The sequence below is a fragment of the Rousettus aegyptiacus genome, unplaced genomic scaffold (assembly GCF_014176215.1).
Source record: "Rousettus aegyptiacus isolate mRouAeg1 unplaced genomic scaffold, mRouAeg1.p scaffold_m13_p_6, whole genome shotgun sequence".
Lineage (NCBI taxonomy): Eukaryota > Metazoa > Chordata > Mammalia > Chiroptera > Pteropodidae > Rousettus > Rousettus aegyptiacus.
Genome location: NW_023416309.1, coordinates 33,680,374 through 33,743,590, shown reverse-complemented (window position 1 = coordinate 33,743,590; position 63,217 = coordinate 33,680,374). Strand labels below are relative to the sequence as shown.

At 34.9% G+C, this 63,217-nt stretch overlaps 1 protein-coding gene across 2 annotated transcripts; it reads right to left on the bottom strand.

Moving 5' to 3' along the window:
- Positions 1 to 3,964: 3,964 nt before the first annotated feature.
- Positions 3,965 to 59,584, bottom strand: TNKS2 (tankyrase 2). 2 transcript variants are annotated; one of them, XM_016151284.2, is made up of 27 exons: positions 59,034 to 59,584; positions 48,234 to 48,458; positions 45,996 to 46,091; positions 44,700 to 44,736; positions 44,461 to 44,536; positions 44,002 to 44,096; positions 42,015 to 42,081; positions 38,393 to 38,579; positions 37,246 to 37,367; positions 34,876 to 34,967; positions 34,716 to 34,794; positions 31,881 to 32,052; positions 29,790 to 29,869; positions 26,547 to 26,692; positions 25,828 to 25,993; positions 24,955 to 25,174; positions 22,073 to 22,182; positions 21,224 to 21,412; positions 19,142 to 19,394; positions 18,201 to 18,283; positions 16,978 to 17,098; positions 14,416 to 14,513; positions 13,480 to 13,554; positions 11,395 to 11,500; positions 9,534 to 9,720; positions 7,127 to 7,283; positions 3,965 to 6,314 (listed from the first exon to the last, which is right to left on the bottom strand). In XM_016151284.2, the coding sequence occupies exons 1-27, from the start codon at positions 59,221 to 59,223 to the stop codon at positions 6,252 to 6,254; spliced, it is 3,492 nt and encodes a 1,163-aa protein (XP_016006770.2). In that variant the 5' UTR covers positions 59,224 to 59,584; the 3' UTR covers positions 3,965 to 6,251. The 2 variants fall into 2 exon arrangements, with proteins under 2 accessions (XP_016006770.2, XP_016006771.2); XM_016151285.2 differs by lacking the exon at positions 21,224 to 21,412 and having other exon boundaries at positions 4,044 to 6,314; positions 59,034 to 59,450.
- Positions 59,585 to 63,217: the final 3,633 nt, after the last annotated feature.

The window sequence follows — 63,217 nt, the reverse complement described above, 5'->3', positions numbered from 1 at the left end:
ATGAGCTAGGCAGTATGACAAAGGCTTCCACATGATAGTTTTGATAGGTCATGGACCAGCTTCTGCAATCTTCAAAAACTGTTTTGCTTGAGAATTGATTATTTAATGTTAACAGGACGATATTATTAAATTCACTTAGACATGTGGTCACAGATTTCCAGTGAGTCAAAAGTTTAGAGCTTGGTTTACGAATTTCAGTCTAACTTCTTTTATCAGCCAAGGGGCACATCTATTCCTGCTCCCCTCCCACCAAAGTTTTTTTTTTTTTTTTTTTGCCACATTCTTTCTTAGCTCTCTATCTGGTGCCTAACAAAGAGCCTGGCATACAAGTAATCAAGAAGTGGTTCTGGAGTGGCACCTTTAGTAACAATCCTGTATTATTACTGAAGCAGAAAATAGATGCCGCACAGTACGTAATTGAAGAAAGATTTAATAAAGAAAGTATTTACAAAGTATAGACAGGGTGGAGGGAAATCATAAAGGATAGTGCAGTAGAGTGGAGGTGTGACCACCCCTAGGCCTGAAGGAGTAAGTAGAGGGGGTGGTATTGAAACCCAGAAGAGTTGCCTAAGAAGGAAGGCCATTCTCTGAGGAGCAATGATCTTTTTTAGGGGACCACTAACCCAGTCGGTCTCATTCAGAGCGTTTTGCCTCCAGATGGACATCTGGCTGTCACGCTTGGGGGAGAGGTGCTATTTGCATCTAGCGGTTAGAGGCTTGAGATGCTACTGAACAACCTCATTTCACAAGACAGTGCCAACAACAAAAAATGTCGACAGTGCCAAGGTCGTCCTGTGATGACTGGGCAAGAAGGGAGCTGGAGACTTAAATGTTCAGATCTCACTCCCTTCCCTCCTCTCCTCTTACCATATCCTGCTAGGATCCCTCTTTGGCCAACCCCAATAGGAAGCAGATGGCAAGTGAATCTGTCTATGTGGTCCATAAGTATTCTGGGGCAGAAAGGAGGGTAAACAGTGAACAGTATATTGAGAGGGCAAAGAAAAGATAGTTACCATATACACATTACCAACCATGCTCTGCATTTTTATGTGCATCCTGGAGGTCCTGAGCAATGGTTTCGTCTTTACACATGCAGAAGTAGGATTTTTCACCTTAACCACTGATGCCAAATTGTTTTCCAAAGCACTTGGACCCACAGCAATGTGTAAGAGATTCACATCCTCTAATATGTGCATTGTGAGTTCTACTTTTGCCAATTCTAGCAGGTGTAAAGCAGTATCTTATGAATCTCCGATTACTAACGAGGCTGAGGGGTTTTTTTGGAATGCTTACTGGTCATATGAGTTTCCCATTTTGAGAAATCCTTTTTTAAATTGTACATTTCCCATTGTAGTTTTTTAATATATCCTGGATATGAATCCTTTGTCCTTTATGTGTTGCAAATATTTTCTCTTACTTTGTGACTTGCCTCTTTATGGAGGTTACTGGATGAACAGATGTTCTTAATTTTAATATAGACAAATTTAACAATCTTTTCTTTTAGGGTTAGCATTCTTTGAGGCTCAGTTTTCTTATTCCCAAATCAGAAAGTCTTCTAAATTCTCTTCTCGACCTTTAAAACATGTTGCTTTTCATATATGTCTTATATATGAAATCCATCTGGAACTTATTTTTGTGCATGCATCCAGGTATCTTTTTTTTCCATATGGACAACCAGTTGTTCCGTAACAACTTACTGAATAGTTCCTCCTTTCCACATGACCTGTAATGCTACTTCAGGTGTATATAAAAATACTGCATACGCTCTGGCTCAGTTGGTCATATGAACCTTTCCTTGCACCAATGTCATAGTTACTTCAGCATTAATACCATTCTTCATCACTGGTCCTCCTGCCTTATTAGTTTTCTTCAGGAGTGTTTAGCTTATTCTTAGCCTTCTACAGATATTTCCTATTTACTCTACATTCTTTTATACCTTTGGGGGAAAAAACCGCGAGTCTCATTTCTATTGGAGTGTTTTTTTTTTCTTTTCATTTTTATCTTTATAGTTCTATTTCTACTCTTTTCTTGATTATCCTTAAAAATTTAATATGCATCAACATGTGAGTTTATCTTCCATATTATTGTAAAGTAGTACTTTAAGTTCCAGCTTGTTTTTAAAATCTCAAATCTATGTCTACAATGTTTTTATAGAAAGTGCTTATTGTGTTTTCTTTAGATGAAAATCCTATTTTTTTTACTCATAAGAAATAAAAGAATATACAGTGAAAAGTCTCTGACACCTCTGTCCCCCGGCACCCAGGTGTTCTCCCAGTGGTTTATATGTATCCTGGAGGTTTGTATGTTATTGGTATATCTTCCTTCGCTCACCAGGCTGCCATGTCTGGTCTGGTGCTTTTATTGGTAATTTTTAAACTGAGATCCTCAGGGCCTACGTAGGGATTTATGTATTTTACATTTTGAGCTTTTTAAGATTTATTTGAATGAAGGGATCAGTAACTAATCTTGCTGCTTTAAAATTCTATGTTCTATGTCTCCATGACAAGTGAGAAAACTCAACCTCTAGTCCTGGAGAATTTAGGAAAATAGTATTACAATAACCAGTTATTGACAAGTACAGAACTTAGTGGCACACAGAGAAAATCATTTAGTTCTCTCAATAAGCCAGTAAGTACTATCTATAGAGCGTTTCAAGGTTATGTAATTTATTCAAGGCTGCACAGTTAGTGAGGAATAGGGTAAAATTCAAATACAGATCCATTTGACCCTAGAGACCAATCACCTAATCACCATTTATTCACAAAACCAAAGTTTACTGACCAATTATTATGTGCCAGGATGTGCTAAGTGATGGGTCTAGTGGTAAACAAAAGAGATATATTTCTTATTCCTTTCAAATTATCTGTGAGGGGAAATTTTTAAAAACATTTCCAATTTGTTGCAGACCAATATTTTTGTTAACTAAAAACACTGCAGCGATGTGAAACTCCTATAAAAGTTTCTCTTTTTTTTTTTTTTTTTTCATCTCTCCATGGGCTAGTAACAAATAGTTTGCAGACCAACCCCACCTGCAGGCCACTTTTATGTAGCACTGCTCTGTAGTATTCTGGCAGACCATTTTGGGGACTCTGTTGGGATGATAACTGTGGTTGGATGGTGAATTGGAGAACAAACTTCTGATAATGGTGGCTTGTATGTGGAGAGCAAGAACCTTCTAACAAGGTGTAATTACGTTTTTTAGGTCACAACCTGCCTAAACTAGTAAGCATGAAAAGGGGGATACGGTGGTAGAGATTCAGGAGATAGCGAAAAGGCCAGATGATAGTCTAACTTTACAAAAATTTGACAGTTCCGGTGAAGAACTTACTTTTTTTCTCTGTCACTTTAGTCCTCTGATAGGACAATAGGTAAAGAGCCAGTCAGAAATACTAATCATAAAAGCTTAGGGAAATTTATTTGTATGTCTTCTTTCTTCATCACCCTGCAATCAACTGGATCACATCATACACTGGAATGCATGCTTAGGAACTAGCAAGCAAGCAGTTTACTATTAATTATCCTAACTGAAGCAGAAATATAAACCTGCTGAAAAATATTTCAAAGCCATGACTTATGGGTTATTTGCATCATTATTCTCTTATTATGGAAGGCAGAGAATTGATCAAACGCAGAGACACTTTAGCATACTGAAATCTAAAATACATACATCACTATACTTTCTTTTAAAAGCAGTAAGTACCACGAACTTTAAGATTTGAAAAAAAAGATTAGAAAACTTATAAAAGATTTTTTAGATGACATGGAAAACGAAACCATATTCCTCTTTTTATGTTGAGAAGATAGATTTCCCAGGAGTGAGCTTTAAGGTCTGCCAAAAGTTGTGTTGGATAGAGTAAATGTCTAAAAGTACTTTCATCTTAAAGTATCTCAGCAGGTATGATTGCAACAGTCAATAATTCACCCTTTAAACTATACTCTATCACTATTAGACTCAAATACACTATTTTCCTGAAATTGTGGTTTATTGTAATCTTAAACCATTTTCTCAAAGACCATTCAACACATTTATACTATTCCAGTAATTACCATGCTACCCAGAAAAACAAGTAGACAGTTTATTAAGAATTAAATGAGGGTATGGAATGTGATATAGTACAAGTAAGACACTCAAGATGGGTATAATAGTACTACTCACACAAAAAGTTAAATTTCACTTCAAAAAAAAGTTCACAAAAGAAAAAGCAATTCCATCATTATAAAGTAAAATATTTCATGCAAAAACTCTAAAACAATCCCGTAACCTCCCAACACCTCCGCAACAAACAAGTTATCTGAAAATACTGCCATGCTAGCATATTAACCACAATATAATCATCCACAGAAAAACACACTAATTAAGCAATGGATTAGATGAAACAACACAGGCTGCAATATTGTAAATTCATAGACCATGATAATTTTACATGATAAGCAATTCCAAGGTAAGGATTATGGGATAAAGGTTGAGAGATAAGGTGTGTAAATATAAACTCCATTAACTCATTTCATTATCTTCTAATTATAAAACCTAGAAGCTTCCAGAACCTGAAAAATTATATAAAATTTGGCATACTCCATTTGAGTTCCAAGAAATGACTTCAGGATCATGTTTGCTGTACGAAACCACTTCAAGGTCGGCAATTGACCTCTTAAATAATAATCACAATTTACATCATAGAAACTACAGATATGCATTTACTCTGATTAACTCTTATGCAAGACATGAAACATGATTTCTAGCACTTTATATACAAATTACTGGAAAGGGCCAGTTATTTAGAGACTGAGTAAAATGTAAACCAAAGGCTGAATGAAAATGTCCTCATTTACAAAGACATGAGTGAAAATCTTGCTTTGACTTCCCAGGCAGCTTGAGTCAATAGACTGCCAAGCTATAACTCATGTTTCTGTACCAAAATGCTTTAGCATATTTCATGAAAAAGATAGTCTACATTAGAAAATAGGAGTGGCATTTTATGGGGTAGCATTCCCTCCACAGCTGCCAAACAAGTCTGGTCACCACGTGATGCACAAACTACATTTCCAATTGGGTGTAATGTTATGAAGCAATCCAGAGCAAAAGCACCTGTCTCACTGCACACCTGCCCGTTCAGGAGGCCAGGAGAGAACTGGGACATCTGCATTTCATGTTCTGAGTTAAACTTACCTATAGTGTATAGATTGGCTATAATAGTAAGGCCAAGGAAAAAGAATAAGAAAAAATACTTAGGACAAAAATAATCACGTACTCCCATTTGTTATTTTTTTCCATTTAGATCTGCAGTAATTAGAACATAGGAAAATTATTCAGGATTACCCTTCCCACCTCTGAATTTTAACTTCCTATTTATATTTCATGAAAAGAACACTGTAATTGTTCAGTGGTGAGATTTTACCTCTCTAAAGAATAAAAGCACTAATTTTCACAAAATAATGAGCAATTTTTCCAATGTGAAACCCAGAGTTTGAGGCCAGTAAAGAAGCGTCTTTAATAATCAAAACTATCATAGAGCTCTTTGGAATGTATCTTACACATACAAAAGTAGCACAAGTTAAATCTCGTTAAATCCCCAGAGTATTCATGAAACAGGTTCTTAAATGGGAAAGATTTCTAATGAGAGATAAATGCTTCCATCAGCTAATTAAATGTGATAAAGCAATCTTTCCTAACTGACAAACATAGCCTCTGAAATCAAATGTAAAGATCACTCAATCATGATGATGCAAGATAAAATACAGATGAGCGGTACATATCAAAAAAAACTTGTAAACCGCTGCAGTTTTGAAACAGTAGATTTATATTACAAAGCCATGTAAATAAATATTGGGCTAGTACAAAAGCTCTTATTTACAGTTTTACAAATGAATCTGTATTCAGTGTAAATGTTGCATTTTAAAGAACACAGTATTGTATTAGTAAAATGAGTTCTGTTGAGGGGATTACAGTTGCTGTTAGAATCGATGCATAACATATAAAAGATTCAAGTTAACTGTTTATAATTTAGTACAGACAAACCCAGTTTAACCTGGAATGGCATCTGTTAAAGTGCTGAAAAAGAGGAAATATTTAGAAAACACTGTACATCATTAAAGCTTTATCGAGTCAGAATGTTAAACTTCTTTCACATTTTTTATCCTTTTTGCCACAGGCTTGTGAACAAGATGATTTTTCGTGGCAAAGGAGTAAAAATTAAGAGGCCACCAGCTGCTTAGATGATTTTAGGTTCAGTGGAGTTAGTTTCCTAAACCAATTATCCATCAACCATACCTTCGGGCCTCACAATCTGGTAAGTAATTAAATATTCAGGATAAGCCTGGAAAAGAAAGATGAATTGAAATACTGGTCAACAAATTTCTTGACAGGAGACTTACCATAAGGATTTCTAATCTTTAGGGAAGAGGTTCTAAGTTAATGCTGTGGAACAGAATCCTATAAGACCATTTTCTCAAAATATCCTTACCTTAAGTCCAATCTCTTAGATTCTGAATTGGCAGGTCTATGACAAGTACTAATTATGTGTTTGCCTGTTTTTATTAACTTAGGTGATTCTGATACATATCCCCAGTTCAGAACACCGTTCTAGAGATGCTTTGACTGGATTTGTGTCACTAAGAGCAAGAAGGAATTATACACTTCTTTGCTATACATAGGGTAACTATTAAACACAGAATTCTGATTTTAGAGAAGCTAAAAAAAAAATCCAGGGTAAGTGGGCAAAATCTCAATAAGGTCTGTAGGTTAGATATATCAATGGTATCTTCCTGGTTTTGATAATTTAAAGAAATGTCCTTGTATATAGGAAATATACACCAAAATATGTATTTAAGAGTAAAGGAACTACACTTTAGCAGCTCAGAAAAAACTGTGTGCACATACACAAACTTGGGAGGGAGAGGATGATAAATGAGAGACTATTAAAATATTAACAATTGGAAAATCTGGGTAAGGGCATAAAGGAATTTCTCTTCACTATTTTTGCAACTTTTCTCTAAACCTAACATTATTTTCAAAGTTAAAAGAAATCCAGTTCTTAAGGCAATATACTTTGTCAACTTAAGAAATTAGTAAGAGATTAAGGGAAGGCACCAAAGCATTTTTTGAGATGAACAAATAAAATCTGATTACCTGTTCTCCTCTGTAAATAACATATTCAGCTAATGCTAGGCCATTTACGCTGGGTCGACCAGTGACTGAATGATGTCCTGGAGGAGAATGTGCCATTTTCATTGCACTGAACTGCAGGAAAGACTTTCCCAAGGTTACCCGGCAAAAGAGCAGCTGCCTATAATGTGGGAAAAAAAAAAAAAAGATCTCCCTGAAGATAAAGCAGTATGTGACAATTTTAGTTGTGTGCACTGCATGAGCTTTTTAATGCATTTATACATAAAAATTTAAAATCCATTCTCTTAATTTTACTGCCACTATTAAGTCTAAATCACCAAAATTTTCACCTGGACTGTAACAATGGCTTCTGAACAAGTCTTCCTGCTTCTATTCTAATTCCTTTCTAAACTATTTTCCATCCAAGCAACTAGTGATTTAAGGAAAAAAAAACCGAAAAATATAAATCAGATCACATCACTTTTCTGCTTAAAACCTTTTAGAGGCTGCTCACTGTACTTAGAAGAAAATCCAAATTTCTTACAATGGCTCTAAAATTTTCTAATCTTACCTTATATTCATTATGTCCCAGACACATTAATTTTCTTTCTTCACATAGGTCCAACTTTCTTATTTTTAACCCATGGCCATCATACCTACTATACTGTTTCCTCTACCATCTAGAATGGTATCTATTCTACCACTCTTCAACTGGCTAACACTCTTTTTCTTCTTTTTGGATAACATTCATTTTTCAGGTTTCAGCTGAAATATTTACTTGAATAGGTTGTCCTTTACCAGAAGTTTAAGTAGATTATTTTCCTATTCCCCTCAGGCATATGATTGGCCTTCTTTAGTACCAATACCACCCTCTCCCCCCTTTTTTTAAAAAGTTACTATACTATTTCTATCTTTTGTTTTCTTTTCTTTTTAGGGGAGAGAATAGGAGATTTTGGTGGACCAGTTGATGATTCTGTTCTCCAAAGAGAGGCTATCTATATTTTTATTTTAAATATGCCCTTTGGAAACCTTCTTGGCATTTCTAATAGATTTTCTATTATAGTCACAATCAGCCCCTAGATAATACAGAATACAGAAGTCTTAATTTCCAAATAACCAAGTATTCTGCTCCAAAGAGTTTAGAACACTGCTTATTACTAATAATCAGAAATATTTAGCCTCCAGATAACATGACAAGTAAAAATAGCAATGTTCAATTTACAAAATCTCAAGAAATTGTTAAGTCTCCTAACCAGTCCAATTTATGATCTAAAATAGAAGTGGGTGGGAGGTCAAACCCAGCAAGGCAGACTTTAGACACCTATACAAGTCAAAATTTTGGGGGAAAAGAACAAGAACAAAACAAAATCGACAGATGTTGTCTCTCTCCAGGACTACACTTCTTGCTTTGGCAGCCTTTCAAAATCAGCTGGGAAGTCTTTAAAAATCCTAATGCTCAGACCATACCGCAGACCAATTACATGAGAACCTCTGAGGGTGGGACACAGGCATTAGTAGTTTTTAAAGATTGCTGGGTGATTCCAATGTGCTGCCAAAGCTGAGAACTACTGCTCTAGGGATGTTTCTAGATCAGTGATCATAAGTGTCAGTATCACCTGGGTACTTGGTAGAAATTCCCAGGGGCTCCTATCCCAGACCTACTAAAAACAGCAACTCAAGAAGCAAGGCCTAGGAATCTGCATTTAACTAGCTCACTAGGTAATTCTGGAAACTAATATTTGATAATTACTGCTCTAGATCTTTATAAGCAGTGCCCTAACTGTAGGATAAATCTCAATAATTAATCTTACTTGATTTTTCAAATGGTGAAAGGTAATTTATCTATGAGAAATTTATCAACTAGAGCCAAGTTATTTAAATGATTTTAACAAATGAATTAGATTGGGGTAACCAAAAGTGGGAGGAAAACGTGCAAAGTAGTTATTTGATAATAATATGCTTCCTAAAAGATTGATGCATTTTATTACAACTTTTCAGGTAGTAATATTATAAATTGAGGATTAGGATATCATAATGGAAGAGATCGCTCATGAATTCTCATAAAATGATAAAGCTTGGCAAGTAATACCATCTCAGAATGTGAATACTATATTTTTAATGAGTCCACAGTCCTAAAATATTGAAGGGTCACAAAAATCTTTCATACTCAACATTTCTTTAAAGCACCAGATGGTCTAATAATTAAATGAGTTAAACAGACCAAATGCATGGAGCTGTGCTTGGGCCATAACATTCATTTAATAAATATATGCTATTATTATAACTGGTGAGAGACAAAAGCAACCTGAAACAGATCTAGCTTGGATTTGTAGAACTGTCCAAGATAATGTCTTGCTTCCCCAAAATTTCAAATATGAAATCAGTTCTAATTGGATTCTTATCAAAAAAATGAGAACGAGTGATCTCTTACCTGTGGCAAATGTAACAAGATCTGTCTTTGTGAACTGGACACCCAGTACCTCCTCCAATTCCATATACATACTGATTGCTTTTGGAAGAGTTTTCAGCAAAATAAATCCCAGCTCCAAACATGCCACCTATATAGGCATGCCTTTCATCAAAACCTTTATGGATAATTGCATTCACAAAGGGAGACCCTAAAATACATATAAATGGATAATAATTTAAAATAATCTTAGAGGAAAAAAAACCCTAAAGATTCTTAGAAGTTAAATTCTTAAACATACATAAACCACCACTACAACAAAGCAAAAACAGAAAACAAGAGTAACAAGTTAATGGCCAGATGGTTCACTAGCTTAAATAACTATTTTAGAGGAATTGTTAATGTCAATGTTTCTAATAGGGTGGTGGTTCAGATGCCAAAAATAAGGACACATACAGATTCAGCTAAAATAACAGATTATTTGAAACATCAATGCTAGAGTTATCAAATTCTAGACCTCGAATCCATACAAATCCAGAACCAAGGGTCTTATAACTCATCTGACACAAAGCTGGTTACAATTAGGTCTTACAATGACACACATGTCTATATACTCTGTCTAGATATCAAAAGTGGCTAAAGTGGTCTTTTCATGTTCATTCTCTTCTTTATAAATCTTCTCCCTTATTCTTCCACTTCTCAGCCTTTCACCACCTGCTATACTAGATCCTTCTGCAAATGTGGTGTGTTCCTTCATTCCCTGCATATTGACTTCTTTTTCCTTCTTCCTTGCATGTGTTCCAAGATGGGAAGCTTAGCCAAAAGGGAGGAGATACTGAGCATGGGAACTAGGCCAAGGAGTATTGTGAGGGTAGGAACTGAGAAGAGCCAATATAACACAGCTAACTGCTTCATCAACATGAGTGTCCCTATTCACATAGAGATGGGAAAATACACAATTCTAATTTATGGAAATACTGAAGAATACAATCATTTATTTTAATTAATTTGAAAAAGCCAAAACCATTCATATTATAAAACAGAAAAATCATTCAGTATAATATAAAGTCAATACATAAATAAATATTATGCTCTGTGCCAAGAGGTTATCATGATTTTTAGGAGTTTGGAATGAGAAGTACCAGTTAGACGTTATACACAAATTCAGACTGCTACAGTGTCTCCAGGGGATTGTGAAATTCACATGCTGTGTTTTATAGAACTATACAGGTCTCTAAATAAATTTTCTGCAATCAAAGCCCAGTAAAAAAAAAGCCTGTGGCTACTATGGGTAATGTGCTTGAAGACTTGATAAATACTATATTAATATCTAAATTTTTATCTATAAATTTGAAAGACCAACACCTGCCAACTTGCAACATAAAAAAATACAAGAAATGTCAAGAATGTAAGTAATGGTGTTCTCAATTCAACAAAAGTTCTCAGAAAACATCACAGGTTCAATGATAATGGCTCTTTTAACAATGAAGGTAAATGTAGTTTTGACAGAGTGCATAAATTCTTCTGAGGTGATTCACAGATCTTACTTTAATTTTAATTCAGTCAACTAGTTAAAAGTAAAATAATTTCTTAGGGATCACAATAAGCAAAATCTACTATTTAAAGAAAAAAGGAAAACAGGAATAGTCAGTATTTCCATTTCTATTTTTAATTCCATTAAGTAATCCTATTTATAAACTTGTCCATTGTAAAATATACAAATTCATAAAAGGTTGATGATGCTAATATAAATGTAAAATTTACAGAAATAATATTTATTTTTTAAAATGATAAGAGGAATATACAGATTATTATTTCATACCTGACCAAAAACTACCCTAATGTGGAGAAGGATGGTGGAAGGGTGAGGGAAGAGAAGTCTTACCATGAAATAGCATCCTTTCATTTGCATGGTTGTGGTTTTCTTCGGAAACTTCTTTTCTTCTGTGAGTATACCTTTCCCATAGTTTCTTATTACAAACTTTCTGAATCTATAAACAAGAAACCCAAAAAATCACATCTTTAGGTCATAATACTTGCTTGTTCCTCTTAACCAAAAAATGGGACACATAGCCAGAAGAGACCAAACTTTTCTCTGAAATGTAAACTGTGTTATTTTAGTAAACTAAAAATACTTTGTTCCAACCACAAAGATGGAAATATAGCTACATTTTGGAAATAGAAAATTTCAAAAGGAAAAAAGTTACATATGGCCATATGTGAAGGTTAATACCATTAATTAAAATATTTCCATTTAATTAATTTAGTTATTACTAAAACATCTCCAAATCAGACATGTTGAGTTCTGTATTAAAAAGAGTAAATAGTATTCCCTCAGGCTCAAAGTACTATCTTTACCTGCTTTTGATGAAAAATATTTGAAATAGTCACACCAAAACACATTCTTAAAACACATACACACATAACCCTGCTTTTTCCTTTAGCTTTCCCTATCCCTCCCATTCTTTAAGTTTTTGTCTGGAGAAGAGTTAAAGATGAATGCTGGTTTCATTTGGAATATTTCTAGGATCAAATTTCATAATCCTAGAGCCATTTCTTAATCTGTGTTTAACATTGTTACAGTCCCCTGTTGGTCCTAAGAACATTGGGGTCTGATGGTTTTAGTTTTGGCTCAAATAATTCAAAATATTGCCACAGACAATATCAAGGAAAACAACTAACACAAACAAATCTCATTTATGTTTAAAAAAAAAAAAAAAAAAAGGGAACAAAAATAAAAGTCATATTGAAAAAATTTTCATTAAATATTGCATTAAAATATCATTATAGAGGAAGAAAACGGAATACTTTCTCAAATCCAACTACAGGCATACCTCAGAGATATTGTGGGTTCGGTTCCAGACCACTGCAATAAAGCGAGTATCGCAATAAAGCGAATATCGCAATAAAGCGAGTTGTAATCTTTTTGTTCGTGGAGGGTCTTGCCTTCAATTTGTAAAAAATGCAGTATCTGTGAAGCTCAATAAAGTGAAGCGCAATAAAGAAAGGTAGGCTTGCATTCTGGAAATCAAACACCTGCCATTGCCCTTAACAAACTTCTACACGTTGTTACTGTTACAAAGTGGACTTGACTGAAAACTTGCCTGTAATAGGCATAATTATGTTGTTAAAAATGATTATATATGTCCATGAATGGAAATATTAAGATATTATTTGTATGTCATACTATGATATAAACTAATCAAAAGGAACTCCCAGAAGTATGAAACTTTACCTGAATGTGTTTGTTTTAAATCATCTAATTTCTAACAGTATAAACATAGCATTTCAACCAATAATTTTAGTATTCACTAACTCTAAAATATGACATCTAATATTATACTCATGATAATATACTATTGTGAAACAGTAATACAATAGCTGAAAGAGGACACGATTCACTTTTGAGTTTAAAATTTGGGTATTAGAAAGAATTTGCATTTTAATTTTGATGATCTTTGTATGATAATTAAGAATATATAAATATACTTACTATAAAATCATTATGTATCTCAAGTAGAGTGTACAGTTAAAATAATAAATGTGATATGTATGGTGACTCATCAAAACCAGGAGTAGTCATAGTTAGGACAAACAAAAAAAGCATGATATAACTATAAAGATGGGGGTCTTTTCTTGAGTCACAAAAAAATTCAGCTTTGTTACAACAGAGTACCTTAATAGTTTACATGAAATCCTAAACCTACAGGATTTTTCATCACCCCAAGATAAAGCATAACCCCTAAATTTGAATATGTTTGAAAAGTGCTGAATTAAATTACTGGTTATAAAAATAGTACCAGTTTTGAGAATCTTAACCTTCCAAGGATGTGCTCTTTCCCAAAATACCCCCTGATGCCTTGTCAAAGACTCACTGGGCTGAACAGATCCTCATATTCTTATGAAAGTTAATTATAAATTCTGGCTTTGAAAACTATAGTCTCAGCAAACTTATTTTTACTAACATTACCTTGAGAATATTGTATCTGTTGAAGATTCCACCTGCATGACCTCCATCTCTGTGCTCTCGGACTGTACTTTGCATCTGATGGAAAAATATTTCAAATATATGTCCATTAGCTTTTATGTCTTTTTTAATTGGGAAACATGGTTCTTGACTCAAATAATTCTACTTTGAGAGTATAATATATGGGTTTTTATATATTTGTTGTTTAAGGAATATGAGTTCTGTAAGTTTACAAGTACTATTTTTTAGCAAAAGATGTTAGTACAATCAACTTGAAAACAGTGTTTATAGGTGAAACTATATAATGCAAACTAAAGGAAGAAAAAGAAACAACTGGATGCATAGGTGCGCTAATCAAAACTAAGAGCTTGACATACTAAAAATCAAAACATATTTGTTCCTATTTGTTTGGCTCTAATAAAGTACAATTTGTATTTCATTAAGAGTTGGAGTTTCTTGAGTTTTAGAACTAAGTCTCACTCAATTTTATATCTTCTGAGCTCAACTCAAACATATAAGGGTATACATTCTTCAATGTGTAAGGCACTATTAGATTTCAGCGAATACAAGCGTTTTGTAGGGGAAAAGCTAGAAGAAATAATTTCTGGATACATAGCATCCACATGTTCTGGGTCTTGTCTGAGTTTCACTTTGCAACTGCCTTTGTGAAGGGAGGGAACATTAGTATTCTCCACCCCCACCCGCCCTCCACCCCAATGACAGCGACTTCTTCTCCAATGGAATTCTGTAGTGCTGAGTCAAGTTGCTGGACTTAAGGTTTACGGAGGGAGTGTATCTTAAATGCTGATTTTGAAAGTTTTCTAGATGGTATAAAGAGTTAGAAATAATTTAAAAACCCTACTACTTTTTTGAGTAGACTTGGAAACCTCAGGAAACTCAGCTGTTGAACCAACATTTATTTAAGGTAGATGAACATACCTCTTCCTCCACAGACTGAAACTCTTTATCATCAGGAGACAGATCTATGAGAATTGTTCCACTCCCAGAAGTGTTCAGAGTTAAATATGGGTTAAGACCTATCAAGTAAAATTTGAAAGTAAAAAAAAACTGCCAAAAAAAATTAACACCAACCAAAAATAACCACCTGATTTAGCTGATGCTTACTATCAATTTAAAAAAACTTTTTAAATTTCACCAGTTTTTTCCCCACTAATGACCTTTGTTCTGTTCCAGATTCCAAACTGGAACACTACGCTGCATTTAAACTACTAATTTTTGACCTGACAAGGCATAGGGTTTTGTGGGAATAGTTCACAAAATCTTTGTTCTTTTTTCCAATTCTTAATGAGTTTGCCACACATTTTCTTCCTAAAATTATTTCCTTTACTAAATGTGCAACCCTTTTAGCATTCAGTCCCTTTGTTTTTTATAACTACAAGAATTATGAAACTTGCATGGCCTAAGGTAATTTAAAATTATCCTAGAAGTCCACAAAATTTAATAACTACAGAATGATCAGTTTAGCCTATAATAAAAATTTTAATTTGGCAATGAATTTGTCATATTTTCTGAATGTTAAAGGTCAAGACAACCATATGCTTTTTTGTATCTTTACTTTCACAAAAGCCTTTTAAACAAAATCTTAAACAAAATTTTCTAATTCTTTTGGTATATTTGTAACACAATCCTCTTTTAATCTGTACAATAAGATTGCCAAAGTTCCACTGTTTCCCTAGGTAGGGATCAAATCCTTTACTGCTAGATCAATGCATGGAAATTTGCCTCTGGAGATTAAGAGTACTACTCTAGCTCTGAGTTCTGGTCTGAACAACCAGACTACCACCAACATGCCAAAATTGGATGAAGACTTAATAGTATGGCTGAATTACAATGTCTATAAGCATGGAAACTAGAAAGAGGTGAACATTTTACAGAATAAAGAACTGAACAGAATATACTGTCACAAATGCTTGACTAAGGTATCTTCAGACTGCCCTAAAGAAGTACAGAAAGATCAGGACAAGCAATCTATTGACTTGAAACACTGAATGACTGCTAAGGCTTTTGAATGACAGCAAGATAAGAGACTGTCACAAGACTGTCATGGATTTCACTTTGCAAATTAGGTATAAGGTAGGTATAGAATCCTGGCTTCAGATGAAGATGAGGAGGATGATAGCTTTATGTAGGCAACTGACCCTGATGTGCCAAATTAGGCAACAGTCTGTGTCATGACCATGTTTCTCCTTCATGTAGGAATGAACGTTATTATCCAATTGTAGCTGGATATGTCAGAATGACTCTAGGACCAGAGGTAGCATGTAGGTACATATCTCTGCCACTTGGAGGCAGTGTCTCTGTTTCCATAACTGTTTCCTGGGCCTTTCAATGCAGTCTTAATAACTGTGTGCCAGATATTGATGTGTTTAATGTACAAAGACTGCCTGCTTTCCTTTTTTAACCTGCCACTTCCCTAAATGACCTTTCTTATTCCAGTACTCTATCACACTTACTACCCTACCAGATCAGTATTATTATAGTGGTGTCACAATAACAGTTTACAACTAAGGGCTCTAGTTTCTCCTCATTTTTGATGCTATTCATATTGTGTAGTAACATCCCATGAAGCCATGGCTTTTCCCTCCTCTTTATCTTATAAAATTTTGTCGTGTATACTGGAAATATCCAAGACTATCTCACATTTTAAACATTTTGCTTTAGTCCCTACCAAACAAGTAAAGTTCATCTACCTTTAAAAATATTTTTTATATTAAAAAATTATTGGGGTAACACTGGTTAACAAAATCAAATCAGTTTCAAGTATACGATTCAACAATATATCATATGTATATTGTACTATGTGTACACCCAAAGTTAAATTTCCTTCTCCTGCCAAATATTTGACCCCTTTTACCCTATTTATCTCCCTGTTCCCAGCTCACCTACCTTTACTGATACTACTCCAAAATTCCAGTTTAAAGCATTCCTGAGCTTGAATCACCTAATTTTTTGAGGTGCTCTTTTTTTCTTCTTTGAGACATGAACCCCATCCTGGCTAGCATAGATTTTTCCCTGAAAATTCCTTCATTTTGCTAGTGGAGGTTTACCTTCAATCCTAATTATACAGCCAGGCCTTCAATTATAGGATGCTCTGATTCTAGGGTAAATCATTTCCTCAGTTTAACAATAAAGTGAAAATGTGATTCTGACACTTAAATATCCAAGTTTCAGATCTTTTAGAATCATAAAATTTTAGAGGCAGAATAACTTCAGAAATAACTGAAAAAAGTTCAGAGTTAAAGCAATCCCCAAATTTCTAAATGGCTCAGAAATTTTACTTAGGTTCACATAGTAAATAGCAGCAGCTCAGGAAGCTTAAAAGTTTCAGAATCAGGACCTGATTCTAGGTTTCCCAAATCCCAATTAGTGCTCTTCCTATTAAATAGACTCTCTCTTACATATTATTATCATTTAGTAAACTGAGGAATGCCTTTATGTAAACTGTTAAACTGATGACGGCAATGATTTAAAATGAAATACCTTGTTGTCCAGAGATAAGTCTCTCGACTCCTTTAATTAGTTTATGTCTATGTCCATAAGCATTGATTCCAATCTCCTTCAGCTCCTTGTGCCCCATCTCTACTAATACATCCAACGTGATCTTACAAAAGAGGATAAAACTGTTTAGAAGACTTACTCATTTAGTGAACATTCATATATTGGTGATCTCACAATATATTAAATTCATACATTTATTTCAAATTATTTCAAACAGCTTATGAATAAAAATAAATCAGCTGTGAAACTAAAATTGAAACCAAAAAAAATTACAGGTAATTAGCTATCTAATTACAAAAAACAGTCGAATTGCTAAAATTATTGTTATTTTCATTTAGCATAAGACTTAAGAAGAACTAAGCTGCCAAACGAAAATATACTTTCAAATGAACTACATTCAGGTACACCAGCTTATCTTTTCCACCATCCCTCTACATCCAACCTATTTATATAATGTCTTCTATGGTTTCTACAGGCTCCCGACTATGCTAACTGATCCTTCTGCATCATTGTTCAAACTAACCTTTTCATTTCAAATATATTATTCTCACTTTGTGGAACTAAATACATTCTTTAAAATCCTGTTTTATTTATACATCTTCCATGAAGTTTTCCCTGAATATTGCAGCTTGTGGTAACCTTTTCTTTCTTTGAATTTTTAAAATCTATGCCAAATACTTAACTCTTCATATTATCTTGTTACAGCTCCATAACTAGGATAAAAGTTCCTTAGGGTACAAAAGTAAGTATATGTTCTGAATCAAAAATTCAGTAATTGTATTCTAACAGAGTACTGTAAATTGGGACTGTTCTTAAAAAGCCCAGATATGCAGCTGTCATATCTATATACCTTTCTCTAGTGGCTATCAAAATGTCAGACTTACAGTGGGTAGTGATAGACACAACAAAACTAAACAAAGAGGGAACGAGGATAACTTATTTTAAGGGTTGAATAAGCTAAACTTTCCATTCAAGAAAGTTCTTTTACTACTACTACCCGATAACCAATATTTATGTGTTAATAAACTAAACAGGAATGCCAAGATCAAGCCAAATTAGAAGAGTAACTGATTTCCAGTCTCTTAAAAAACCATCCCCTAACCCCTCAAACAAGTTCAATGATTCAGTGAATTTCAAGCATGTTCTATTTTTCCCTCTAAGATTTCAAAGAACACCAAACCAAGCCAAACAATCCATCTACTCACCTGTTCTCTCTCAAATATATCCATTAGATGCTCAAGCCCAAGATTCCTTACAAACTGAGTTATGCTAAAATCCACCACTGGAACTAGAAAATAAAAAATCCAGAACAAAATTTCACATTAGAATTATATCAAAATTTTAACAATGAAGCTTTGTGCTATTACTATATACATGAAGAAAATAAAAATGAAGCAAAACATTAATAGCCACTTGGGATATAATACTGAACATAACATCAAAAACCGCAAAGAGAAAGCTATAAAGTATCATCAAAAACAGTTAACCAATGGTGAGGCACTCTCAGGTTAAAAAAACCTTTTCATTAAAAATTCATTTTCAACTGTATCTTTAAAATAAGTTTCATACAGCTGAAATTAATACGTCAATTTTATCTCCACTAAAAAAAAAAAAAAGAAGAAGAAAGTTTCTCTTTGAGGAGGTAAGCTACTTCACAAAAACGCTTATGAAAATAAGTTCCACAGTGTTGCTTAGGGTAAGATAAAACTTTGACAGGTAAAAGGTAAAGAGAGAGCAGCTTTATAGAGGCTGCATGTATGTGTGTGCCTTTTCCTCTTCTTTTTAAAAAATAATCTTCAAAATTCAGTATTTTGACAGGGTAAAAAGTATTTCATAACTTTGTAATAACACACTGGAATAGGCCAATAAAGGCATAACTACTCAAACAAAAGGACTTCTAAACCTTTCAGAAGACATATTTACATCTAAAGAATAGGTTAGAAGGACCAAGTTCAACTTGGAAGGAGAAGGTTACATTAGAAATTCTAATAATAATGTAAGGGAAATAATAAAATGATACATTTTTTAGACTGTTAATTAATCTGATGCTAACAGTTATATTTAAGGTTAAAAAACCACTTTTTAGCATTCCAAAAATGAACTATGTGGCTATGAGTTAGAAAGTTATTTTTGCAAAATGTCTCACCATCCTTTTTCTCCAAACTGGAAGAACCCTCTGTTCCATTTGAGCTAACCACTGAAGACAGTTCAGAAAAACTCCCAGATAAGTTATCAAGACTACTGGCTGCGGAAAGGCTTGATGGGCTAGATGGACCTGAAGACAGAGCATCTGCAGAGGCTCCTGGGCTTCTCACGCCATTGAGCACTTGAGGTTTATAACATGAAGGCAGAGCAGAAGGGGGCATGGCTGCTGTCAGGAGAGCACTAACATCATCTGCCTAAGGTACATGTCAGAGAGAGAGGAAATCTATGATAAGCAGGTTTTAAAATTCTACCATATCCAACAGAATGCATTTTAAAACATGACAAAAACCCAGGAGATTTGCACTAGACTTGTTTTTTTATATAAAAATTGTAAGATAATTTTTAAATAAAAAGTGAAGCAAATAAGTGATAGTAAGCTAAACTACTATTAAATATAAAACGTAATTCAGAACATCTCTTCCAAGACACTGAAAATAAAATTGTTAAATGTGGCAAAGCATGAAAAAAAATCATAACTTTCATACTATGAAAAAGCGCTGAAATGAATTATAGAAATATCAGCTTAAAAAAGGAAGAGCTTTTAACATTATCACAATTACTCTGAAAGAAGTTAATCTAACCTACATGGATCTTTAGCAAACATAATGATAGTTTATATTTCTTGGAAACTATTCAATAATATATTTTTTCCTCAAAATTGAACATATTTTGGGGGAGGGGAAACATAATCAAACCTGCTAAAATGAAAAAATCCCCAAATTTACTGGTACGTTAATTTGTTTAATTAGTGACATATACCATTCTTTCACAATGCTCAGTTATGATACTGAGTAATTAACATTTAGCAAGAAGTAAATCAGTACTTGTTTTCATGGTTAGTCATTTATATCATCTATGCCAATCCTCACATTTCCCCCCCCTCCCCCAAATCTGAGGACTCCTATGGCACTCATAGTTTGTATATAACATTCTAAAATAATATTAGCACCATTTATTGGGTGCTTTTTATGTACCTGACACCATGCCAAGGACTTTGAGTACATTATTAATTCTCATATTAGCCAAATGTATTTTATCCCCATTTATAGATGAGGTAACTGAGGCTTAGAGGTTAGGCAACTTGCAAGACTGGACTACTATAAGAGGTAGGGCTGGAATTCTATGGCAGGTCTGTTTTGACTCTAAAGCCTACGTATGTTCTCTAAAGAACTTGATTTCATTGTCAGTTATATCTAGTGAACTAACAAATGGGTTGACTGAATTAGAAAAGTTCACTTCTAAGGTAATTTGGAATGAGAAAGATATTTCCCTGAAAAAAATCCTGCGGATATGGTTGGGCTGTTAACCTGAGAAAAATCTATTTAACTCCCAGAGCAGCTGAACTAAAATCAGCTTCTCAATGTAACTTGGAACAACTAACTCTCAGTAGAAAGCAGTCTGCAGAAGAGACTTCTTTCTCCCTACCTCTGGTCAATTTTCCCAGTGGTGGAAGCAAGAGAGGTACCTGTGTCACAGTGGCCAACGCACAGGCAGAGGCTAGAAAGAAGACTTCTACACAAGTTCCCTCGGAGAAAAGAAAAAAAAGACTTCCATAGAAAACTGGAAGAACAAGCTTGTTCCATGAACAGTTCTGGTGGGGTAAGGAATAGGAACTCTGGGATGAAGTAGTGTGGGGGGGGGGAAGGAAATCTCTACTAGAAGCAGGGCTTGTGTCTGTGCCTTGAGGGCACTGTTCCCAGATGCGGAAGTTCATCAAGACCCATGTCCTGTACTACCTAGTACTACATGCACTGTACAGTGTTCATGAGGGCCTATGTCTGTTTTGTTTCCCAACTAACATAAGCAGCTATACCTTTTCTCGTTTCCCAAAGTACTCGGGACCAAATAGGTGATTGATAATTCTATTATTTAGTTATTATATTTTAATACCGAAGAAGTTCTACATTTAAATTGGGCTAAAAACCAGATTTTGCCACATTCACCATGAAGACATTTTATATATACCAAGTAAATTTTAAAAAGTGATAAAAGCATTGCGATTTTTCAAGAGCCCATCACTTACTGAAACTAAATCTAAAGGTGTTTGTCCTTCCTGATTTTTAAGAGTAGGATCAGCTCCATGGGCCAACAATAAAGCACAAAGCTGTGTTCGTCCCTTTTGGGCTGCTTCATGCAAAGGTGTGAAAGCCCATTTGTCCGTGGCATTGACACATGCATTATACTTTATTAGCAAAGCTGCCACATCTACATGCTGTAAAAGAAAATACTCCTGTTACAGTCTGAAATTTTATTTCATCACATTTTAGTTCCTAAAAAAAATCTAGTCATATACTTGTTATTTCATGTTTTCATTCTTAGTCTGAAAATGAAAAGAAACATTATAATTTATGGGTAGTTAATTTAAAATTATAGTAGACATTTCAATAACTTGAGAAATAATCTAGATAGTGTGAAGAATTCTACAAGGGAGGGAACTAATATGACTTTACCAATTTCTTATTTTTTCAAGTGTTAAAGCTGCTGAACATCAATTTATAAACCAGCAGTCTTCCTCAATTATTCAAACTATACTACTGAAGATGGTAGATACTAATTGTAACATTTAGGGGTGTAAAAGTCAGGAAAAATGCATCTGAATCTCTACAGAGTCCTATGAATCCCAATGGGTTTCCTAGGCACCAATAAATAAAATCAACATCTCTATGAAACTAAGAGATAGCGCCAAGGAAAGTAATAAAATGTATGGTAAAATGTGCTTGTAATAGATCCAGAACTGAAACTTGGAAGTTATTTAACCTCTTTAGCCCTCATATTTACTCCTCTATAAAATGAGAGAGTCCCTTTGAACCGCAATACTGATTTTAACTTTGAAAATCTCAGAGATTTTTAAAGGTAACATGAAAGAACTTACTCCATATGATGCTGCATTATGTAAAGGAATAAGTCCTCCTTTGTCTTGGGCATTCACATCAGCTCCATGTTGTAACAAATACTCTGCAACTTCTAAATTATTATAACCAGCTGATTTAGAAAAGAAGTAAAATTACTTTCAACTGTTAATATAAAAAAGTAACATATATCTCTATATACCTATATATAAAGCATAAACATTATTTTAAAAACAGACTTTAGAGAAATCTGAAATTCCTGATTGGAATCTATTAAAAATTTATCTTACGGAAAAAAACTGTGCACTGGCCTCAAGTTGGAAGCTTTCAGTAATGATACCCATTTGTTTTAGACTCTCAAAGTGATTTGCTTATATCTTTCCTTTTAAAACCTTCTTACCAAAGTCCCTGCCCTCCTGATTGTTATGTACAAGTTCCTGAACTCAGTTACATGGTCTCAAGGGCTGCAAGTAAAAGGCATTCAATCATATAAAAGCCAAGTTAGGAACATATGTGGCTGGCAAAGTAGGAAACAGCACCCAGCATGGGTGTCAGGACCCCATTTGCCCAGATGGCCAAAGGCACATGTTTTTTGCTAGAGAGAACTTAGAGGTACACATCTTTACAAGTCTGGCAGCAGAATCTATGTGTTTGGTGCTAATGCTATGAAGTAAAACTAAGTATTTTTATAAATAATGCCACAATCGCTCATCTGTCATCTTGGGAACTGTCAGTTTTCTTAGTGCACACTCTTGTGGTAAAGGTATCTTTTATTTGACATATAATCATAGATTGAAAGCAAATCTGGACCTTAACTTTGCTAACATAAAACTCAATTATCACTTGAAACTTTAAAATAGTTCAAAACATTTTATTCACACTTATTTTTATTGTAGTTTTTATCCTTTTGCTGAAAGATCTAAAGTAAACCATTTTAGTAAGATAGAGAAAAACAAAACCTCATAATTTTCATAAGCTAAGTATTACAGAAAATCCAAAAGTCTTTCCAGGTCTTAAGGTATAACACTGCCCAAGTGGGAAGAAATATTTTGTGTATATAACATATTTTCCACTTACAAAGGCAACATCGACTTAAAATAGCAATGTTAAATGTTCTAAATAAGCTACCATAAAGATATAAAAAGTTACCATAAATAAATATGCACGGCACACTTCAAATCAAATCAGGTCACATCTTTTCTTACATAAACTAGAAACTCCTAATTTTCTCATCATATGAGAAAAAGTGACAGCACCTGTGCCTTATCACTTCCAAAATTCTCTAAAAGAACATCGATGGAAACATTCTTTTCCTTGGACAGTGGAGTCCCAATTTATAAAAGGTGAGAATTTAAAGGTAAAAATCTCATAAAATCAGAATTATCCTTTAAACACTGGGAACACACTCAGTTACACTGTCAGACAGAAACACCTGCATTACTCTTTTCAAACAATGTGTGGTTAGATACACTGTATAAATACAATGTGCCTATGATGCAAATCACAGAAGTACTAGCTGTAGCTTAGTGATTTTAATGGCCCATTCTCTATCACCTTCAGTGCAGCTGCACTAAAAGCAAAGGTGCAATGTGCCAACTTCATGAATAAAAATTTAGAACAAATATATGTACTTAACTAGGTTCCCCCAAAGTTACAATGTTGAAGTTTTAACCACCAGTACCCTAGGACAGGAGTTAACAACCCCTGGGCCATACACTGGTACTGGTTTGTGTCCTGTTAGGAACTGGGCCACACAGCAGGAGGTGAGCGGCAGGTGAGCAAGCAAAGCTTTATCTGTATTTGCAGCCGCTCCCCGGCACTAGCAACACTACCCTCAGTGCCACCTCAGATCATCAGGGATTAGACTCTCATAGGAGCACCAGTCCCCGGTGCCAAAAGGTGCCTTAGAATGTGACTATTATTTGTAAATAGGTCCTCTAAAGAGATAATTAATTAAGTTAAAACGAGGCCATTTAGGGTAGGTCATGATCTGACTGGTATCCTTATAAGAGGAGATTAGGACAGAGAGAGAACTAGGGACGTGTTCACAACAGAGAAAAGGCCATGTGAGGATACAGCAGAAGGTGGCCACCTGCCAGCTAAGGAGAGAGGCCTCAGGAGAAACCAATCATGCCAACACCTTGATCATCAGAACTGAAAGAAAACAAATTTCTGTTGTTTAAGCCAAGAGTACCCTACCTCTTTGGCACCAGGGACTGGTGCTCATATGAGAATCTAATGACTGACGATCTGAAGTGGAGCTGAGGTGGTGATACTAGTGTTAGGGAGTAGCTACAAATAAAGATGAAGCTTCACTTGCTCGCCCACTGCTCACCTTCTGCTGTGCGGCCCAGTTCCTAACAGGCCATGGACTGGTATCAGTCTGTGGCCCACGGTTGGGGACCCCTGGTTTAAGCCACAAAATCTGTGGTATTTTGTTAAGGCAGGCCTAGTAAACACATACAACAAATAACTTTGGCAAGTGGTTTATGTAACTTCTGAAAATCTTTTAAGATTTCTTTTCTGCTTGTGCTTAACAACTATCATCAGAAGAATGGCAAGCTTTAGCTTCTCGGGAGGAAGGCTGGCTCAAGCAGCGTATTTTTCTCACTCACCAAAGGTGATTCAAACAATACGGTAACCTAGAACAAAGGTTCCAAAGTACACAGTGACTGGCAGAGCTGCTTTCAATTGTTCTTACTGAATGCCACATATTAGTACTAAAGTGAACATGAAGTACAGTTGCCTTGTATAAATACACTAGAGTATAATGGTGGTATTCGAAGACATTTGGACTGAATCCTTTAAGTTTACTTGTAGAATATATTTTACTCAGGTTAAATATTTTACTCAGGCAACATCTTAGGTGTTGCCAAACTAACTCTGTGAAACTTCATTCACTTACCTGCTAAATGTAAAGGCGTTGAATGTCGGCCCTGGGTATCACGACAATTTACATTATCAGCAGAAGACAATTTCTTTACTCTGGCTAAACAACCCTTCTTGGCAGCATCTAACAGAGCTGCATCTCCCCTAAGTAGATCCTGAATATCTGTATCTCCATCTTTCACAAGGTCCAAAGGAGTATTTCCATCCCTGTTTTTCTTTGTAGGATCTGCACCATGCTGGGCATATGAAAAAGAGAAAGGGAGGAATTGGCTTAAGTTTGCCCTAGGTTAATGAGAAAATAGACAATTTAACTACACCAAAGAAAACTATTTTATACTGAGACTCTATCTTAAAGAAATTATAATAAAAATATTACAGAGGCAGTTAAATATTACTGGGCTTTTGTAATGCAATAATCTAATCAAAATGTTAAGCTACATTCAAAATAAGATATTTCATTAAAAATTAACTTTCACGTATGCTATTTTTAGTTTTTACAAACACTGAAATAAATTATAAATTTTAGTCTTATTTTTACTGTAAAATATCTATACTGGTACCTGTATTAAACCATTCTTATCGATTTTATTAGTACTAAATAAATCTGGCTTATAAATTACATAATCCATCAAATATTTTGAAGTTCAAGTACTAAATAAGAAAAATTATCATAGAACTGTTACATGAGAGCTGACTTTATACATAGTAAATCTATGTGTGGTAAATATACTCATAGATTAAAAATACTGTTCATGACATTTACTCTGAAATCAAGGTAGAAAATTAGGTATCTTTGCTTCCTACCTCCTTACTAAAGTTTATATTAGAGTTATTAGAAATATCAAACACATTCTATGGAATACACTCTGTCTGTAGTACTTATATATACCTGGAGCAGAAGTTTGCAAATTTCGTATTTTCCTTTTGCTGCAGCTTCATGTAAAGGTGTAAATTTCCATAAATCAGCGACATTAACCACTGCTCCATGCTTAACAAGAAGTTCGGCAACTTCATAATGTCCATAAGAACATGCATTATGCAATGGTACGAGGCCTCTGAAAAGTAAGCAACGCAATATAAAGACAGGTTTTAACTGAGATAATTACATACAGCTGATAAATTTCCTGACCTGTACAAGGGATTATACTGATTATATTTTATAGAACCTAATATTTACTGAAAGCATAGATGGAATTTTTTTGAGGGGGCAAGGAAGAAATATTTAAAATTGCAGAGACTATCACGGATATCTATCTACTCAATTTCTAGAATTGAGAACTATATAATTTTAAAGAAAAGTAATTTAAAGATAAACTGGAAGAATTCAAATATCCTCAATGCAAACTGAAAAATTTACTATATTAAGGGTATCATACTAATATTGTAATCTCCATGGCTATGATAAAATTATAAGGCATTATGCAAATAAGTCTATAGATAAATGATAACCATGAAATCTTAACTGAAATTAAGCAGCTATATTTAAGTCAATGTTAGGAACAGACTTCCCTGAAAATAAAAAAGCTACCAACTACCATAAAAATATTTTCAGATTTTCTTAGAAAGGTCAGATAAAGAAGAGAGGCCCTGGCAATTGTTGGTACTTGCCCTTTATCTTTAGCATGCACATCAGCTCCGTGTTGCAGCAGATATTCCACCACAGACACCCTATTGTATCCAGCTGCAAAATGGAGTGGTGTTGATTGACGTCCTTCGATGTCTCTGCAGTTGACACTCTGAACAGTACACAATTTCTATAGGATGGAACATAGTATACACATGATGCTACATATTCTGGCTTGTTTTCATTCATTCAGTAGAAATTTCAAATGTCTGATTTTATTTTACTGTCTCATCAAATCAGCATTTACTATTCTTATTTCGTTTTGTCATTTATTGGAAAAACCTCTGGTCCTCTCATCTATGCCTGTATCATCTTTTATTTGCCAAAGCTAGTAGGTAAATTTTTTCATAACCACTGCTACTATTTACATAAAGGTAATCTAGGTATCAATTATCAGCAACTGTTAAGTCTCATTTTTGGTAAATATATGTAGAAGTACACAGCATCATAGGAGCATCACCCAAGGCTTATTAAAAATTCAGAATATCAGAACCCCATCTACTGAGTCAGAACCTCATTTTAACAAGATTCATAGGTGGTCTGTAAGCATATTAAAATTTGAGAAGTTCTGCTCTAGAATAGTGGTTCTCAAATTTTCGTGTGCATTGGGTCTCCTTCCAGATTTTCTAATTCAGTGTGTCTGGGGCCTGAGATTTTGTATTTCTAACAAGTTCCTAGGTGATGCTGATAGTCAAGGAACTGCATTTAGAGAATTATATTGCATTAATATGGAATAAATTTACTAATGAATGCTATTGCTTACGTACCACATCCTAATTAAGAAAATAGTTAATCAAATAATTTTTTGCGTTCTTTGGTTTAGATGAGGAAGCTTAGCTGAGAAAGGCTACGATGGTTGCACTCAAAATAATCAGAGTACATGAAAAGTATAAGCGTTTGGGGAAGAAAAGCAACACAAATAATAAATCGTGGTGCTCAAAGTTAAGAACACCGATATTAGTAAAAACCCTTACTCTATTATCCTACCCAAAAAGCAGTGATAACTTAAGCCTAATAAACAAAAGAATCCAACTATCAGTGGGTTTAACCTCAAGAGTTTTAATTACAGAACTGATAGAGCTCTTCTTTGCTATTCAAACAAAAGGTTGTCAGATAATATAGATTCAGGGTCCCAATTGAGAGCTGTCATTTTATGGGTCTAAAGGCTCTAGGAAGAGATGTGCCAGGTGCTGCTAGGTTTGGTAGTTATCACCAGCGACTCGTCACCCTACCTGTCAGTTCAATTTTGCCCACTTTGAGCCAGGTTTTCTAATAGGAAGTATCCAGCCCATGGATCACTACTAAACAAATACAAATGAGTACATAATTAAGTGTGCATTGGGTAATATGCAGATGTAGTGACCCAGTGATTCACATCAAGCCACCAGTCTAAAGATAAGGAATAGAAATGTTAATGAAGATAAATTTCCTTCAAGTGATTTTAAAAGCCAAGGTGAGGGAAGACAGTCTGACAACTATTCTCAGAATAAGGGAGAGAAGAAGGTCTTTCTCAGCCAATGCCATTATTTTGTTCTCTAAGTCCAATTCCTGCCCCTAATCTCATCTTTTTACCTATTTCTTCTTCCTCCTATCTTTATGAAAACAAAATCTAGTCTTTAATAGTATGTGCACTAAATATAATTTTATGCTCTTTAATATGTTGGACGAGTATTTAAAATTTTTAATCACCTCCAAACCAACAAAAATATCAGCTAGTTGCCCTTTAACTTATTGCCTTTAACTTAATTTTTGATCACATCTGCAGAAAAAAAATCAGCTCACCACTTTTAACTCAAGTGATTTGTTTTCCTATAAGTCAGTAGTTAGTAATAAAACCAAAATCCTCCTTTCCACTTCCTACTCGCCTCCTATTTAAGGGAATAAATATGAAACATGTCAAATAATAAAACTGCATTTTAATAGCATTTTTTTTCTTTGAAAAATGATATTATTTTAAAAATAAAACCTTAAATTATTTGGAAATAACTGTACTATCTATGTAGGTAAAACAGTAGGAAAGGATCACATGGACTTTTAAATTAACTTCCAGAAATATTTTTATTTTAAAAAAAAAACAAAACAGTGAATAAGGTTCCTTAGCACTCAAGTTTAGATGAGGCCAACATTTATATTTTGTTCTCAGAAAATCTAAAATTGACTTTGTGGGGCGAATATGTTCAGGATTGAGAACATCATATAGAAATATAGTGATATCGCTCAATGAAACAGCTACTTCTTCCACAAATCAAATCAATACATTCAGATTTTTATAAAACTTATTGCCTGTCAATGATGCTTCAAATAGGACCTATACTGTTGTGAAAAAGTCTGGGGGTGGGGGAGGGAACACAATAAAGTTTTTTTCTCCTACTAGTTTTAGAAATTAAAATAACACAAATGCCAGAAAAAAAAGTTTTCCAAACTGAGAAAAAAAACATTCTTGTATTACTAAAAAAATGATTTAACTCATAAAACATGTTGAGTTGAATTTAATTTACATTAGTTGAACTAAAAAGTATTCTTGCTCTTTCAAAATGTTAGGCTTTTGAACTACGTATTTACCTAGATATACAGTATCTGTAGGTAACAGAAATATCTGGTATAGGTATTACATTACATTCAATTCTACATGAAAAAGTAAAAGAAAATCCGAGGAAGGGTTATTCTAGGAAAGACTACTATAGGAGATGGGCCATGTAAGAGCTGAAGCTGGCTCTTCAAAAAAATGTCAGTTTAGATGAATTGAAGATTATCAGGACATAGTGACTCTTAGAAGTGGCAATGCATTGTATTATTACTATATTTAAACACTGGGCAAAGAAATGAAGAAACCAGAAGAAATGTATAGACAGAGTGACACACTGTTTAGCTTTTTGCCCCACTTCTTGTTTTATGTGGCATATGTAAATAATGGACAATAATTTGATATACCTTATTTTTTTAAAGGGACAAATGTACGGGTTCTTTAACATTTTCATTTCCATAAACATGCAGTTTATTTAAATCTGTGACTATGATGTATTTACAGAGTTGCATATGAAACTAACAGGTTTCTTTTATGACTCAATAACCCTTATTTGCAGAAAACTAAATTAGTATCACTTACCTTTTAAAATACGGGACATAAAAATATCTAGGCTCTTCATTTTAACATTACAGATTCATTAAGTAAGCAATGTCAAAATAAAAACCCAAAGTTAACAAAAAAACATAAGATCATATCTTACTTTTACAGTTTCTACATCTCCAGCCTTTGCAGCTTCCAGCAACTGTCTGTCTGCCTCAGAATTACCTAATGGGATACCCTCTAAAAAGAGAGACAATGAAGAGTGATTAACACCTACTTTAAAGGTGGAACCAATCTTTAAAGGAGGTGCTTTATCTAAAAGAGATCTTTTACAGTTTGGTAAATTACATAGAAAAATCCCTATGGCAGTAAAGAAAAACCAGTAGTAATTTCTTCAAACATACATATACATATACATATACATATACATATACATATACATATACATATACATATGTAAATGTGAATAATCACTATGTGATTTAAACAATGTAAGGGAACATAAAATAGATGAAAAAAGATGACCTGCTCTAAAACCAACGCTGTTGAATGATAGAAAAATTTAAATTAGGAGAGCAATGGTCAGAGATCTAACCATGGCATGGTTCTGCCATTAACTAGCCAGCTATCTGACTGGGCCAAGTTGCTTGAACTTACTGGGTCTCTCAAATTTTTCTAGTTCTAAAGAGAGACAAGTTGTACTAAAAGATATCTGAAGTCATTTTCAGGTCTGAAATTCTGTTTTGTAACTCATATAAATCTCAAAGGAAAGAAACAAAACATGTACCTTATATCTTAGAACAAAACAAACTCCAATGGATCAAAGACTTAAGTATCAAAATTAAACCTTAAATATAATAGAACATATGGGTGAATATTTTTTATCTCGCAGTAGAAAAGTGTCTTAGAGTAGAACATCAAAAGCAGAACCAAAACTGGTTTAGAAAAAATATCTGCCAGGCTTTAAATAAAGTTATAAGGCAAAGAAAAAAATGGAATATTACAATATACATCTTAGAAAGCAAAATAACATCCCCCACCCCCAACCATTAGTGGGCAAAGAGGAAATGGGGGAACTACATGATAGTTTTCCTATAATTTGCATTTTAAAAGCATCAATTACTTCTGTAATTTACACACACGTTCAAATTTTATCTAAAAAAAAAGACTGAGAATCATAATGCCTAGTGCTGACAAGGAAAACTGGTCCTGTCACACACTGTTAGTAGTAGAGTGTAAAATGGTACATAACCACTTTTCTAGAAGGGAACTGACAATTATAAGTTATCCTTTGACTTGGAAATTGTACTTGGATCATTTATTCTAAGAAAGTAGCTAGAAAGGTAAGTAATAGCACTTAGCATAAAACTATCAAGACTATAAATGTCTGTCATTAGACAACTAAATAGGACTAGTGTTATACCCTCAAGATTGATACTAGAACAAATGTGTGGTATATGGGAAAAATACAGGTAATCTTGAAAGCAGTCTTGTAGTTAGTTCACAGTTTTGGCAGTTTCCAGGAGGTTTTATCAACCTGCCTTCATCTATTCAAGTACGGTTTTTCTCAAAATGTGGTTTCTAGACCTCAGATATAAGGATCATTGAGGGGACTGTTAAAGATACAAAAGACTTGATGTGTTACATTTCTTCTCATTTGAGTTTTGAGGATGTCAAAGGCACACAAAATTTTAGTAAATATAGCAAAGTAACCAAAGGACTTCAATTTCAGGTGACCTGATTTCTAGACTGAAATGTTTAACCTATGTGTAGATATTTATAGATTGTATATAGATATTTGATCTAAATACTTTTAAATGTAATGAATATGAGTGAATTCAAGAGTTAAATATTTTAATACATCAAATGGTTGGATAACAAAATCTATATGCCTTACATACAAAAGATCTAAAAAAGGAGTGAAGAAATAGAGCCAATTTTTATGATTTATCACTATGGTTGCTCTACTAAAAGACACATACCTTTTAAAGTTTTCCCTTCTTTAAAAGAAATAGTAACTATTTTATCTTACTCCTAAAAGCTTTCTTTTAGAGAAATTGGACAGAAAATGCTACTGGAACAAAATGATAATTAAGATTTAATGACATTTGGGCACTGGGAATAATAAATTAGGAAGAAATAACAGCCAGCCAAAATTTTTAAAATGTTTTCTTTTTACCTCCAACTCCCACATATGTGAAAACATTTAAAGGTTAAATAAAAAAATTAATTTCATGAAAGCACCTAATACCTTGAAGAAGCTGCTGCACATTTTCATTTCCCATCTGTAAGGCAGTAAAGCCCTGAAGGGATATGATGTTGGGGTCACAGCCGTAGCTCAGAAGTAGGCGACAGGTTTGTAGATGACCACAGTGTGCAGCTCTGTGCAGAGAAGTCTGACCAAGGTTATCCAGAGCATTAACCTTAACAATGCAGAAAAAACTGAAATTAGCCTTCAATGCAAAATCTAAAACCAATCAAGCATGTATTTAACACTTGCTACTAATTTAAAATTCTCAATTATTTTCTTACGAAGCCCATTATCCAGTGCCAAAGCAAGTGTTCATGCTCAAATCTAGAGCATAAATTCACCAATTCATGAAGGCTGACATTAGAAGGAAGACTCAATTTTGGGCTAAAAGTGTGAAATGCTGATTAACAGTTGTGTTTGGCATTACAGTATTAATCAATTCACTGCATTTAGAGCTAGACACTAAGAAAGCCCAATCCATGTATTTTTATGGATCTCTGAGGTCCAGAAATGTGAAGGCTAACGCCAAGATAGACAATAGTTAATAACAAATCTAGAGTCTAAATTAGAAACATTTTTTTCTATTAGCTGAATCTTTGACCTTTTTTTTTTTATCATGTACAATATAACCTGTATGAATAAATATGGTATATTCACACAATGGAATACTTATAAGCAATAAAAAAGAACAAACAATAGATATGTGGATGGATCATCAAAATATTATACCGAAGACAAAATCTTACACAAGACTGATAATATTGTATGATTCCATAGACATGAAGGCCTAGAACAGGCAAATCCAATCTATGCAGGAAAAAATCAAAATAGTTATTGCCTCTAGGGGTGGAGATTACTTTGAATGGGGCCCTCCCTGTCAGTGCCATGAAATAATGTTCTGTATTTTGTTGAGATTTGGTTACACAGATGTGTGTATTAGTCAAACGTCAGTAAATGTACATTTAAGATTTGTATATTTCATTGCATGTAAATTTTACATCCAAAAATCTCTTTAAATGAATAATAACCTCTAGCCGATGTCTATGTGGAAGTATTTGGGAGAAGTACACAATAATTTGCAAATTAACTCTGAAATGTGTCAAGAAAATAAGATATATTGATAGAGGAAAAAAATGATATCTAATAAAATACAGTAAAATGTTAGTAATAGAATCTAGGTGGTGGGTACATAGTTATTATCTATGAAATTCTTTCAAATTTGTTGTATTTTTGAAAATGTGAATTAAAAAAATCGCCTGTTAATACTCCCCCATCTCATCCCTAACCCCCAACCCTCCGCACCAGAGATAATTCAGAACATAACTGAGAATTTCAGTTCCTCAGTAAACAATCCTGTGGTCACTAGTGTGTTTTGAGACACTGTACAATTCAAATTCATAGAGTTGGAGAATAAACAGAAATATAATTAAGACTTTCTCAATGAATCTAAAACTACAAATAGCTAAATCTCCAGGCTTACCGAATCTGAAAAGATTTAAAATGCTCAAGGCATTTTAAATTAATCTATTTATTCATATATCAAAATCAACGAAATATGAAACATATCTGGAAACATATCCACTTGTAAACTTTATTTGGGTACCACTCTGTTTTAAGATTAAGGTGACCAACTTGTCCTGGTTTGCCTGGGACCTCCCAGTTTTAGCAGTGAAAGTCCTATGTTTCTGGAAATCCCTCAGTCCTGGACAAACCTGAATGATTGGTCACCTTACTCAGAACTATTTCATTAAGTTTCCCAACTCAAATTTAATATGTCCCCCAATATTCTTCTAGTAATGTATCACATATATAAAAAAAGCAATCAGTGGAAAGTTGTAGAAGAGACAAATGAGATATGACAAGCAGTCATGCAGAAATAACTTTATTTTATTCAATAATTTACAATAGTAAAGATTTAGATTATACATTATCAAGAATCCTTCCAAATCGAAGAGAAATTAAGACATTGAGAGGCAACAGAAAAAGAAATTGTAGGATTCTAAGTGTTCCTTGAGTGGAAACTCAAGAAGGACAGCTCAGAAAACTATTCTGCAAAGCACATTTAGAGAAGAGCCTTGTGGTCACCCAGGAGGAAAGGATCTGTACTTTTCTTTTCTCTTCACTCAGAACAGTTCCATTCTTTGTTTCATAATGAATTTCTATTAAATATTTTGTTTAAGAAGGCAAGGATCTGTAGCTAAAAACTGTGAAATTGCTGAATTAAGGGACTTTCATCTCTTCTAATCTTTCACTGAGTATCATTTTTTTTGAATTCCTGGGTAAGAAATGATGATTTTCAGCCTTGCTGAAAACATAATTATTCCATGAATAAAATGCTTTGTGTACAAATGTCACCTCAAAAACAGTGACTTCCCAATATGGGGAGCTAGGTTTTTAGTTAAGTTATTGAAATAATTTCTTTCTGTTCCAAGTTTTTTGGCTCAGTCATAGAAATAACAAAGGGTAAAAAAATAAGAAAGACTGTGACTGAGGTAAACAATAGGAGTTACCACAGTAACCAAGGAACAAAAGGTTAAGATAGGCCAGAATCAGTATATCTATAGTTGGGGATATTTTCCTGAATAGTATACTGTTAGAAAAAAAGACTTTTAAGGGTAACTTCAGCAGTACGGTGTGATTAAAAGGAATAGAGAAGGAGGAATAATTATTTTTGAATAAATCCATAAGCTTTCTAGCAAAAATCAGATAAACTATCTGCAGGACTATTAAGTATAGATTAAAAGAAAAAATTTAATACCTATCAGAAAGTAAATAGTTTAGGAAGTGAGGCATTTCATCTGCTAAATAGAAAATAATGCAAAAAGGAAAGTATACCTTTGCTTCATGTTTCACCACTACTTCGACAACATCGTTATGTGCTTTCTCAGATGCCACATGTAGAGGGGTCAAGAATCTTAAAGAGAAAAAGCCATACAATGAATGTATTTCCAAATAACAAATGTCAATAATTTTTAATTATTAAAAGTATACTCACTCTTTAGTCTTTTCATTGATGTTTGCTCCTTTTCTTAGCAACAGTTCACATATTTGCTTTCTTTTGGGATATGGAGATGCGGCAGCACAATGCTAGATAAATTGCAGCATTAAACAAGGATGATACATGATTGATTTTTAAGAACATTTGTGTTTCTAATCAAGAAGCTATTTCACTTTCTTTATTTTGACTTTAACTTTGCTACTCAAAGACTTTCTATTGGATAGAATGTGCAACGATTACTAAATTCTGGCAAGGCCTGAAAATCTTATTTACCAGATGGTGTCTGTTACTAAATATTCTGATCAAGCTTTACAGTTGTCCTACATCTTCGAAAAAGCCACTACTGATGTGATGAAAAATTTAAGTTGATGTGACCAATACTCCTTTCAAAAGACAGTGTTTATGTTACTTTTTAAAGGTTAATTAATAAAATACCTCAAAGGTTGGGGTTTTCTTACGTGAAATAACACAGCACTCATCAGCTCTGAGTGCTGCTTGGTAATATAGCACTAATGCAATAGCTAACAAGATGAGTAGTATGTATTTCTCTTTCAACTAGTTAGTTGCTCCAGCAGAAAAAGGAGCTTAGATTACTTGTTTGGCAAAAATCAATGGTAGAATATGATATAGTTTGAGTTGGATGTATCAAGGAGGAAGGGAGACAGGAGGTAGGGATTTGCTAGGTATAAATCTAATTAAATGTTTAATGCTCAGGTCCCAAATCTTTGCACCCTCAACATCCAGGATGATATCATAAATAAGTGTTCAATAAATGTCTGAATGGCTGAATGACTAAATTGATGTCGGTGTAAACCTGAAAAATTCATGGAATAAAAATTCTGAATAACTGTTAAACTGTTCTGTACATCTAAATATATCGTACACGCGAAATTTGTTTTCTGATTTTGACCTGCTAAAAATTAAGCTTGTATGATCTTCGTGATTTTGCTTCATTCGTTTTTTAATGTTGTCACTAAAATAATCCCTTTGCCCTCAATAAAACCATTTCTAATTGGTAAACATAACTCCTTTGGTATGTTGTAAGTAATCATCCCAGGACATCTACCAGGATGGAAATAAACTATTTCTAAGAATTCTTGATCACATCCATTTCAAATTGCACCCTTACTCCTCTGCTCCATCCTGGGACAGGGCCTGCAATCTCTGGAAACCTGGAAGACATTTCCCCTGGACCACAACTATCCAATATACTTAGCTCTAGTATCTTTTAAGGTTAAAAACAAAAATAAGTTGTTTAATAGCAGGATATTTTGGGGAAAACAACACGTAGTATTAACTCTTCGGGCCAGAAATTTTTCCATGTCAGTCTTTCCAAGTTTCTCTGTATTACCTTAATATTATGATTTTAATTTTGCATTAGCATTTATTAGTCTGCAGCTTTGCTATTTTTTTTTTTAACTTGGATACTTTTTACAAGTTAAGTAGCAAAAAGGTTTAAAATGTTTTATAGATAGGTTTCTACATGCCTTTTGCATAGTTTACATCATGGCATAAAGAAAGAAATTAACTATAAGATATTAGGAAAGTTAAGGCTACTGTGAGTTACATTTGCCCCCAAACACATTAATTTACTTAGAGTCATCTTCCCTCACCCAAAGTACATTTAACAGTTCATATAGCTGGACTTTGTTCCTTTTACATTTCTACTTCTAAGGTAGCCTCTGATTATACCATTCTCTTTCCTATCTTCCATTAGTTTACCCTTACTAGCACCCATTCTTTTCTGTTTGTCCACAGACTGCCTGGCTCTCACTTAGTTTGTTACAGTTCCACAGAGCTGTTATTCCCTCTATTAGGGAAGCAGTTTCCACTTACATAGACACTTTATTCACACAACACAGAGGGGAGATATATAGATTTTAGACCTAATTTTGAAAAATATTATAATACTAAAAAAAAACCAAGTAATTTTTATCTTGATGGCAGAATTCTTCTTTTTCATTATTTTCACTGGGTTCCAAGATTTCAATCATAAAGATTTATAATTTTTATAATAAAAAAGCAAATAATATATACCATTTGTGATAATAAAAATTACATATAATATATGCCAGTATATAAATAAAACTTTTTTATGGATGGATACTCATATGAATAATAGTATTGCCTTTTGTGGGGTCAGACTGTCTATTTTTCTACGTTGACATTTTTTCTTTACATATGTACAGGCATTAATTTTTAAAAAGCACATTTTAAAATAACATATTACTGAAAGTAGGACATAAAGTAGTTATTTTGTATCATCGAAAGAAGTAGGACATTATGATTAGTTTAGCATGTTTTTGGTTATTTAATTTTTTTATTTTTTGGTTATTGTATTTTAAAAACTTAAATCTAAAACATTACCAATGCTGTTTCATGTGTTTGGGGATGTTTAAAATTCACCATTTCCAGAGAGAGATGTTTTTTGATTCGTGTAACATCAGCTTCCCGTGCAGCTTGCAGCAAAGAATGGCCTTTAAATTCATCTAGATAAAGAACAAGCATTTAAATCTGCATGAGAAGTACTGAATGGATGGGACTTAGTAAAGACACTTACTATTTTCCTTGAAATTATTTTCAGAATTATCTACCAAAATAGTCAAATTAAGGCTGTGAAGATATTCTTCAAATTTAACCCCTAAAAAGGGAGATAATGGTATTCTAATTCTCTTCAGTTATGACCCAATTCATCCTCAACTTTACATACGAATTTAGCCCATGGCCAACTCAAGATCTATTTAGTCTGGAGGTATCTGGAGTTCTGCAATGTATTCCCAGACGAGAGTCAAGAATTTTCAAAAGCACAGAACTTTTCTCAGTAAAGAAATAAAAGATGATCATAGTCCCTATACTGACACTATGGAAACAGGTATGATGTGCTCACACATCAGAGAACTGGGGACTAGACAAGTTGGAAATTTTCAAGAGGCACCTGCTGAACAAATGAAAGAGGGTATTTTCTCAAGATTCCTCTCTCTTATTCTCATCAGACTTGTGAAATGATCCATTAACCTTTATTATTACAGAATAATACAAGTTTCCTATTTATGTATAACAATACTATATCTGAACTAGGTGACTATTTCTCGTACATCTACTTCAGCTACAAACAGGAAACCATAGAACTGTCCAAATACCAAAGAATATTAAATGGTAAATCTGGGAAACAGGTTTACGATATGGTAATCCTCCAAATAACACTGAGGTCATGGCAGATTACCTAGAGAGTCTCATCAAAGATAGGAATAAAACCCCAATTCTTTTTTTTCCCAAAAGCATACCATCAATAAGACCAATACATACAAAAAGCATTTAACTTGGCTTGAAAAAACAAATACAAATATATTTTTTTTTCATAGCATCTGAAGAACAGAATGAGTGAATTTCCAAATGATTAAATATGCTATCTGAGCAACAACAGATACCCATGGCTAAGGAAAATACTTTTTATTTAAAAATTTCTACAAACTATCATAATATCCTAGCTAACCATTCATCATTTCATACTCACATGCTAATCTTTCCTTTAACTGTGGTGTGGGAGCCAAGTCTATAGCACTTTTATTGTGGCAATTCAGCAGTGTTGGATCTGCACCATAACTTAGGAGAAGAGAACACACTTCGATCCTGTTCTTAGAAGCTGCCTCATGAAGAGGTGTGAATTGCCACAAGTCCATTGCATTTACACAGGCTCCATGCTGGGGGAGGAAAGCATATATTTAGTTTAATTTTTAAGAGAATTTAGAATTATTAATACTCCGTAATTTAACATTAAGCAAGCTTAAACAGGTTATATTTCCAAAGTTCACTTTTTAAACCAATTATTTCAGAAAGACTTTTTCTCCCTAAAAGAAACAGTAGCTGGTTGGTAGGTCTACACACAAAGGCCTATTTAACTCTTTTATTGTTAAAAACAGTTAAGTGTGAAGCTTTAGATTTAAAATGCATCTTTTCCTTTTTTGAGGTATAATTTACATGTGGCAAAATGCAGTTTTTAAGTATATACAGCAGTCCACAGTCATCCATGGGGATATGTTCCAACCCCCTGTGGATGCCTGAAAGCATGGATAGTACCAAACCACACTATGTTTTTCCTATACATACACACATGTGATAAAGTTTAATTTATAAGTTAGGCACAGTGTAACAATAACTAATAATAAAATAGATTCATTATACAATATACTGTAATAAAAGTTATGTGAATGTGGTCTCTCGAAATATCTTATTGTGGGGTGGCTCCATAGTGTAGTGGTTAGCACATCTGCTTTGCACACAGAAGGTCCTGGGTTTGTGCCCCGGGTGGAGCCACAGACCACGCCCCAGGTGCGCCAGGCTCCAGGTGTGCCAGGCCCCAGGTGCACACGTAAGTCTGTGGGTGGGGACGCCCTGCCTTCAGAGATCCAGTTCTTAAGGGGAAACAACAACATACCTGGGTTGGGGTGGAAGTAAGGGGCAAGGGGTCAAATTAAAGAGGAGGAAAAAAATATCTTACTGTACTGTACTCATTTTTTCACTTAAAAGCAGCACTTTATGGCTTCTCTTTGGAATGTCTGAATTGCCAGCATCACTATTTTTGCTCTTTACTAAGTAAAATAATGGTTAAATACAATCACCATAATATCAGCACAGCAAGCTGATAACAGAGATAGTTACAAAATGACTAACTTGCAGGTAGCATTTATAGCATGGATATACTAGATAAAGGGCTGATTCATGTTCCAGGTAGGACAGGGCAACATTTAATCACACTACTCAGAATGGCAAACAATTTAAAACTTATCAACTGTTTATGTGGAATTTTCCATTTTGGACCACAGTTGACTGTGGGTAACTGTAGGTGCAGAAAGCAAAACTGTGGATGGTGGGTAGGGACTACTGTAGTTTGCTGAGTTTTGACAAATGTACATATTTATGATACTATCACCCAATTCAAGATATAGGACACTTACATTAACCAGAATGTTTCCTTATGCTCTTTTTTTATAGACAATTCTGCCCCTATTCTGATGTTAGCACCATAAATTAGATCTACCTGTTCTTGAATTTCATAAAAATGGAAGAACACAGTATGTACTTGTCTACCTTCTTTCACATGTTTCTGAGAGTCATTCATATTGTTGTATCAATAATTCATTTTTATTGCTGAGTAGCATTCCATTGTATATGAAAAACCACAATTTACTTATTCATCACCCTGTTGATGGGTATTTGGACTATTCCTAGTTTTTAACTATTAAAAATAAGCTTTTATGAACATTAAAGTCTCTTTATAGACACATGCTATCATTTGCATATATCACTAAAAGTGGAATTGTTGGGTCATATGGTAGATATATGTTTAGTTTTATTAGAAACTGCCAAACACTTTTCTAAAATGGCTGTATTATTTTTGCATTGCTTCCATAAATGTTTGAGTTTCAGTGCTCCACTGCCTCGCTAATACTTGTTATCCATCTTTTTAATTTTAGCCATTTCCAAGTATTGGAGTTGGATGGACCACAAAAGTCCTTCTAGTTCAACCTTGCATCAAACACAAAATCCCTTCCACAGTATTCCTGGAGAAGGTGAACCTGCAACTTATTCTTTTAGTACTTTCAGTGATAGGAAACTAATTCTCAACTAACCTAACTTTTTATCCTTACTAGATAACTGTTGATAACTATTTCATTAAGTTAAATACGTACTTTAAACTTTGACCTACTGTTTTTTGGAGCAAAAAATATCAGTATTCTTCGTTGCAATTATTTGAAGGCAACTCTTATGTTTTTCTTTTCCAGTCTAAACACTTTCAGCTTTTTCACTCACCCTTCTTATCAAATGGTTTCTAGACTTCCTATCACCCTAGTGGACCTCAACAAAATACACTTCAGCTTAAAAATTCATTAAAAAAATACTGAGCACCTAGAATGGCAATAGATTTTCAATGTGATTTGACTGTGAAAGTATAATGCATCTGTTTTTACATTTGCTCCTGACACCGTACTCCTACTACTGGCATAAAATTATGTTAGCTTTATAAGCAGTCACATCACAATCTATATTGTATCCTGGTCATGAAAAGAAGCTGCTACATGTGTGCTGGTAAATGCCAGCTTCTGCTAGCCAGACCCTTTAGCAAAGGTTGCCAACAGACAGACTCAGCATTGCCCAGGACCTCTGCCTGTATTCCCTTCACTATCTACTTGCTTTCTCCTGACTCTCCTGAACTTGACTACTCTGGTATCTGTTTGCACTCTCACCTTTGCTAACTTTCTCTCTATATATGACCTCTAGTCAGCGTCCCATTCTCATTTAGTAAAACACTTAAGTCTTAGGAAAACGCCATTCGGTTGTCTGTAAAGGACCACTGCAACCTGTCTGATGTTTCATTCTCATTTACATAACATTCCAAATAGCCTGCTGAACTCAAGATTCAGTTTTATAACAAGCAAAAGCATTACTGCTATAAATGTATAACATTATACCTATATTATAAATTTAAAAAGGCTTATGGGCTACTCAGAGTACCTAATCATAACAAAGTTGTTTCTGTGGCAAAAATATTGAAGAGACAGAATGGGTGCAGAGTAAGAGAAATCTAAAAAGTATGTCAAATATACAAATAGAGGTTAGGGGACAAAAGGAAATGGGGATTGGATCCACTCTAAGGCGAACGTATATATTCTATTCTCATCCAATAGGGAGCAGAACAAGGAATTTCTTGCTGGAAACCTGTTTGTTAAACAATAGCCACCTAGCATACTAAAAGATGTAAAGCTTACCAAGTGAGCCTGTTCCAACTCAAAGTACAACTGGATAAGTCTTGCAAATATATCTGGTGGTTTTAATAATATACGATTCACTAAAAATTGCTTTCTAATATTTTCAAGTTTTGAAACTTCACCCTTATCCACAAATTACAGAATCACTTAATCTGCTATTCATACAATGGTAGAGCTACTTTACATTTAAAATCTTATGGTATCTCAAAAATCTCAAGCAGTCAGATGCTGACCTATCATCAATCATCTGTATTTTATAATAATTATATATATTCTTCTATTCACAAAGCACTAAAAACACATAGAAAACAGATATACTATGTATTTAAATAATTTATATAATTATAAAAAAAGTACAAGAGAACTAACCTTGACCAGAAGTTCAGTTACTTCATAATGACCATAAGAACAGGCATTGTGTAAGGGCACCAGATCACTACAATATGAAGGGGGGCGGGAAGAAAGTCTGTTATTACAGATTCCCTAGGCTTGTTTATTGAATTTTAATTTAAACTTACAGTTAGATTTAAATAGCAAGTGGCTTATGTGACTTTCTAATAATAATGCATAAAATTTAATAACATCTATATGAACCCTAAGTCCTAACTATTCTAACTCCCAAGTCTCTTTCAAATCTTTTTTTTTTCCCCACTACTGTTTCTACCACTGCCTTGGTTTGGGCCTCTACTATTTCTCCCTGTACTACTGAAATAATCCTTTACTTCAATTTGTCCTCCAAGCTGCAGCCCAATTTTTCAAAAAGAGAATGTGGTCTGGTTACTCCTTGTTTTAATGGCCTTCACTGGCTCTTCCTTGCTTTTGAAAGACAGTGTCTATTGCTTAGCCTGGCATATAATGATCTGATCCTCTCTAGTCTCAATAATAGTATGCCAAACCATTTGCAGTTCCCTGAATGCCTTTATACACACTATGCCCTGGGTTTAGGAAAGATTTCCCTTCCTCTTGGCCTACTTCTATACATCTTTTCCAAACTCAGAGCTCAAACATTGGCTCTTCTTTGAAACTTTTTGAGATTCTGTCAGGTAAATTGCTTTATTCTTAATAAAACTGAAACTCAATTCCTTCAGGATGGCAATGGAAAAACTTTCTATATAAGAAGGTACAGTAGAACCTTAAAATCTTGACTTATCTTTTAAGCTGTTCCTTCTTGGGGACCACACACATTATGATGGTCTCTGGTGAGTGATGGCCATCCATCACTTACTCTTTAGTTCTATTTGTCCTCTCTTTAAAGGCTCATGACTTTCCTTACCATTTCTGGTATTATGATGTACTTACCTGAGAGCACTAATTTCACTTCCAACTATCTACTAGCTACCCCCACCTGAGTTCCCACCATCATCTCATAAAACCAAGAGTTCTAAAAGTGAACTCAATGTTTCCCCCTAAAAGAATCCCACTCTCCCAACCCCAGATTTTACTATGTGTATCATTGGCTCTCACTCATTCAGCTTTGAAATTTGAAATGAAATGTAGTTATCTTTTTATTCCTTTCTCTCTCATCACATCCAGACATTCAACAAATCTTATCCATTCTTACTCTGTAATATCTCTTGCATTGTCTTTTCAATTCCATTTCCTCTGCCATCACTACAGATCTTCATTATGCCTGAACCCCTACAAAACTCACTTTCCTAACTGCTCTTTTTGTCTCTAGTCTCCCTCTTCAATCTACCCTACACATTGCTGCAAGAAAATGCCTCCTAAAACTCCTTTTAGAATCATCATCCTCTTTGCTTAAGGTCCTTCAATGGCTATAGTGGCTCACAGAATGAAGTTTGAATTACTTAGTATAAAATATCAAGTCCTCTAAAACCTGGTTCTTACCCATTTCTCCAACTCCAACCTTCATTTCTCTTCCGATTGAAAATCTGTTTCAGCCAAGCTGATCTAGTCATTGTTTTCTTAATTATGTTATAATATCTGCTTTAGCATCTCTTCACACCAATTCCCTTGCACAAAGCAGTGATGTTTTCTAAACTCTCTTTCTTGAACTGAGTTCAGGTCAAGTAATATCTCCTTCTGAAGGATTTCCCAGTCACTATAGCCATCACTGAGAACTCCCCATGGGTATCTCTCTCTATCACCACACACTCAGCAGAGAACCTGTATTTGTTAAGTATCTTTTCATGCTCCCTAAAGAGTAGCGTAAGCTCTAAGAGTGTTGTCTTAATGCTTTTTTTAACTTGCCATGTCCTTGAAGCAATCTGCATATTGTAAAAGCTTGATAAATGTTTATGCTGTTTAGTAAAAAAATATGAATTTTATAAGGTTATAGAAATTATTATAAAGACAGTAACATTTAAGAAACCCTCATTTTTGTTCAGATACTTACCCTTTATCTTTAGCATGGACATCAGCTCCATGTTGCAATAACAGCTGTACAATCTTTACCCTATTGTATCCTGCTGCCAAATGCAATGGAGTTGACTGAAATATTAATCAGAAAAATGAATGAAATTCAAATACTGGCTAAAAAAAAGTGCAGAAAGCAAAAATTCCAAATATAAAAGCGGAAATTCAGAAAATACTTTATAATTCACTGTTAAATAGTTACCAATTTGGTTTTATAAAATCCAGCAAATACACTCAAGGCATAGTATAAAAGTTTATAAGTTCATTATTGCAAATAGGAAGCACATAACTAAATGTTTATTATCAATAAAGTTTTACTGTTTAACTTTATCCAAAAAAAAATATCAGCATTCTCATTAAATGTGTTAATTTATAGGAAAATAAATGTATTTTAATGTTTCCAAGAGATGAATACAAACTTAGTTGCAAAAAGAAATACCTTTCTACCATCACTTGCATGGCAGTTGACATTTAATGGTGTGAGCAGAGCCATCATTTTTTCCTCATTGCCACTCCTAACAAATACACAAACAATGTATTAGCAATTTCTATTCTTTATCAGATCCTATCTGAAGACATTTATGTGAACATTAAAAAAATTCATTCTCTTTTCAAGTTTGCTTATTGTAAAAAAACATTTAAATGGTGAAGTATTCATGGTACATATTTATAACACACCTGGCACTTTCCAAGAGTTCATCTTTCTTATATTCACCTGTGAATTAGAGGAAAAAAGGCAGAAATTTAAAAAATTTAATTACAAAAGTAATGACAAATTTATGCATAAAGATGCTTACCAAAATATATTTAAGTAGATAAATTTGGAAATAAATTCCCAGTAAATGGAAAATGGTTAATCAATAGAATACTGTGTTGTTTAAAAATATTTACATAACAAATTACCTGTTATAAAAGTGAAAAAAAATTCAGTGTTATATATTGGAGTGTGACCACAATATACAAAAACAATATGCATAGAAAAAAAGAAAGCCAAGAAGGAAATATACTACAATTTGAATAAAGTTTGTCTAGGGTGGTAGTTATGGGTGAGCCTTTTCCTTTTACTCCTTAAATTTTCTAAAATCAATATGCTATTTGCTTAACACACAAAATGCATCCATAACTTCATTCAAAAGCCAAAGAAAAAACAAAATCCAATATACCAACATTCGAAAATGACAAAAGATAATCTATAGCACAACCAATTAAACACAATTCTTAACATTCCTGTGAATCTATATTTTTCAACATTAAAATTGTTTTTATTATAATGTTACTTTAAATACAGTCAGCCCTCCATCATATCTGCAGTCTTTGCATCCACGAATTCAACCAACCTCAGACTGAAAACAGTAGTTTCAGTCTACAGTTAGGAATATGTGGATGCAGCGGGCTGACTGTATGCACTGTTTCACGGCCATTTTATCTATATAAGGAACTTGAGCTTTCACAGGTTTTTTCACTCCATGGAGATCCTGGAACCTTAGATATTAAGGGACACCACTACATACAAATAAAAATGACTATAAATATAAACTTTTTAAGCCTGTAGCTTTTATATTTACAATGAATATAAAATAAACCCCTTCAAAATTAATACAATTTAAATTAACATAATATAACATACGGGTAGTGTCTAATTTGCTAAAATGAAATCCAAACTGCTGCCCACAATATGAATTGTGTACTGATTGCTACTCTAAGGCTTCTTTGAGCTCCGAAGATTTTTTGAAAAGATAAAAGCAGAAAAAAGCATGAAATAGTAAAGGAGGAGCACCAATTTAAAAAGAAAAAACAAAAGCTTTACCTTTTTTTAGATAAGACTCAAATGCCAACTGTCCAGTTGTAGAAAAAAATATCAACTGAACTAACACTATTTATCTAGTTTAAGGTCATTAACTGCAGGAAGCTGACTACCTAGCAAGCTCATTCTTTATATTCTTCCTGGAATACCTAGAGAGTACATAGACTTACCAGTCAGTACTGCTTTGGCAGATGGGTCTGCTAAATCCAATGCTGTCCTTCCATCTGTATTTCGGATGGTTGGCTCGGCTCCATGCTGTAACAGCACTGAAAAATAGCAACATTACCTTTTTTTAAGATGGTAATCATGACAGACTGATTTTAGTAAATTCCATTTCAGAAGTCTCAAGGTTTTTTCAGGATTTTCATATCCTGCTAGTAAATATATTTTAAATATAAAAAAATATAAATCATTCCATTATTTAACATATTATACACATTAAATAAATGTCCTCTAAGGTCAAGGTCAGATTTTATTTTGCCAGACAAGTGACTAAGGATAGATAAGTGTATAAGGGAATAAAAGGAAAGTTTGCTTGAAATCTTGTTTTCTCATTTCAAATGAATACTGCCAACATTAGAAAGATTGTTCTATCATAACAGAAATGAAATTTCTAAAGCTGTAGATAGCCCAGGAATAGGGATCTGTGGAATTAAAAAAAAAAAAAAAAATCACGCAGGTAAATTCTTAAAAAAAAAAAAAAAAAAAAAACGAAAAAAAAAAATACTCTGTAGCATTAACAAATCCCAAAACTGCTACCTTATAATCCAAAGCATATAGAAGGAAAACACCTGTGCTATACTCTGTATTGCTATTTGTTATATATAAAGGTATTCCAGTATACTCTCCAAATAAGGAGATGGGGAAAGATGGGCAAATACATGCAGAAAGTGAGGCCCAACTCCTGTTCTTTGACAGGGTTAATGTTCATTTTACTCTACTTCTAAACTGTATCAACACAATCCAACAGAAGTAAAAATGAAGCATTAACGTGACCCATATATGTAATTTAAAATTTTATTCTAGCCACATTAAAAAAATAAAAACAGATTAATTTTAATACATTTTATTTAACCCAATATACCCAAAATATTATCATTTCAATATTTACATTTATATGTTAACCTATATAAAATTAGATATTTTGCATTCCTTGTTTTCATATCGAGTCTTTGAAATTTGGTGTATTTTCTCCTTACAGTACACCTCAATTTGGACTAGCCACATAACAATTCATCAGCTATCATACTGGATAGTGCAGATCTATAACTATATTTGGAAAACCCTATATTATTAAAGATAATTATTTATATGTCTGAAACTCAGAAACCAGAAAAGGATTATGAGCAGAAGGCAGTAACAAAATAACACATATAGGAAAGGAGAATTGGGCAGAGGTTACTAGGTAATGTATTTTACATCTTTATAAATTACCTAATTTAAACTAAGATGGTGATTTTTGTATAAATAGTGATTTGGGGTTTTAGAAGCAAGGGAAAACAATATAAGTCTAGCATAAAGCCCCTGGACTTTTCCTAGTACACAGAACTGGCTTTCTTTCTCCCTCAAGGACTTCAACTGTTCCTGTTTTGCATTAGGAAAGGAAACTAAGGTAGCAGAGTCCAAAATCTCTGTGAGGCTCAGAAAAGTCAGCACCAGGTAAATGAAAACTCTCAGATAAGTAGCCTTCTCACATAAAATTTTCTGTCAATGATCAATCTGTCAGGCAAATCCTAAGTATTCTAAATGGTTGATATTTTTTCCTTCAAATGCTTCTTTACTTATCCTGCCATTTCTATTCTTCTACAACCACCCTAGTTCCTACCCTCATCAGTTCTCATCTGAGTTATTCTCCAGTTCCCTAATTAATCTCCTTGATGCCATCCATTCCACGAGCCTCCTACCAGATCACTCTTTCTAAAATACATCCTTAAAAGTCTTCGATAATTCCACATGACTTACATAACAGTAACAAGCTTCTTAACATGGAATTCAAAGCTCTTTATAAGAAAGTCCCTGGCAACCTTTACAAAAACTTTTCTACCACTACTTCCTGGAAAGACTCCTGGAGTGACTTGACTCCAGTTAACTCATTGTGCTCATTATCCTCTAACATAGCTGTTCACTTCTTCCATGCTTTTATCTGGTTCTTTGTGTGTCCTAGCTCCCAAGAGAATCCAAATTTCTAGGCAACAGGAATTTTGTACTGTACTCTCTAAAGAACTTAAGCCCAGAACAACACACACAAAAATACTCAGTAAATAGTGATTAGATTAAATATGAAGTGTTCTTAAGCGCTATTTAAATTCGGCCTGGCAGAATTTGATTGTATTAACAAACGAAGTCAATTCAGATTCAGAATAGTTACAAACCATTTCGGGAAAATGATGCAAAGTAAACAGTCTTACCGATGCAAACATCAATCTTTCCTTTAATTGCAGCTTCATGGAGAGGAGTGTAATTCCAATTATCACGAGCATTTGGGTCTGCACCATGTCGCAAAAGGAGATTGACTACTTCAGCATGACCAAAAGAGCATGCGTTATGAAGAGGAATCAGGCCTCCATCATCACGTGCTTGGACATTTGCACCATTCTGAAGCAAATATTCAACTACATCTTTCCGCCCAAAACCTAGAAGAAAACAAATTATCCACATTTAAGTCCTCTAAATACCTCAATTAAAATCAGTATGTAGAAGCCATGCTAAAATGTTTTTGAATGGAAAATACGAGATTCAACAAATCAAAAATTCGCTGGTAAATAGGTGATCTGAAATTGATCACTAATTTATCCTGATGAGAAAGCCAAAGGGTCTCTCTAATGTCTTAAGAGAAAGGTCATAAGTCACTGAAAGCTAAAGTTCAATTATTTCCCACCTTGTGGAGTTAAGTGGTTGAAGAGATTAACTGTTTTATTAGTTTTGTTTTAATATTGCTATGCTTTATGTCATAAAGACAGGATCTTTGTATCTTTGATTCTATTTTCAAACAACTCACAGTTTAAGATGGGGAGAAACAATAAGAACCAATAATTTCAACACAGTATAATTGCCACAATAGGGGTATATATAAAATGCTATTAGTGCTCAAAGAAGAGAATACCTAAATTGGAGGAAAGCAGAGAATGGGGAGACCTATTCCAGAGGACATTTCAGCGATGATATCTGAGCTGAAGGCTTACAGAAAAATAAATGGATCATTAGAGAATGAGAGGAAAAGTGGGGGTGTGAAGGAGCAGAGCAAGGGATGAGTACTGGAATCAAAGCAGAAGAAACAAAATGTACACAGGCACAGAAGCATGAAAAAGCAAATCCTTCATGATAGCCAGGACACAGGATGCCCAAGAAGGCAGATGCCAGATGTTCTCTGTATCTATGAGTTCAGTTTTTTTTTTTTTTTTTTTAAGATCGCACATATAAGTGAGATCATACAGTATCTGTCTTTCTTTGACTTATTTCATTTAGCATAATGCCCTCTGGGTCCACTCATGTTGTCGCAAATGGCAAGATTTCATTCTTTTTTATGGCTGAATTATATTTCCTCGTGTGTATATATTAAATTTTCTTTATCCATTCATTCATCAATGGACACTTAGGTTGTTTCCATGTCATGGCTATTTTATATTTTAGATAATGCTGCAATAAACATGGAGGTGCAGATATCTTCTCAAGTGAGCATTTCCTAATGAAATCTTATATTGAAATCATATATAAAATCCCAATATATGTCATGTTCACAGCAAAAATACCCAATACTGGGTACATGGTTGGCACTCATGAAGTTGAAAATTAAATGAATTCAACTTAATGAAACTATTCAATTTAAACCCCTCTTTTTCCCCTTCACAAAGACCAAAAGGAAATTATCCTTGTATTCCTGAGGCACTTCTTAGAAACAGCATAGATAATACTGCTACAACATGTCAGTGGTCATTAAAGGGCAAGCAAATATCTAATATTAAAAACATACACTGTCCTACAATTCCCTTTTTAAAAATCTAATAGTAAGTATCTTAGAATTCAACTCCTATGGTACAACTTTTATTTGTTGGAAGTATCATAATTTAACTATTTTTTTTCATGATACTAAAGTTGTTTTTAATCGTTTGCCACTGCACACAATGCTGCCAGGACTAACTAAAGAGAGAGAAAACTGAAAGCATCTGGTAGCTTAATGAATTTGGAGAAAGGAGAAAAGGAATGGGAATGACTATCAGATTTCTGAGATATAAAACAAAAGTTTTGTGGGATAAGGTGATTTATTTTTGAAAATGCTTAGTTTAAGGTGCTTGTGGAACAAATGCCAAGTAGAAGGTTCTGTGGATTTTGAACTCAGTAAAAAACCTATGAAGTAGAGGCTGACATTTTAGAATTGTGACTATAAAGATGGTATTTAAAGCCATGTGTGAAAACGAAGAAATTTGTCTAGAGAGCACTAGTTTTCTACCTGTTTTGTTGAAGGAAGTGTACTGTCTATCAAAGAGCAATTCCTTCACACCTTACACTGTAGTTCTTTCTCACTTTCAAGGTCTTTGTCCTTTTCACAACCCTATCAATCTCTCTCCTCTCTACCAGACTATTCCTAACCGTATGTAAACACACCCTATATCTTCCGTTTTATAAAAAATATTCCTGAATTCACTTTTATTTCTCTGCTTCCCTGCATAACCAAACCTCTAAGGGTTGCCAGCAATTTTTTATCTTCTATTCACTCTTCTTCCAAATTCAATCTGGTGTCTGTTTCTTCCCTATAACTGCTTTAATTTAGGTCACTTACACTCTCCATGTTGACAAATCCAAAGGACACATACCTGTCCTCATTTGAATAGATATCTTAGCAACATTCAACAACTAACTCATCCCCTCTTTCTTGAAACATCCTCTCCAAAGTTTCCATGACATCACATACTCCTAGTTTTCCTTGTCTCATCCATTCATTTAACAAATGATCAGGGAATATTTACTATGTGACACTTTTCTGGGTGCTTGCCTGGAATATACTAATGAACAAGATAACCAAATCCTTGCCTTTGAGGAACTTCTGTGGAGGTGGGGGAGGAGAGTAACATGTGCAAAAAATATGTCAGAAGGCAATTAGAAAAAAGAGCAGAATAAGGAGTGATCGGAGTGTGTATATAGAGATGGCACCATAAAGGAAGGTCACCATAGACCTTGTTGACAGAGACATTTGATCAAAGACTTGAAAGAGTGGGAATTAGCCTTAATGGCCAACAGTGAGGAGGCCAGAGTGACTGGAGCTGAGTGAGAAAGAGGGAGCATAGTATGAAATGAGGTTATAAGTGACAAGGGCCAGATAGAGAAGACTGAGGACCACTGTAAGACTCTTAGTTTTTTTATTCTGAGGAAAATGGAGAGCCACTGTAGGGTTTTGCACTGAGAAATTACATGGCATGACTTACGTCTGGCTGTTGTGTTAAGACTAGACTTAAGGGGGTTAAAAGTAAAGTAGATGATAGATTACGATGGTCTGGACCATAATCTGGTGATACTTGTCAGAATAATAAGTGGCAGATTCTAGATAACTCTGAAGGTAGATCCAGCATAGTTTCCTCATAGACTGAATGTGGAATTAGGGTAAGGGTGAGAAGATGAGAGAGGGCAAGAATGAGAGAGGAGTCATGGATGATCCCAAAGTTTTTGGACTGAGAAATGTGAGAAATGGAGGGGTGGAGTTGGCATCAATTCAGATAGGGAAGGCTGAAAAAAAAAAAAAAGGTTTGTGACAGAAGGTGAAGAGTTCAAGTTTTGGACATATCCTATCTCTCTGAGAGTTTCCTGTTTCCTCCATCCAATTTCTAAATGCCGGAATTCTAAGACTCAGTTCACTATTCTCTTTTCCCTTCTTAGATGATCTCATTTACTCCTATGGGTTTAAATACCATCTAGATATACAATCTGCAAATTTAAGTCTAGACTTTTCAACTGAATTCCAGACTGTTTACTGAATATATCTCCACCTGGGAGAGATATATTCAAACTCAACGTGTTTCCCCAACTTCTTTACATTTCACTGACATTTCTCTAACTCAACCACCATGTCTCCAAACTGGACCTCGCATTTCCACTTCTGTCCTCAGTGACCTTTTAAAAACAATCATCATATCATACCCATTTTAAAAAAATTTGTTGGCCTCCCACTGATGCTCTTAGAATAAAATTCACTCAGTCTACTATGGCCTACAAGGCTCACTGCATGGAGTGGTCCTTACCTACTTTTCTAACTGCATATACTACCACTCTCCCCTTTCTGAAGTATGATCCAGCTTTCTTTCCGTTCATCAAGTATGACCACCTTACTCCTGGGACTTGGTACATGTTGCCCTTCTGCCTGGACAGCTCCTACCTTGTTCTTTGCATCTCTCACTTCTACTCAATGCCTAACCTGTTTAAATGTTACCACCTCATCACCTGATCAAGACGGCCATCCCTGATTATACTATCTAAAGCAGTCTATTCTGCCCACCCACATTATTTCCTGTCTTAACATTCTATTTATTGTTTTCCTCTCTTCTCCATTAGAATGCAAGTCCTTGAACAGAGATTTGAGTCCTCGTTGTCCAAAGCGGTATCCTCTGGCACTTATATCTCTACCTTAGTTCATCATTACTTCTCCAGTGTCCTTCGCACTGTGTGGCATGTAGAAATATGTTGATATTTGCTGAACAAATACATCATGCTATGAGAAAAGGAGATTAAGAAGTAAAACTGAAAAAGAATGGCACTGCAGAAGCAAAGGAAAATTTCAAGGAGGGAAAGGCCAAATCTGTTGCCACCATGCTGACTTGAGTCTTTCTTTTCATTGCCTAGGCATTGTTGATCATATTGTTGTCCCTAAGTAAGCCATCCATTGTTGCCCCAATCAATAGTTTTGCTAATCCAACTGTTCGGCACTTATCTGGAGGAAATGCTTTTAGAAAAAACTTCTTAAGTTGGAGAGCAAGAAGAAAGGAATCAGAACAAAGGTAAAAAAATTAGTAAAGGTACCTCTTCCTTTGGAAAGTTATTTGATGTACTCAAGCACTTTTATTAAGAAGGATCTTCAGTGGTGATCAATACATCTGAAGTAATCAAAATGGTGACTCACAGGCTAACTTCTCAAAAAAGGAGAGTGAAGTGGGCACAGAAACAACTGTAGAACATTTAGTTGTTACAAGAGATAGTGTCAATTAGGAAAATATCTGTTCCAAGATTGGCAATCTAGACGAAGAAAAGTCAAGTAGTCTTTTGTCAAAATGTCATGGGAAGAGAATAGAGTTGTGTAAAACCAAAGTTAAAGAAAGAGAGAGGCTCAATACATACTTAATGTATGACTAAATACTGAAATTGACATTTGAGCTGGGGAGGAGATATGGGTAGAAGGGAGAAGAGACTATATCTATGTACAGATATACCAAAAGTACAAGACACAGCTAACATCTATTCTGATTTTGTATTAACATGATTCCCTAGCCATTAAGATATGTGAAACCTGCCCAGAGACTGACAGCAGAGATCAGCATGTTTTCACAGTCACATTGTAAAGACTACAACATATGAGCAGAGGTCATGTTGCCATCCTGAGAGAAGAGATGAAGAGTCTGAGATTCTGAATGTATGAAGCCAACTCTTGGCATAAAAGGAAATTATTTAGGGGGGCGGGGTCAGTACGTAGCTATTTAAAATCTAAAAATCTTCTATTAGTGGCTTGGTGAAACCTTTAGATTCGAGATGCTTCCCAAACTCAGGGCTAATCCCTGATGAAATCCCCATTCTTATGCTCTAAAGAATAGTTCAAAGCATCTGTTAAGTACTCATTTCTTGAATAAAAAAATAGCTTTGCAGAATATATTCTGATCACGTTCTCACTGGCCAGGTAGAACATAAATAGGCCTATCCGGAGAGTCAATGCCAATCTCCATATTCTAAGGATCTCTTTAAAAAGGAATCAGAAGCCTAAAGTTAGTAGTTATGACTGCTGAGGATATATTGTGGTTTATTTTATAATTATGGAAGAGCACATATCTTCAAACACTGCTGTGTGAAAATCTGTATGAAACACCGAGTTTGAGTACACTATAAAACACTGACTATAAAGTGAAACAAAATAGGCTTACCTGAAAAGTAAATTTGCTTATCAATAAAGTGTCACTTAATGGCAGGTATTGTGTCCTGCCATTGTGTTCATTTCTGTTCACTGGCCAAGACCAGGATCTAGCATATAGAACTTAATAAACATTTGTTTAGTGCATATCTAATACTTTGTTGGAATAGTAAGCATATGACCCTCACATAGAATATAGAATTATTTGTGACTACAAAAAGCAGTCTAATTGATTTTTCTCCTGTCAAATTTCATTACTATCTAGACACCATCAGTTTCAGCAGTTCTAGGGACTGTCTTGCTACTCATGACTATTGTTAACAGTATCAAATTTAGCTGCTATATTGGAAACATCCTTTCACCTGAATGGCTTCCAAAAAGCTATAAAGCAGTGGAAGTCACTACAGAGAAACCAACCGGGCCACTGATGATACAACTGGTCCAATATGAAATGACAGTGATGTCTTGCCAATCTAAAGGTAAGCTGGTGTCATGTGCTTTGTCCAAAGAAAACTTTCAGAAACAAAAAAAAAATTCAATAAGTGCCATGAAACAGAGAAGGCTCCTATAGTCTGGGAGATGCGATGTATAATCAAGCAGCCTTTACCTTTGATTCATGTAGCCAGGACTGTCAGATTTTTCTGAGAGATGTCATTTAAAACTTCTCACTTACCAGTATCTTAGTTAACAAAGATCCAGAAAAGGTATTTCCCACATATATTTCTTTAGAATGAGGAATACAAAGGAAAGATCTTGCTCAATTCAAGTTGGGACAGATATGTTATCTGTCTGGTCAGACTAGGAGAAACTTGGAAAAGGGTGCAATGACATTTGGGGTAATGAAATTCTGACAATCTGAATGGGGAAGTACAAAAACAAGAACTACAAACTACTTGATACTGAAGCTGATCTCCTACCTCTAAGTTCAGCAAGAGTATAGCTCAAGTTTTGATATGCTAAGTCAAGAAAGATTCTGAACTCTTATATACTGTTTGTTTGATATTGGGGTTTTCTGATATAGAATTTAATCATCCTCACAGCAAATGCCAATCCTGAAATCAATAACCTGGAGTTCTAGTCCTAGGTAAGGAGTGTGAGTACATTTTGTGCATCTCCCATAATTATGATGTTGGCCTATAACTAAAAGAAGAAAATGTTATTGAAATATTATTGGAGGTCTTTAAAATAGCATTTTGGGAAAGGGCAGAATGGAAATCACAAAAGCTATTATATCTTTAGTAGCTGAGTTGTTAAAATCTTCAATTGGGGGAATCATTCCACTTTTTATATAGTCAAATTTTGACCTGTTGGCCCAACTGCCCATCATCCTATGTAGAAATCTTTTCTACAACATCTCTGAAAGATGCCGATCTAGCCACTGCTTGGATACTTCCAGTCAATTCCACAGCTGCATAGATGGTTAAAGGTAGTCTGATTCCTTGTAACCTTCTATTCACTAACTAGTTTTGACTACTGAAGCCATACAAGTTATATCTACTTTCTTTTCTATTGGCCTGTGTGATCCACATACGTGACGACAATAACAATGTTTAACTTTAGTCTTCTTTCATTTCTAGAATAAGTAATTCTAGTTTTCACATGTTACTTATATAATAAATTCCAGATGATCTAATCCCACTTCCCCCCTCTGAATAAAAGAAAATCTCTCTTACATGCAATTCACACAATTGAATATAATAATCAAAGTTCACTCTGACTGGTCCAATCACTGTACATGGCTGAGTAGCATACTACAAATACATAACAGTAACATAACACACTACAAATACAAAACAAGTGTTATCTTGTTTAGCTAGAACTCTACAAGCTCTTTTCAACTTGTCATTCTTTAATAACATATATACACATATATATACACACATACAGCCATTTCTTTCCACTATCTCTACATTTGAATTCCTTGAACCTAATAAATAATTTTACATACTTCTCTACTGAATGATCTCTCTGACACACCCCCACCCCTCAATATTTAAGATTCTCAAGCCATGGAATCCTATTCCACACCCTCACCCCAGTTCTAAGATTCTAGAGAATGCTATGTATTTCTTTCTCTGGCTATGATGGACAATAAGATGACTTTCTCCCAAAGTTACTGTCCTTCATCTTTGTTTTTCAGAAACAAGTTCAGAGAAGCAATCTCCTTTACTGAAATCTGTTTTCTAGGGGATTACACTGTCAAGAATTTTAGATGCTATTGCTTTTAGTGAAATCAGAGCTGCAGCCTCCCTACCACCAACTTGCCTCTACAAGTTTTGTGATGTGTCACAAAAAAAAAAAAATCATTCATATCCTGTGTGGAGAGGAAGGTAGGGGGAAATGGGGAGCTGACAGTGGGGGTGACTGAAGAGGAAACAATTTTTCTCAAAAGAAATGATTTCTTTAAAGCATACCTATCTAGAAGAAATGTAATCTAGTTAAATAATAAACTTAATAGAATAAAAGTTCCAATTTATGTTGGTTATTTTTCTTCGTTCACAAGAGAATTCCTTTGGGACTGACAACTGAACGATCATTCTTTTAATTGAACTAAATATTTTAGATGAAAAGACAGATAAAATTTTTTTATAAAGTGTTCTACCATAATCCACTTTCCTTGGTCTGCGCAGATCTCTCATTTCTGTTCCTTAGAAATCAAAACAAAAAGACGAAGACATGCCCCCTTCTCCAATAAAACCTCCAAACTTTAATTGGCTTAAAAACGTTTTGCCCCATAGCTTATTCTACAGTATACAAATGCAAGAAACTGCTAGGTCAGGCAGCTGCTGAGTCCCACCACTTATGCTGACCTTCCAATGGCAAGTTTACATGCACATTGATTCACCATCTACAAAAGATATTATAAAATCTATTCTCCATATACTAAGAGAAAATGTAGGAGGATGCGTTTATTTAAAAATTAAGGGTGGTGACAGAAATCTGTGGTGACAGAAAGAAATCTATCTATGGGAGGTGAACACACAATGTTAATAAATATAAGCTTACTGTTAAAATGTACAGCTAAAACTTACTAGATTTCATTAACCAATGTCGCCATAAAAATGAATTAATTTTAAAAAAATGAAGAAAATCTCAATAAAGTATGGACTTTAGCTAATAATAAAAAAATTTAAGAAAACAAGTTCTCTCAATATAATTAATAATTTAGATAGAATTTACAAAACCAGTTAAAAATAAGTTTTTATAATTTGGCATGTGCAACTTCTACATAATTTTAGTCTTTGTGACTTAAAAATTAAAAAAATTACATTAAAAAATGTCAGGAACAGCTGGCATTAGTTTTAGGTGTACATCACAGTGATTAGACATTTACATAACTTATAAAAGCTACATGCCTAGGTTTAAAAGGTCTTTAAATACAGACTATTAGTAATTTTTATTTTATTACTCATTTTATACCTTAATCTTATAACCTTTACTTGAAAATATAGGTAAATTGTGAGGGGTGTGTTTGTTCCTAAAATAAGCTGTCCATTTTAGTCTAAATGAACCACATGAAATCTATGTAGAAAGTACTTTGAAATGTTTGGACAGAACTGAGGGTGGTATAATGGGAGAACAAAACCAATATGATGCTAATTCCATAACTTTAAACCTCTAAAAATTACTATTTTCAGATATGAACTCATTAATACACCAGATTCTTCAAAGGTAGCAACTAAGATCTTCCTTGGTTATTTTTATCCCACAGATCAAGTGAACAGAATCTAAGTAACACTACCCTTTGGATTACATATCAGTTGGTTATGACGGTTTGCCAAATCAATTAAATGTTGACTACATGGTCAATTAAGACAATCAAAATTAGCTGAGGAAAGGCAGCACCGAACATCAAAATTTTAGGCAAAATGGCTACTAAGCAGGTGAGATTTGACTTCAATATTCTTCTCCCTTTTCTGCTGCCCACGGGAGGTTTCTAATTTGTCCACCAAGGGTCCCTTTAAAACAGCACCCAATGGGAATCCAACAAAGCCATAACTGATCAAGAAAGCATATTTAATAGTAATTACATTTTAAAAGAGACAGGTTAAATAAAGTAAACACATCTCCTGTCGGTAGGAAGTGTAAAAGCAATGTCTGTGAACAAGGAAATCTTTCCTACAGCTCCTTCTCTGCTCATCATTTCTACTCCAAAGGAATGAAGTGATTTAAAAACATCCTTCTGCTTTTTCGAAAAATTAAACAATCATGTAATACACTAAATAAAAAACCACGATTATCCTTAGTATGAGAACCTACTCCTATTTTCAATCATGCAAGGCTAACTTGAGGATTGTAATGATCTTCCTTCAAAGTGAAAAGTGTATGCTTTATAGAAATAAGCTGAGTCTCATTTCTAGTTCTTTTAAATTCTTCAATAAAATTTAATATGCTTATATCATAAAGAAAACTTAGCATATATTTTTTAAAAAGTAATCCAAACTATCTAAATCTCAGAATGAGGCGAGATTAGTCCCAGCTTAAATTCTAGATCCAAGCCGAAGTACTTGTACTATTTTTCCTCTCTTCCTACTACCTTCCACCCCAACTTGTGTGTGTGCCAGAGACTACAAACCCGCACCTAGCTTAATTCAGATCTTTTCTCCTAAAATTGACAATTTCCAGTTCTAGTCTCTCCAGAAACTTACTAATGACTACCACCTAAACAAATTAACGCAAATGTGTCAAAGGCCTTTGCATTTTACAAAGGCCTTAAAAGCTCAATCTAAATGATTTATAAGTTACAGTGGAACCTGTAAGAACGACAGATTTTGGAGATGACTGCCCTTTCACATCATACTAGATTCCCTACTTTTTTTCTGTGTAGAGGCCTCGTAGGGTAGCAAGACCGGAAGTTAATACAGGTATTGTTGATACAAAACAAAGTCCCTCCCTCCTCCGCAAAAAGACATTCTAGTGAGTGTAGCATGCCGCCCCCTAGCCCCTACCCTAATCTCAATTATACACTTGACGAAAGCGAGAAGTCCAGGACAGGAGTCCCAGGGGGAAAGGCCGGAGCAGAGGAGCACTATGTTTGGTTTCGAGCCTACGAACCCATGGGCGCAGGTGGAGTCTGGCGCGAGTTGATACGCGCTGTCCCAGTTACCTGCGGCGAAGTGGAGCGGGGTGGATTTCCTGCCCGCTGTGTCGCGGCTGTTCACCTTCTCAGGCGTCACCAGTCTCTTGACTCGCTCCACGTCCCCATTGCGGCACGCCTCGAATAGCTCGCGGGCGGCCGGTTCCACTGCCTCGGCCGCCGCGCCCGCGCCCCCGCCGGCACAGCGGCGGCCCGACATGATCCTGGCCGCCGCCGCCAGCAGCAGCGCCAGCAACGGCAGTAGGAGCCCCGGCCCCGCGAGCAGGAGGGCGAGGCCCCCGGGAGGAGACGAGCTCAGGGCCCGGGCCGCTCGGCTCCCTGCTGTCACCGGGCTTGTCGTAGTCCCATGGCCGCGCCGCCGCGCGCTCCTCACTCGGCCCCACGACCCCCGCGGCGGCAGAAGCAGCGCGAACCCGCCGTTCGAGCCCCGAAGCGACGCGGCGGCGGAAGCTGGCAAAGCCCCTCCTGCCAGTTCCGCGGAGACCTGGGAGCACACGTGACGACGCGCCGCGCGTGCGCGGTGGACGGAGACCCGCGGGCGGGTTTCCACGAGCGTGGCCGTGCGGAGGGGTTTGTGGGAAATGTGAAGCGAGAGCCTTGGACTGCTGGAGAATGGGTTGCGGCCCACCGCCATCTTTGTGGTGGGTTTTGCTGAAGTTGGGTGGGGGTGGGAGGTGCTGTTTATTGTCTTTTAAAAAAGATTTCCGGAGCTGAACATCTTTACTATTATTAAACCCAAAAGAGCCCTTGAAAGTTTTCCCCGATCTTGCATATTATTTTGGAATTCTTAATGTGGAAATTTCCCATATTTTCAGCTTGCACAATCCCTTTCTCTTCGGCGATTTCTGACATCTCTACTTTCTTCCCTTCCCCCACAATGATTACTTTGTTGTTTCTTGTAAGTTACTTCTCAGAAATGAATGAATTGCTCTCCACTTGACGGGAAGTTTGGATAAACTGCCCCTAGATCATCGAAAGGAAATTAGGAAAGACGTGAAAGTTTGTTCCAATTCTCAATAATTGAGGGGGATGGTTCTGATTAATTACACTTTGTCCGGGGCTAACCAAAGGGCCTATACGTAAATCAATATTTTACTGACTTGGTTGAGGTATGGCTGGCTACTTGAGACAAACTTTAATGAGTTGCAGAAAATAAATATTTTGACCATTGATGTAAGAAAAACAAAATTCTCCCATTTAAGGTAGTGATATAGCTGTTTATGAACATTCCTTACTCCACTCCCTGGCCTTAAGTAACTGATTAAAATGATACGTGCTGACCTTTGGCAAGCTGACAAGCGTTTTCCCCCTATTGCCTAAGCTTCTTAACCTGTCTTTCAAGAAAATCGGTTTTTGTTTGGAAATGTTGACTCACTACTCTGCTGAAAGGCTGAGGAAGTACACTTTCGGGAGCATTTTAATAAATATGTAAATTATGAATGTATATATACATAACATATACATAGTATATTTATCATAAATTTAAATTATGCGGCATGTTAATGAATGTGCATGAATGCACCTAAGAACTAGAAGGAATGATATTGCATCTATCTTTTTCTTCCCTGTTTCATCCAGTTGCCAAATGTATTCCCAAATTTATTATTCCTTGCTTACTAATTTGTACTTTAATCACTTTCCATGTGTGTATCCCTTAACAACAGTTTTGTTTTTGCATTTTATAAAAATATTGGTCTTTGTGATCTTTTTTTACTTCAGATGTTTGTAAGACATGCATTTATTTTCATTGGTTTATAGAGTTGCCAGATTACCACAAATATACCATAAATTTACAATTCTACTGTCCATTTGATTTGTTTTCAATTTTTTTTGTTGTTAGGAACAATAGTGTGCACAGGAAATAATTCAAGGTCACACCAGAGTTAGAGACAAAAGAAAAATTTATTAGAGAAAGGAAAATGCTCCACAGAGTGTGGTCCCCTCTGAGACAGGGAACGAGAGCTGAGGAGTACTGAGAAGGACAGTGAGAGGGGCTGACAGAGAGAGGAGACCGTGAGTGTTTGAGGAATTCAGTTTATATGTCCTTAATTTCTATGAATTACAGTTTAAAGAGTTTGTTTACTTGTTTTCCTTTGATTATATGGGCATGCGGCATGAAAGGCATGGGTATGCTGCGTTAAAGGCATGCTATCAATCCCAGCCTTTCATCTATAGGTTCCCTAGGTCTGGGCACAGAATGAATGGTTGGGTTTATTTTGTGTAGAGTAAGACTTAAAGACTTGAAGACTGTTTTTCTGTATTGGTATGGGTAAGTGGTTTGTTAGCAATCCCAAGCAGGAATCTTCCTTTATTCTGTAGGTTCCTGGCAGCACATTGCAAGCTCTGAATAGAGCTTGATTTAGCAGTTAGTTCTCATGCCTCTTTCCTACATTACTATAACATTTTTATGCATTTTCCTGATGCCAATGTGCAAACATTTAATAGAGAGTCAATCGACGGTTGGTGGTGGCACATAATGCCAAAAGGAATCCCCAACTTGGGGTGCTGTGAAGAAAGAAACTATTCAGTGCAAACAGCTCATTTGTGATACAGCGCGGCTGTGTAACAGCTCAATAGTGTTACAGCTCAATTATGAAGCAGCATGGCTATAGAACAGCATGGTTGTGAGGTGGCCTTAGGGCAGCAAGATGGCCCTGGGGCAAGATCCCTCTCTATCTAGACAGCTCTGGTCTGCTCTGCCCTAGTCTGCACCACTGGCTCTTGTCCACTCTGGTCTACTCCAGTTTGCTCTGCTCTGTCCTGCATTACTTTGCTCTGGTCTTAGATATTTCACCTCCATCTAGGAAGTGCAGTCTTTAAAGGAAAGAAAGGGAAAGTGTGCTTTTTGAATGAGAGGGGAGCTGACATGCAGAGAAGTGCCCATTCCTGGTCCCTAAATCAATCCATCTTTATGCAAATGAGGACTCTAAATCCTCACAGTTTGATTGGTCCAAAAAGCACTGTCTTGATTGATTGCAATGGAGTTGCTCTGATTAATTGATGAAGATGCTAATGGGGATATAGCTGTGCAGCTCAGATTAAACAGGGAAAGTCTTAGCCCTATTGGTCGAAATGCGATTCCAGGAATTCCTCTAAAACGGTTGGCTCAGAAGACAGGAACACAGTGCAGGCAGGCAGCAATGTGGAAAGTAAGCACGACTTGAAGCTCGGCTTGCATGAGAGGCCCCTGTTTAGCAATGGCTGCTAGGCTCTGTATATAAATTTGAGTCCAGTTAACCACCAGGAGCCCTTCTCAACAGGTACATGTATGACCACTATTAGTGTTAAGAAATGCAATTGGTGTCTTCAACTGGTAAACACTCACATATATAAAACAAAAGTTTCATGAAATAATGAATGTTTTAAAAAAATGCTAATTGTGACTCTAGGTAAATGGATTAGAGAACTCATAAATGAGTGGTGAACCCAGTTTGGAAAACACTGTAAGAATGGACTATCTAGGAGTGGAATGGCTGAGTCATAAGGAATGTGAATGGTCATTTTATAAGGAAATGACAAATTGTTTTTCAAAGAGTTTGTTAATAATGTACATGCTCAACAGCAGCATGTAATTTTTTTTTTAAATCTTAGCCTCTATAAATCCTTCATATTAGCAGATTAATTTTTCCAATATAGTGGGTCTCTATGGTATCTTAAAGAGGTCTTGGTCTGAATTTTTGAAAATACCAAATGATCCTCAGAGAAATGCAGATCAAAACCACAGTGAGACATTACTGAACATCTATTAGGATGACTACTATCAAAAAAGCAGAAAATGTTAAGTGTTGGTGAGGTTGTGGAGAAATTAGAACCCTTGTGCACTGCTGGTGGGACTGTAAAATGGTGCAACAGCTGTGGAAAACGGTATGGTGTTTACTCAAAAAATTTAAAATAGAACTACTATATGAGCCAGTAGTCCCACTTCTGGGCATATACACAAAAGAATTGAAAGCATGGTTTTGAAGAGATATTTGCACACTCACGTGCATAGCGGCATTATTCACAATAGCCAAGAGATGGAAGCAACGCAGATGTCCCTGAATAGATGATTGGATAAACAAAATGTGGTATATACATACAACAGAATATTATTCAGCTTTAGTAGGAAGAAAATCCCATCATATGCTACAACATGGATGAACCTTGAGGACATTATGCTAAGTGAAATAAGCCAGTCTCAAAAAGACAGATAG

Bases quoted from the DNA above. Each gene is read 5' to 3' on its own strand.
- TNKS2 (XM_016151284.2), bottom strand. From the start codon at position 59,223: ATGTCGGGCCGCCGCTGTGCCGGCGGGGGCGCGGGCGCGGCGGCCGAG. The intron at 48,459-59,033 runs GTAACTGGGACA...GTTTTCTTCTAG, and splicing joins CCCGCTCCACTTCGCCGCAG to GTTTTGGGCGGAAAGATGTA. The intron at 44,737-45,995 runs GTAAGTCTATGT...TCTAATTCACAG, and splicing joins TGCCAAAGCAGTACTGACTG to GTGAATATAAGAAAGATGAA.